General features: G+C 42.1%; 2 protein-coding genes and 1 long non-coding RNA gene across 5 annotated transcripts; 1 reads left to right on the forward strand and 2 right to left on the reverse strand.

Annotated features, from left to right (window-relative positions):
* Positions 1 to 22,067: 22,067 nt before the first annotated feature.
* Positions 22,068 to 39,968, reverse strand: LOC125315095. The gene is made up of 3 exons (XR_007198457.1): positions 39,958 to 39,968; positions 34,283 to 34,284; positions 22,068 to 22,340 (listed from the first exon to the last, which is right to left on the reverse strand). It is a non-coding gene; the product is annotated as an uncharacterized LOC125315095 (long non-coding RNA).
* On the reverse strand, positions 35,667 to 37,796 carry LOC115737223 (putative pentatricopeptide repeat-containing protein At5g40405). The gene has a single exon (XM_030669252.2). It carries the CDS (start codon positions 37,679 to 37,681, stop codon positions 35,840 to 35,842), a length of 1,842 nt encoding a protein of 613 aa, XP_030525112.1. The 5' UTR covers positions 37,682 to 37,796; the 3' UTR covers positions 35,667 to 35,839.
* Positions 39,823 to 44,146, forward strand: LOC115737224 (50S ribosomal protein L4). Of its 3 annotated transcripts, none has more exons than XM_030669253.2 (9): positions 39,823 to 39,952; positions 40,188 to 40,330; positions 40,433 to 40,494; positions 40,843 to 40,966; positions 41,340 to 41,488; positions 41,769 to 41,876; positions 41,961 to 42,080; positions 42,743 to 42,916; positions 43,829 to 44,146. In XM_030669253.2, exons 2-9 carry the CDS (start codon positions 40,222 to 40,224, stop codon positions 43,928 to 43,930), a joined length of 948 nt encoding a protein of 315 aa, XP_030525113.1. In that variant the 5' UTR covers positions 39,823 to 39,952; positions 40,188 to 40,221; the 3' UTR covers positions 43,931 to 44,146. The 3 variants fall into 3 exon arrangements, with proteins under 3 accessions (XP_030525113.1, XP_048135070.1, XP_048135071.1); XM_048279113.1 differs by having other exon boundaries at positions 39,924 to 40,037; XM_048279114.1 differs by having other exon boundaries at positions 39,924 to 40,037; positions 40,433 to 40,488.
* Positions 44,147 to 72,089: the final 27,943 nt, after the last annotated feature.

The raw sequence follows: 72,089 nt of genomic DNA on the forward strand, positions 1-72,089 counted from the left end.
GTTTCGGGTTGTGTGTTTATTTATGCACATATTAAAGCGGTGTTTTGAATATAAACTACTGTGCATGTTTTGCATATTTTGAGGATCACGACACTGCACACACAAGCGCCTAAACCCGAGCCGCGAATCACCCTTATAGGTCGCTATAGATAGGGATCGGTATGTGAAGCTCCTGTGTTTGATTGCACTTGGGTTGACCATATTTGATCCCCCTCGCTATGCGAGATGGATGATCCTACCCACTTGTTGTTTGATTGCGCTTGTGGGCGGCTCATCGATTCATATAGCGGGAGCCTTTTAGGTCCATACCCGAGCCTTTTTGATTTCTTTAGAGTTGAACCTCACTTGTCTCATGCGCATGTGAAATGGACGGTTGGTATACCTAAAACCAAAAACCCAAAAAAAGAGTAACATCGGTTGGTAAGGCTTTTTACCCTCTTTATTTTGAACTTGTAAATTTAAATTCCGCATATCATGCATTTTCACGACATGTCATCACAATTTGTAAGATCGTTTAAGTGATCGGGGTTGAAAGTCAATTTTCCTTTTTTAGGATAGATGGAGTCCCAAAGTCATATTGATGTCCCCGATGTATTTACATGGGAGTGGAGGACCATTCGACGCAAAGACCGAGTGCCCGCTACTTTTCGGGTCTTTGGATTTGTCCATGGACGGGAGCTTAACGGACGGAACCGCACTCATGGTGAGAGGTGCGATTATACTCGTTGTCGACGCCATTTGGAACTCAAGCGCGAAAAAGAGAGAATTTGGGAGTTGTACATGAAATTGGCGAAGAAGCCTCATGCAACCAAGACGTCCCCAAAGCACGCCCCGATTAAGAAGAAGGAAGTCATCACTATATCCTCCGATGATGAAGAAGATGTCAAGCTTCCCGAGATAGTGGAGATCTCATCGGATGAGGACACCATTTCGATTGTTTAGTTTAGTGCGACTTTGGGGCATTTCTAGGACTTATTACATTTTGAGTCGACTATGTACTTTCATTTACATCTATTGTCCGAACATCTTTAGATGCTTTCATGTTCTATCTCTTTCGACCTTATTGTACTAAACTTGTAAGTTTCATGGGTTGTCAAATTTTGAGTTGTAAAAATGACTCTTTACCCCGATTACACTTAAACGAACCTAATCAATTACATGCCATCTTTGGGTGAGATTAGGTCTATAACTACCATGTTTGGCTTATTTGGGTCAAATGGGAGTAGTTGACCCTCATGTTACCAAAAGATGACATGGAATTTGGTTAGTACATTTGCATCACATTTCATGCATATTCATATTAAATCCGTGGTAATTGACTTTAGGATCATCATTTTGCATTTTTAGATCATGGGGAATGGATACATCAAAGTCATCCCGGTACCGCGCAAGGAGCTTTCTATATGGTGGGATCGCCTTGACATCATCAACAAAGCATACGTCGAAGGGCGTTTGGGACGATTAGTGGACCCGATCAAAGTGAAATATCAATCGGCCCTCATTCAAGCGCTAGCCAAGGCATGGGACACGCGCACGATGACATTTAACTTTCGAGGTTTAGAATTGACCCCTACGCTCGAGGAATATACCGCTATCATTGGGGCTAAGTTTGACGACCATATAGCTCAACCCCCTCTGGACATGGATTCCACTCGTTCTCTATCGAGCTTTCTTCGTCTCAAAACTTCTGAGATAGAAAAAGTCTATAAGTCCAATTCTGGCAAGTTCACATTCTCATTCCTTTTTGACAATTATTCCTATTTACCCACCGAAACCGGTCATAAATCGGGAAATGTGTTCATTTTGGCCTTTTTTGCATTCGTCCTATTCCCAACCTCTAGGACCACTTTTGACCCTTCCATAGTCCATATAGCCGGACAAGCATGTTGTCATTGGAATTATTCATACATGATTCTAGCTGAGACTTTTCTCTCCCTAAACCGTTCCAAAACTTCCAAAAAGGCCGTTTTCCAAGCATCCAACGAATTACTCCATATGTGGTTCACTTCTCATATAAAGACCTTCCAACTCCGAGTGGGGTGTTATGAGATCAACGAGCACGTTCACCCTCTTAGATGCTTCCTCAAGTGTCAATTCCTTGTACCCAAATACTCGTTTAAGAAGTGGGTTGAGCTATTGGACAATTTGAAGCCCGAGCACATCAGATGGCGTTTGACTTGGCCTAAGATCGTGGAGGCTCGCATCATTAGTGTTGAAGATAGCCCTATTCCCTTATTGGGATGCACCGGCGCCGTGACATATTATCCTATTCGTGTGGTGAGGCAATTTGGAGCTTTGCAAGAAATACCATCGGATGTTTGTCCCGGGATCTTCTCGTTTGACATGACACGAGGAAAACTCACCAAGGAAGCAAAGAAGTTGTATCGGGCCCGAATCACACTTATACTTCACGCTTTGAAGAACTCCCTGTTACAACAAGTTGAATGGCCGGATTATTTGGACGACGAGATGAACATTCATAGAGCCTCCAAGGAGTATATTCAGAAGTTTAAGGAGCATCGCCAATCATTAGTTGAGCCATATGTATCCGAATGTGTATCTCCTCGGATTGAAGAGGTAGAATCCTACGAGCCAGAGTACATAGTACCGTACGTACCGGGAGTAGAGCCGTACATTCCCGAAGATCCGGAGCGGTGGATGTCGGAAGAAGGAGAAGACTCATACCTGTGGGATTCGGATGGATCGGAAGAGCAAGAAGAGTAGAAGCGTCCTTGACTTGGATAGATCTGTTCCCCATTTAGATTTTACATATTTGTTATCCTTTAGACACTTTTGAACAATTTGGTTTGTAATAAATGCATATTATTCCTTTTTATGAGTATTTCATGCATACATATAGGAAGTTCAATTACCATGGATCAACGTCTCCGAATCCTTTAATATTCTCGATATTGATTTTATACTACGAAAAACAGGTGAGTGATAAACACGAGGACTCGTAGCAAGACGCGTAAATTAAGAATGGAACAGGAAGAACTCGCACCTCGTGTGGGCAATCCGGAGAACCAAATGAATGTGATAGCCACAATGGTGGCAGAGATGAAGGCAATGATGATTGCGAGTCACGGGAAATATCCTGTTGACCCTAATTCTCAAGCCCATTCGGACTTGTCTGATGGAACTAACGCTAATCCGGCACCTGCCGCTAATCCCACTCTGAATCCCGAACGACCGCCTAAGGATCCTCCCATTGTGATTGATCTGGAAAAGAAGGAGAAACAAGTCCTCAAAATGGAAGAGGAGATTAAAAGGCTTGCTAAGATCGAAGAATGCCTGGCGAGTCAAGGTTATGAACTCTCGAGATTTGACAAGGTTGCGCTATTTGAAAAGATTGAGGTTCCTGCTGATTACAAGGAACCGAATTTTGTGATGAAATATAATGGGACCGGGTGTCCCAAGGCGCACCTGAAGTATTATTTGCGCCGAATGTCACAATTCTCCGATAACATCCCACTACTGGTCAACACCTTCCGGGAAAGTCTATGCGGGGCAGCCCTGGCGTGGTTTATTGAATTGGAGCCGGAGAGGCTCGCCGATTGGGACAAACCGGCAGATGAGTTCTTTCGGCAATACAAGTTTAACACCCCGATTGCCCTTACTAGAGAGGACCTTCTGAGGACCGCGAAAAGAAAAAACGAGGCCGTTCACGCCTACGCTCGAAGATGGAGAGCATTAGGCGTGCGGGTAAAATCGCCCGTCCTTGAAGAGGAACTAATAGACCTTTTCCTCAAGGCACTTCCCTTTGAATATTTCGACAATCTAAACACCTGCGGGTGTCGGATGTTTGCACACCCGATCAAGGTGGCGTAACGCCACGAATGGGCACTAAGGGAGAAGAAAATACCCGAAGCACCTTTCGGACGCCAATACCCTTTGAGAAGGGACAATAGGGAGCAAGCTGGGGAAGTGACCTTTGTCCCAAACCCGCCTAAACCCAGAAATTTCTCACCTTCCACCCTTACCCAAGGAACGTCCTCCTGGACCGCTTCCAAACCACGGGAACCTAGAAGAAGGAACCAACCTGTTTTCACCCCATTACCCCGACCCTTATCCAAATTACTACCCATGCTGCTGGAGAACCGCCTAGTTGCAAAGGAGCCACCTAGAACTCATCCTCCAAGATTTCCCGGGTTTGATGAGACCCAGGCGTGCATATACCATATGGGAGAAATGGGGCACAATGTGGATAACTGTCTCGCTCTCAAGTTTAAGGTGCAAGCATTGATCAATGGAAAAGTCCTAGAGTTTGATAAGGCTGAACCAAATGTGCAACAGAACCCGTTACTCGAGCATCGCGAGGTGAACGCGATTTTTGGAGGTGAAGAGGAAGAGGTTCTGGAATTTATAGTGGATATGAGTAAAATGCGGGATGTTTTGACATTGGCCTCACAATACCCGGATGGATAAAGTATTTCCCGGGAACAAAAGGAGGCGTGCTTGGAGAAGTTAATCAATCTGGGCGTCATGGGAAAAATGGAAGATATCGCTTTTAAAGGAACCTATGTGGCTGTGGACATGCTGTCCGAGGAATTCGCAATGAAAGCTACGAGGGAGGGTGCCTGGAAAATACCCTCGGGATATTTGATGATCATCAAAGATGGCCAGGAAATTGAAGAAATAGACGAGTATGAATTGCACCTTGACAAGGCCCGCCGAGGCGATAGAAGATTTTTACAAAAAGCCATAGAGAGAGGCGAAATAGTGGATAACCTCGGAGAAGATAGTGGCGGTTACAATTTCAAAGTTTTGTATTCGGCGCCGCCAAGTTTCTTCGTTGACTCTGGAGATATAGTTCCCGAAGGGTGGGGTGGTATGGATGACCCCGAAAGTGAAGAATTTGTGAGAACGGTTGATGAAGCTAAGAATCAAGAGGCTCCTCGGAATGAACAGGAAAATCGGGAGGTCGATATGCGGGTTTCTAATTTGGAGACGCATATACGTCATTTGACGACCATGGTGGCAGAATTATCTCGGTTGGTGGCTAAGAATAATGCCACGATGATAGAAGAGAACATGCAGATTCTAGAGATACGGCGGGCTATGGAGACGCAAAATCGCGACATCGCTCTCTTGCAAGAGCAAGGAGATGTTGTGTCAAGGAAGATGGATGAATTGAAAGAGCTGATTACGCCACTCACTCAAGTTAGAAATGTTACGCCCCAAGGCGTGAACCCGAGGGTGATCTTCCGCACGAAGTATAATAGTGCTGGATGTCCTCTGGCGCATATTTCATATTATCTCCGTCAAATGGTTGGCCATCATGAAGATGATGAAACACTAATCCGGAGTTTCGGACATAGTTTGACGGGCCTTGCACCGGTGTGGTTCCAATCAATCGATCCGGAGTGGGTCCCAAATTGGGAGAATTTATCGGAATACTTTATACGGCACTTTGAAGCTGGGATCAGAGGGTACTTTACCAAGGCCAATTTGTCAAACATTAGAAAAAGTGAAGACGAGAGCTTTGAGCTCTTCGCTAGGAGATGGAAGAAACATGCGACAATGGTACAACCGTCATTGTCAGAAAGGGAAATGCTGGAGTTTGTGCTTAAGTCACTTCCGGCGGAATATTTTGATCGTATGTATGCATACATGTATTCTTCATTCCAACATCTGGTGGAGATTGGCATGACGATTGAGGGAATTATCCCGAGAATTAAAAGGGAAAGGCAAAGGAATCTGGATGAAGAAAATGCCCATTTGGTAAGACCAGGTACGTAACATAACCCCGATGATGTCCATGAAGATAAGATGATCGGAATGGTAGATACTCCGATTCGCTTTGTCATTGATCCGAATAAGGTGGATAATTGGGAAACATCCGCCTCGGAAAAATCGTCAACCTCTGAATCACCTCGGGAAGAGATCATACCGGTGAAGATTAAATTGCTGCCTGTGGAAGAGTATAACTCAAGGGTAATTCACTGGGATTATGGAACGGGCGAGATTGATGCCATAATAAGATCGGGAAGATGCTATCCACCAAGAGAGGCGGATTCTGAAAAGAAAGTCCCGACTCCGGAAGAAGTTGAGAAGTTGCAATCGGTCGTGAGGACCGGTGAATATGAGGTCGTCGACCAATTGCGGAAAAAATCGGCGCAGATCTCCTTGCTAGATCTCTTTAAGAATTCTGAAAAGCACAAGAATGCCCTCCTAAAGGTATTGGATGAGGTCCATGTCCCGGAGACAATTAACGAAGTTCAGCTCGGAGACTTCGTGGGAACTATCTTCTTGAAAAACCAGATATCCTTCTCGGATGAACATTTCCCAAGGGAAGGACGTGTGCATAATAGAGCCCTTTATATCGCTGTGAAGTGCTATGGAAAGGAGGTTCCTCATGTCCTAATTGATAATGGTTTAGCCTTTAATCTATGTCTCCCGAGTACTTTAAGAAGCTTGGGGATAAATGAAGATTTTGTGAAAACATCCAAGGCCACTATTCGGTCATTTGACGGAGTCTCCAAGAACGTAGTGGGAGAAATTGAACTAGACATCTCCATCGGATCGGTAACCTTCTCTATACCGTTTCAAGTGCTGGATATCCCTAGCGCCTTCACTTTGCTTCTAGGAAGACCGTGGATTCATGTGTGCGGGGCAGTACCTTCCTCCTTGCATCAAAAAGTGAAATTTGTGGTCAGAGGTCAGGTGATCACCGTCCATGGCGAAACGGGGCATCGGACTTCTTTAAAAGGGATAGTCCCGTACATCGAACCCTCAAAAGAGGAAGAGCTGAGTTATCATACTTTCGACATCGTATCTGTCATGCATGTATCGCCGGATACAAAGATAGCTACACCGGAGCTTTCGAAGCCTTCGACCATGGCGGGAAGAGTGCTACTCTCTAACGATTTTATTCTGGGTGCCGGATTAGGGAAATACGATCGGGGAATCCTTAACCCTTTGAATTTGAGCTCTAATGACCATAAGGTAGGTCCGGGCTATAAAGAGACAAAAAAACGCAACACAGGCCGAGGCCAAGGTCGAAATAATCGTTATAGAGACCAAGGAGGCCGTGGACACCAAGGTGGCCGTTTTGTAGGCACCGTCGCATGGAAAGCAAGAGGAAAGATGTTTCAAAACCCCATATCTGAGGTGTTTTCTAAATGGAGCAAATGGTTGGAAGATGAAGACATTTACGAAGATGCAGAGCCGGACTTATTCAACCCGTTCCTGGATAATTGGGTGCACGTGATCATTGAGTGGCCGGAGGATGATTTCCCCACCCCCGAGTAAAAGGCTCTTTCTGAACTTTATCTTTTAATGTATTTTGATTACTGCATTTATTTTCAAAGCTTTTCGCTATTTTAGCACCCTCCGGGTCACATGCTGTGATCCGAGAAGTGCGATCTTGTATTACCTTCAGTTGCATCTATTAATGAAAACCATCTCAAGTTTTATTACGGACATGTGGAACAACGGATTGGTCCGATGATGACAATTGCTTATACGGTGAAACTTGAGGCCCGATCCGCCATATGATCTGGAATTTTAAAATAGCTTTTGAGAACAAGGATGTCCGAAAAGTTATGGACTAGTTCTCTTTCCTTTTTCTTCAAAAACTGAGTTCAAAAATGTTTTCATGATAGATAAGATCATGCATTCTTTAAGTTTGTCATATTTGATACTAACCTTTCATGATGCATTTCGGGCATGTCATCCCACCCATGCATAACAGGTTAATATGTGACTCAGATCAGCTCGACGATTATGCATATGAAATTGATATAGAAGAGGCCGATGTAAGCGATATTAAGAGGGAATGGGATTGTTTCGAAGAGTCCAAGCCTCCTATCTCTGAAAAACCCATCACTATTAATCTGGGAGACTCTACTTGCGTTAAAGAGGTGAAAGTGGGAGGACACCTATCTGCAGCAGATGTTTTAAGAATGACGACATTGCTCAAAGAGTATCAAGATATTTTCGCCTGGTCATACGCCGACATGCCAGGTTTAGATCGTGAAATAGTGGAGCATGCTCTGCCTACGGATCCAGCTTGCACACCGGTTAATCAACCATCTAGAAGGATGAACCATGAATTAGCAGATAAGATTAAGGAGGAGGTGATGAAGCTCCTCAAAGTTGGATTTATTGAGGCTATCCCATATGCTGATTGGGTCGCCAACATCGTACCGGTTAAGAAGAAGAACGGAAGAATTAGAATATGCGTGGATTATCGGGACTTGAACAAAGCCGATCCGAAAGATGATTTTCCTCTACCGCACATTGATGTGCTCGTCGATAGCACTGCGGGTTTTGAATTATTCTCCTTCATGGATGGATTCTTAGGGTACAACCAGATTATGTTAAAAGAAGAAGATAAGATCAAGACCCCATTCACTACACAATGGGGGATCTTCCGTTATAAAGTCATGCCTTTCGGATTGAAAAACGCAGGGGCAACATATCGGAGGGCTATGGTAACCCTTTTTCATGACATGATACACAAGGAGATGGAGGTTTATGTGGATGATATGATCGCCAAATCCAGACCTGGAGAAGATCATGTTCAGGTGCTGAAGAAATTATTTGATCGATTGAGAAAGTACAAGCTCAAGCCGAATCCTGCGAAATGCGTATTTGGCGCAAGATCCGGAAAACTGCTTGGATTTGTCGTAAGCGATCGTGGAATCGAAATCGACCCCTCAAAGATCAAAGCTATATGGGAAATAGGGACTCCCTCCACTATTAAAGAGGTAAGGGGTCTACTTGGAAGATTGAATTATATATCCAGATTCATATCGCAGTTGTCAGAAACGGCGAAACCCTTTTTCAAGCTTCTGAAGAAAGGCACAAAAGTGAAATGAGATACAGAATGTCAACAAGCGTTTGAGAAGATCAAGGAATATTTAGTACAACCCCAAGTCTTGGTACCTCCTATCCCTAACGTTCCTTTAAATCTATATCGACGAGTTCATGATGAGTCCTTGGGAGCTTTATTAGCTCAAACTAACCCCAAGGATCGAAAGGAATGGGCTATCTATTATCCGAGCAAAAAGTTCACAACATCAGAAGCTAAGTATTCATCGGTGAAAGGACTTGCGGAGCTTTGGTTTGGGTCCTCCACGGATTGAGGCGGTATACTCTGCACTATCATATCCAATTGGTCACCGAGAATGACCCCATCAAATATCTCCTGGAAAAACCAGCGTTGCTGGGAAAGATGGCCAAATGGCAAGTGCTTCTTTCGGAATTCGACATTAAAACCTCTCCCCAAAAATCTGTCAAGGGAAGAGCAATTGCTGATATGCTAGCTGAAAATCCCCCTAAAGACGTTTTAGAGTAAAACAAGGGAGGTCAAATTCGAACATATCTCGAAGACAAATGGACGATGTACTTTGATGGCGCAGTGAATCTCGTTGGATAAGGTACCGGGGCAGTTTTAATATCCCACGAAGATCAACATTACCTAGTCTCGGCCAAGTTGGTATTCCCTTGCACCAACAACATTTCTGAATATGAGGCCCGCATACTAGGATTACAATTGGCTATTTCATTGAAAGTGAAGAGGCTACTGGTATATGGAGATTCCATGTTAATCATTTTACAAACTCAAGGGGAGTGGAAGACAAAAGATCCCAAGTTTATCCATTATCATAAATACCTCGAAGAGCCGATCCAACATTTTGAAGAGATCACTTTCGAGTATCTACCAAGAACTCGGAATCACTTTGCTGATGCTTTGGCCACATTATCAGCAATGTTACAAGTACAAGATGGCCTTGAAATAGAACCCTTAAGGATTGACATCCGGAGCAACCTACATACTGCATGGTCATTGAAGAGGAACCCGATGAAGAACCGTGGTATCATGACATCAAAAATTACTTGCTGAAGGGCGAATTCCCACAAGGCAGTCAACCGGAAGATAGAAAGTATATCAGCAAGATGGCATCTAAATTTTTCATCGGCGGACGGATCCTATACAAGAGGTCCTTTGACTCAGTCCTACCGAGGTGCGTAAACTCCAAAGAAGCAAATCTCATCATGAAAGAAATCCATGAAGGAGAATGCGGGCCGCATATGAATGGTCACCTCCTCGCCAAGAAGATCATGAGACTCGGATATTCTTGGATGACTATCGAGTCGGATTGCAATCAGCATGTGAGATCCTATCATCAATGCCAAGTGTACGGCGATAAGATAAATGCGCCTCCAACTAAGCTACATCAAATGTCAGAACCCCGGCCATTCTCTATGTGGGGAATTGATATGATTGGCCCTATCAACCCGAAGGCCTCCAACGGACATCGTTTTATTCTGGTGGTGATTGATTACTTCACCAAATGGATTGAAGCTAGCTCATATGCCAATGTCACTGCGAACAACGTGGCTAAATTCATCAAGAGGGATATCATCTCAAGATACGGAGTGCCAAGAGCCATCATTACGGACAACGGCTCTAATCTGAACAACAAGGTTGTCGATCACCTATTGGAACAATTTAAGGTACGACACCTTAACTCTTCACCTTACCGCCCACAAATGAATGGAGGCGTGGAAGCGGCAAACAAGAATATCAAGAAGATATTGACCAAAACTGCTGAGAAATAAAGAGAGCGGCATGAGAGTTGCCATATGCTCTCATGGCCTATCGAACTTCGATTCGCACTTCAACCGGGGTAACTCCCTACTCTTTGGTATACGGTATGGAAGCAGTCCTACCGGTAGAGGTGGAAATCCCCTCTTTAAGGATCCTATCTTAGGTAGAACTCACGGAAGATGAGTGGAACCGGCAAATACATGAACAGTTAAATTTGATTGATGAAAAACAATTGAAGGCTATCTGCTATGGTCAAAGCTACCAAAAGAAAGTAGCCAGAGCCTTTAACAAGAAGGTCAAACCTAGAAATTTTGAAATAGGGATGCTGATTGTGAAGAAAATGCTTCCAAATGCTCAACACCCGGGAGGCAAATTTATGCCAAATTATGAAGGCCCCTACGTAATTCGGAAAGTCTTATCCGGGGAAACTCTTATACTTGTAAACATGGATGGAGAAGAATTGGCGAGTCCGGTAAATGCAGACGCCGTGAAGAGATATTGTCATTGAAATAAAATCAAGCTTCAAAGCGATTGATGAGCAGATCTGAGTCACATAAAAACTTTGCATTCGCATGACATTTGCATACATGCATTTGCATATGTTTGTATTTTGCAGGTGGATCGGGAGTCACGAAGAATCGCACAGAGCAATGGATCAAACAAGGAAGTCATTTTGGGATTTAAGGTTTTGAACATCTTTAATTGAGTGATTCCTCTTGTTTATGCAGGAAACAAGAATCAAAATCCGAAGGAGATAAGAAGAAGTCACTTTGGGATTTGAAATTTTGAACATCTTTAATCGATTATTTCCTTTTGTTTATGCGGGAAACAGGAGCCAACATCCGAAGGAGACGGGAAGAAGTCACTTCGGGATTTAAAACTTTGAATATCTTTAACCGATTGTTTCCTTTTGTTTGTGCAGGAAACAAGAATTGACACCCAAAGGAGACGAGAGAAAGTCGCTTCAGGATTTAAAACTTTGAACGTCTTTGAACCGATTGTTTCCTTTTATTTTTACGGGAGAAAGAAGTTAACATTTGAAAAAGACAGGTTTGAGGTTCTCCTCTTTTATGAAGTATTTTCATACACTGTCATGCTTGAAATTAAAAATTTGGATTTGCAAAGCCACAAGGCCCTTTCAAAGAAACATTCCTTTCAAGTTACGGAAACATCTTTTGAATACCTCTTTTGATGAGAACTCTTTGCGAATGATGAATTTTGATGAAAATGTCCCGGGTTCTATAAAAGGGCATGTTTTGAAAGCTTTTCAAGAGAATGATCCTTCAGATGAAAAGAGACAAGCATTGTCCTTAAACACGTCCTTGATATACTTGAGTGATGAGTGAGAGTGATAGAGCGAAAGAGCTTAATCTCGGGACGTAGGGATCATTCGCGGTGATTACATGGATTGAAATAACGAAAGGCATTTCCATTTCAAAATTATCCATACACATTTATATCCTTTGATAACCATTCCGAGTCAAAAGGGAGAATTTTATGAATATAACCCTGTCAAGAACCACCCCACATTGGGGCATATTTGGAGGTTCATTGGATGATTCCTTGGAGAAAAGATCGGGTAAGACTTTATTGTGCTAACCTGCATCAATCTTTTTGTGATAGCTTCGGGTGATTTCTGGCGGAGACTTGGAACACCTCAAAGTGAAGGAAAGCACTTCATTTCTATATCCCCAAACACTTTACCCTTTGATAAGCCAATTTGAGCTTTTGAATATTCATTTCTAAACCCTTGTTGGTGATCACCTCCCCACACTGGAGCAAACAAAGGAATTACCAGCAATGAGTCAAAAAGCATGATCGGAAGAATTTTCGATCCTGGTCTCGAAAGGAGCCGATTAATGCAAAAAAAAAAAAAATGACAAGAAACGAAAGGGCTAGAAAAAGTAAAGTGCATGGTAAAAGCAAGGACAAAGCCCATGGAAAGAGCACCTCGAAAAGGGGCAAATCCTGAAGAAAAATCATCAAGATGAAAAGAGGAAAATCCTCAAAGTTGATTGAAGAAAGAATGATCATGAATTTCTTGCAAAAGCAAATGAATGCTGGGAAAAATGTCAAGGTGATCACCAAAGTTCACCCCTCTTTTGAAAATATGGCCTTTCTTAAAGAGCCCACCTTAAGCCAAGATACAACCTGTCACCAAAATTTTTCTGATCTAAGAGGTGTTTCAGGTTGATGCAAGAAATCATACAGGAAGCTACCGCTTAAAGAGGTAAGTACAATCATGTCTTATCATGTCTTCGGGGTTCTTGACTTGTAGACCCGAAGAAGTTATTTTTGATTAAAATTCATTTCTAAACCTTAAAATGAACATCCTTTGATAAGCATTTGACCTGGCTTGAATTACGGTCCCTTTTAAAATGCCTTCTACGATTAGTCGGATTGTATGCATCTCGAATGATCCCGAAACCTCAATGTTAGGTTTTACGTGAGCAGATTTGAATTTCAAGGAAAGCCTTCCCAAAATGGTGAGAAGCCCTCTTGGATGAAGGAAAACCCTTTTGAAAAACTTTTAAAACAACCTTTTTGTAGAACACTCGGGATGTGTCATTCAAAATCCATCTCCAATGGAGATCCGAACTTGTGATTGGACGCATTTCCTTCACAATTATTCTTTGAAAATTTGTCTGGAATTCTTAAGTTTCTCCCCGGAACTTAGAATTGTCATTCTAATGATGTTTGATTGAACTTTCTGCGGGTTCCCTGGTGACCCTAAATCCTCGGAAAAGTTACATTTTAAAGATTTGACTAACTTTGATTCTCTGCGGGTCTTCCGGCATCCCCGGGTCCTTAGATCCTCAATTTGAAAAAATTTGAAAATAGGATTTGAGCTTCTGTAGGTACACTAGTAAACCTAGGTCCTCGGATGGCACCCTCTCCTTTGAAAATTTGAAAATAGGGTTTGAGCTTACGTAGGTACACTAGTAAACCTAGGTCCTCGGATGGCACCCTCTCCTTTGAAAATTTGAAAATAGGGTTTGAGCTTACGTAGGTACACTAGTAAACCTAGATCCTCGGATGGCACCCTCTCCTTTGAAAATTTGAAAATAGGGTTTGAGCTTCTGTAGGTACACTAGTAAACATAGGTTCTCGGATGGCACCCTCTCCTTTGAAAATTTGAAAATAGGGTTTGAGCTTCTGTAGGTACACTAGTAAACCTAGGTCCTCGGATGGCACCCTCTCCTTTGAAAATTTGAAAATAGGATTTGAGCTTCTGTAGGTACACTAGTTAACCTAGGTCTTCGGATGGCACCCTCCTCTTTTAATAGGTGAAACCCCTTTGTTACAAGGGTGAACCTCTCTTCCAGACAATGAGTACTTTCCTTGAGGAAAACCGATCTGCTTTTTAGATGGTGAGTCCCTTCCTAGAGGATAGCCAATCTCATTTTAAATAGGTGAAACCCCTTTGTTACAAGGGTGAACCTCTCTTTCAGACGGTGAGTACCTTCCTAGAGGAAAACCGATCTGCATTTTAGATGGTGAGTCCCTTCCTAGAGGATAGCCAATCTCATTTTAAATAGGTGAAACCCCTTTGTTACAAGGGTGAACCTCTCTTTCAGACGGTGAGTACCTTCCTAGAGGAAAACCGATTTGCATTTTAGATGGTGAGTCCCTTTCTAGAGGATAGCCAATCTCATTTTAAATAGGTGAAACCTCTTTGTTACAAGGGTGAACCTCTCTTTCGGACGGTGAGTACCTTCCTAGAGGAAAACCGATCTGCATTTTAGATGGTGAGTCCCTTCCTAGAGGATAGCCAATCTCATTTTAAATAGGTGAAACCCCTTTGTTACAAGGGTGAACCTCTCTTCCAGACGGTGAGTACCTTCCTAGAGGAAAGCCGATCCGCTTTTTAAATGGTTAGTCCCTTCCTAGAGGATATCCAATCTCATTTTAAATAGGTGAAACCCCTTTGTTACAAGGGTGAACCTCTCTTCCAGACGGTGAGTACCTTCCTAGAGGAAAACCGATCTGCATTTTAAATGGTGAATCCCCGGAGGATAGCCAATCTCATTTTAAATAGGTGAAACCCCTTTGTTACAAGGGTGAACCTCTTTTCCAGACAGTGAGTACCTTCCTAGAGGAAAACCGATCCGCATTTTAGATGGTGAGTCCCTTCCTAGAGGATAGCCAATCTCATTTTAAATAGGTGAAACCCCTTTGTTACAAGGGTGAACCTCTCTTCTAAACGGTGAGTGCCTTCCTAGAGGAAAGCCGATTTGCTTTTTAAACGGCGAGTCCCTTCCTAGAGGATAGCCAATCTCATTTTAAATAGGTGAAACCCCTTTGTTACAAGGGTGAACCTCTCTTCTAAACGGTGAGTGCCTTCCTAGAGGAAAGCCGATTTGCTTTTTAAACGGCGAGTCCCTTCCTAGAGGATAGCCAATCTCATTTTAAATAGGTGAAACCCCTTTGTTACAAGGGTGAACCTCCCTTCCAAATCTTCAAACCACTGTTCAACACCAAACGGACGCCGATCATCATAAAATCGCGCCAAACATTCAGAGGTAATTCCATGCATTCATTCTCTCCACCTCGGATCAACAAATCTCGGACTACGGACGGGTGAGCTACAGGTAAGTGTCTCTCTCTCCTCATTTCTCTTTCACACAAAATGAGCATGAGCTGGAAATAATTCCCCGCGGAGTCAGAGCTTTAACGGCAAAGGTAAGGCAATCGAATGTCAAGACTTATTTTCTTTAGATTTTTCCCCAGCAGAGTCGATTAAGGATCCGGGTGTCACATTGTCTTTGAAAGCAACCTCTAACCGAGATTACTTTCAAAGAGGGGCAATTGTTGACACCCGATTTTTAATCAATTTTTTCTTTAGTTTTATTTTCCAAAATTCACTAAAAAATCAAAAAATTAAAAAATCAACATTGGAAGCCTTGGCTAAGCCTAAGGAACCAATTTGGAACAAAAAATAATTTTTCATATTTTTCACATTTTTTTAATATTTTCGGAAAATAGGAAAATATTAGAAAATTCATAAAAAAAATGCTTTTCGAGGTCACAAAAATGTCCAATATTTTTCTTTTAATTCCCTTTTCATATTGGCCTCATAAAAAATTGAAAATTGAGTTTAATTTTAGGTGTTTCTTCACAATACCTAGAGTTGAATTTACATAAAAAATACCAATTGAGTTTTTTTATTTGCAATTTTTGCACATTTGTTGTCTAGACATTCAATTGCAGTCCCTTTGAACTTCAATTTGATCAATTGCACCCACAATTGCACGAATTGTACGAATTAGGCCAAATCCCCAAAAATGTTTGCAATTTAGTCCATAGGATTTCAAACTTTTAAAATTACTCGCAACCTAAGGACTATCATGGTAAAATTGGACTGTCCCCCTAGGTTTTCATGCATTCTAAATCGATTGGAATGGGTCTCACGGTCCAATTTGGTCGAATTAGCACCTAATTGAACATTTCCCTAAATCGGCAATTTCGGAAAATTTGGGAGTTTTTGTATAAATTGATGGGAAATTTTGGGCAAAAACACTTTTTTAGATAATATCCAGGGCCCTGAATCCAATTTTGAAGTTTAATTGCAAAAATTCCCAGTCAATTTGGATTAATTTTGAAATTTTGCAAAAATCCACTTTATGAACCGGTTCGGACCGGTCTGATCGCCGGTCGGACCTGTCGAACCGGTCCAAATAGTGTCATCTTCCCCAATTTACCCGCGCCATTTGCAGGTTTGAGTGGCGAACTTCAACGATCAAATTGACGTTCGATTCGACACCAATTAAATCAATTGATGTGGGGTTTTTGTAGTTCGAGTCATGCCCCGTCGATTGCCGCCAACGGCACGGTCAATCGTCGCCGGAGCGCAGAGAAATCACCGGTCAAAGGCGCGGCGGCACAAAAAGTCAACATTTCACAATCCGCGTCAAATTGGTGCTTGTTTTGCGATCAATCGAGGCCTAACGAACGTGAACGGAATCCTAACCGATTCCGTCGTCGTCCGGCACCCTATTTGCACGTGAGAGCACGTAAGGAGGCCTCGGTGAGCTCTCGCCCGTGCGCGCGCTAATTCGAAAATGCAAGTATAAAAGCCAAGGAAGATTCCAGAGCAAGGGGGGCTCATTTGGTTCGCAACATCAACAAATAGAGATAGAGAGAGAGAGAGCTAGAGCGAGAAGCTCTCGGGGACGCCATTGACGAAGCTTCGGATTGAAGCTTCACAACTTCATCCTAGGCGATTCGGACCAAATCGGACCATCAGATCGCCACCGGAAGCTCGCCCGAGCTTGGAGAAGACGATCGCACCAGCTCGTTCTACTTGGGACTTCTTAAAACAGTAAGTTGAACTTCCAAACTCAGCTCGGCACTCACATGGCATCACGTTGATTCGAGCACGATCCTTGAAATTATCGTGTGCGTTTTTGTTCGGGAGCATTGCTGACCATGATTGCACTTAGTTTTTGCATCGATTTTGTCTAAACACTACGAGTCGAACCTACCTCATGTCTCGGTCTGTCCGAACACCGGCCGGACGTATCCAGCCATTGCGAACTCGATCCGAGTTCGAGGTAAGCATTCTAGACCTCCTGTGATGCTATTACGTGAAGGAATTGATCTATTGTGCTCTGTGTTGCCCGATTGAAACATGTGAGATTAGGTCTGTGCAAGTTTGATTCCTAGCGATTTAGTGGATGAAATAGCTTGATTTTTAGATATGTTCATCTGCGAGGAGAGGTGAGTTGATTAGGGTTGGTTTCATGTCATTCCGGCGAGATCTCGCCGTTGGATCTCGCCGGAATGTTCTCGGCTGTCCGTTAGGCATCATCGAGAGGTTAAAGAAGACGATGGCGTGGCTCGGTCGGCGGGTCAAAGTCCGACGTGGCGTCCCGTGGTTGGTCCGGCTCGTCGTTGACTCGGCTCGGCCGTTGGCGCGGACGAGCCGAGTCGGCTTAGATCCGACGGCCACGATAATTAGTCCGATTTAATTTAGGGCCGTCGGATCAGCATTTTATTATTTTCGAATATTAGATATATTAGACAGAAAATAAAAATTAAAACGGTGCCGTTTAGGGTATATGTGATTACGTCGTCGTTTTGCGGTTTAGAGAATGAGCGGTCCAGATTAGATCTTAGGTTAATCGTGACCGTCCATACCTTGAATTCATACGATGCCGTTTAGGTCTTAGGTGAGTGAACGGCTGAGATCGGACTTGAAGTTAATCGTGACCGTCCGAAGTATTAATTGACACGGTGTCGTTTTGTTCGGAGGAGAGTCTACGGCCCGGATCGTGCCTTAGGATTTAATTGTAGCCGTCGGTTTAATAATTAAATGCGGCGTCGTTTTGCAGAGAGTGTCCGACATGGTGTCGTTTTGAATAAGGTGAGTCGACGGTTGAGATTAAATCTGGGATTTATCTCAACCGTCCATTTCATTTTATATATCCGAATATTCGAATATTAGTTTAGAAATTCCAAAAAATTATAAATAAATACCATGTGACGTCGTTTTTGTGTCGCGAGCGGTTTGTGGGCGATCCGACCGGGTTGACCGGTCATCGACCGGTTTGACCCGGTCCCGAAATATTAGTAAAAAATTAATAAAAAATAAATAAAATTTTCCAAAAATCCAAAAAAATTGTAAAAGTACTTAGAAAATTCATAAAAATTCCCGGATTTTTCCAAAAAATTTCTAAAAATTTCTAGATCGATTCGTGACTCATAAAGTCTGGATCAAAAATTTTGAGACTTCGAGGGTCGATGAATGTCGATCCGGAAAATTTCCAACTTTTTTTAGAAAATAAATAAAAAATTCAAAAAATTAGAAAAATTAGAAAAATTCCATAAAATCACAAAAAATGGGAAATGGCCACATTCAACTGGCCCGACCCCGATTTTGTGATTTTCGGGTCCTGAACCCCAAAATGACCATTCTACCCCTCCGGGCCTTCCGCCCCAAATTTTCCCGAACCATCCCCGGAGACCAAACTTGACTTATCTGTGGGCCGATAGAGCCATTTTTAGATATTGAGACTTAATTGATTGATTGAATTGATTGCGATTATTTTGATTGTGCATTAAATTTTCTGATTGTGATTGTTAGAATAGTAAAATTCCCATCTGCATGAATACCTTAGATCGTTAGGGCCTACCTCACCCGAAATTTCATCTGCACGAATTCTTAGGTTAGAAAATCACTCAACATCGGTAACCGAAAGGGCGTCAATGAAAATCTTGACGTAATCAAGTCCCCGGACCCAAAAATCTCTGGTTTTCGCGGAACCGAACGGTTTCTCCCGACCGCTCGATAGGATTTTCCGATCATACCCTCCAATAAATTGATCGGTAGCGACTCCAATTGCATGTACACATTGCACATGCCACCCGACCACACTAAGGTCGATATTTGATAATTTTTCTCTGACATCGCGATTCGAGTAATGGGTCTTGGGAGAGACCCGCGATCCTAAAAATCCCGCCGACAACCGGGGTTATTTACCATATAAAAAAAAGGATCGGCTCGTTAACCGTTAACCTTCGCCGGAAGGGAGGGTCGCGACAATGAGTATTGGGGCTCTAAAGTCCCTTGGCCAAATGCAAATGGTGTTTGGTTCTTTTTTTGGCTCACTTTGGGGATATGCACTTGCATCTCAAATACTCTGCCAAGGGACTTTTGCCCAAAGTAATTCAAGAGCTACTTTGGAAACTTGCATTCTCGAGATGCAAGTTCTCTCATTTAATGAAAATTTCTAAGCTTCCCCTTTTACCCTCATTCAGCAACCATAATTCATGTTTTGCCCATTTACTCTAAGACACGTTCAAACCCTAAAAAAGACACGAACACACATCTCTGGCCCTTTTTCCTCACCCTCTCTCACGACTCTTCCCGTCAACCTCTCTTGCTAAACACTGTTGTCCCTACGCCCTCAAGACGCCGCTTTATCTTCATCACACACGTCGTCATGCTCGCATCTCTTCTCGGGTAAGAATTTTTTATTTCTCTTGTTCATGTTGCCCTCAATTTTTGGCTCGGCCATAAGTTTGTGACGAGATCCCCCTCTCTCTCTGAACTCTGGTATCTAAAGATGGGTGTTTGTCTGTTCGTATGGCTCACGCCGATGATTCTTAGTTTTGTAAGACTTACCCGTGTTGGTCGAGCCCGATTGGCTGTGCCGCTGTGTGATGAATGGTCTCTGCATTTTCTTTTTTAATCAATTAGGATTGACATTTGGTTGAATTTTATCTAAAGTTTGTGGTTTTAGTTTTTGAATCATGTTGTTTGTTTTTGGTGAGTGAAGATCATTACGTGTTGGTGTTAGATGGAGTGGGTAGTCCGCTCCAAACCGACATTCGACTCTTTGTTGTATTTCTTGCGATTTATCGGCCTTCTATTCTTGTTGTCACACATTCTTGCTGAGCACAAACCAGTCAAAGTTTTCACTCCGGATTGTCATCCTTTCCCCAAAGAAAATTTTTCCGGACTCTGTGAAGTCTATTCCCATTGCCCTTTTATGATGTATCTACTGAAGTTGAAAACTAAACAAAATCAAATCAGTAGAGGTATCGCAGATTGATTTATGTAATGCTTGGATTGAGAGTTGATGGTGGCTCTTATGTTTGGACTTGCTTAAGCATCCTCGGATAAATCGATTTGTTTTTAAGTTGGGTGATAGTTCTCTGAAAAAACCTCGAGAACTTCTATTCGTTGTTCCTTATCCTGACGAACTTGGCAGCCACATGTGGCTTGAATACTCTTTTTATGCTTTGAAGGGAGAAGATATTCCTGTTTGCTATTTCTCTTCTTAGCTTGAGAGGCCTAGGTCTATAGAAAATATTGGAATTAGTTGATGAACCGGTTGTATCACAATTGGTGGTCCGTTTTGTTGTTCTATCTTGATTGGCTTGCTGGTTTAATATCTTTTTTTTTTTTGTGCCTCTCAATTGTGTCTATGGCGAGTTCATCAAAGGAAAAGGCAATTTGGATTGCCGAAGATGTGAAAATATTTTGTAAGTTGTGCATTGAGGAAATTGAGAAAGGCAACCGTCCCGCAACCAACAAGAGAGATGGATGAACAGTCATAATTAACAAGTTCGAAGAATTAACGGGTAAAAAGTATGATAAAATTCAAATGAAGAGTAAGTGAGATAATCTCAAGGAAGAATGGAAAAGATGGAGGACAACGATTTTAAGTGAAATAGGTCTCGGATGGGATGATAACAAGAAAACCATTGATGTACTAATAAATGGCGGGATGATAAAATAAAGGTTTGTATCACTTCCTCTTTTATTTTTCTGTTAAATTGAAGGTCATTGATACAACTTATTGAAATACTCTTATCATTATAACAGTCTGATAATAGGTTTAAGCCTTTTAGGAGGAAAGGCATACATCCTAATCTTGATATGTTGTTAGCTAGAATGTTCAGTAGTATAGTTGCTACCGGAGGAATCACATGGAATCTTGGACAAGGTTTATGTATTGAGGAGGATGTTGATGCCACACAACCTAATATTATTGATGTTGATGTATCTGCTGATGATATTTTGGAGTCCGAAGGTGGTGAAAATGTTGTTGAACAAAATGCAACTCAAACCCGTAAAAGAGTGATGCAGACTTCAATGAGGCAAGCTCGAGGAAAGAAAGAAAAGAAAATGACGCCACAACAACAGCTTGGAAACCAAATTGAAAGGATGGCTATTGAAAGTAGGAGCAATGCCATATCTCAAGCGGATTACGTATTTGGTCCTTACAAGGACCTCATGCAACTAGTGGATTCCATACCCGAGATTGTGCAAGATGAAAATTTATACTTTTTCGCAATCAAACATTTTAAGGAAAAGAAAGACAATTGGCAAGTCTTCATGAGCTTGAATAGCGAGGCACTAAGAGTCAAGTATCTCAAGTTTGAGATGGATGAGTTTAGTCATAGCTAGGATGTTGTAGCATCTTATTTGTACTCTTCACTATGCTATTTTATTTTCTTGTGAGATTTTTATTTGGTTTATGCGCAAACCCAATTTCTATTATTTGTTTTTGATGGAAGAACTGTTTCCAATCTATATCACCGCTGCTGGATGATATTAGTGGAGTGATTAATTGGAACAAGGTGAATAGTGGGTTGCTGAAGATGTACAAGGCAAAGGTCTTGGAAAAGGTTCCCATTATGCAGCATTTTCTGTTTGGGTGGCCCATTAAGTGGTACCGATTTTATCCCTGTTCCATTCTATGGTGATATGTGGTTTAATTGTTACATTGTTATTCGTATGACAGGAGAATATTCTTGGTTGAAAGTTATAAATTTTTATTGGATGATGTAATGTTGGTGTTTGGTGAAACTATTGCGCGTCTCATAAAAGTTTGCTTCCCATCTCTATTCAAACATCATTTAATGGGTGGATTTTGAGTTTGACCCCTCTCTCTCTCTCTCTCTCTCTCTCTCTCTCTCTCTCTCTCTCTCTCTCTCTCTCTCTCTCTCTCTCTCTCTCTCTCTCTACTTAGCAGAAAATTAAGCTTGCACGCCACCCACTTGCATTTAAAGCTGTCTTAAATACCAGGTTTAATAGTTCTCAACTCTTGGCCATAATAATAAGACCGTCCATTTTTGTCCTCCTCCTCCGTTTGGGGTTACAACAACATCCTCCCCCACTTTCACTTTTAGAAAAAGTCTCCTTGATGTCTCCTTTGCTTTTCTGTTCTCTCGCTCTCTTGTTTTTACTCTTGTTCTTCCGCTTGTTTGCTAGTGGTGGGAGTGAAAGCTTTTTGATAGGTAGGCAAATATCCCATCCCCTCTCGCTCTACTATTCCTCTGCTGCTATGGCGGATAAACCGGTGGGCTTTTAGTAGAAACCTAGAGAAAAAAAAAAAACTCGGGTAATTGGAAGGGAGATCTCACTCCTTCTTGGGTACATCTTCTCTTGGAGTAGGTTATCATTTCCTACTGCGTTACATACTTTATTGCAATTACCCTTCTTTTCCAATTCTATATTATGAAAACTGCTAATTTTGTCTAATTACTTGTTTCAATTATGCAAAGCTCGATTTTTATTTGGTTTATGTGTGAACCCAATATGTTGTTACGATGTTAAGCAGTTATGGATTCTCCTAAATGGAAAGAACGTAAAGAGGAGGAAGACAATTTCTTAGATCTTCCCGTAGTCACTCAAGCTTCTATTGCTTGTCAAGTGATGTACCTTTGCAAACAACCTTGCATGACTTCATCATATACGGGTTATGGATGGTTAAAAGAGTTGATGGCCGAAGATGCTAATCTAATAAGGTGCTATAATATGTTTCGAATGCATAGGGCGGTATTTAGCAATTTGACGCATGACTTAATAACACGCTGTTAACACCTAAATTTTGACTAACCTTTTTAGTCATTTTTGCATAGAAAATTAGGAACTAATCTTAGTCCCTAACCAAAAATATTTAATCATTTTAACATCCATTGTATTACTTTTGCATTAACATAATTGGACCGGTGGCAAAGAATTGAGCTTAAATTAACAAGCGATGAACCCAAGTCCACGCAAAATTCGGCAATGAGGGATTAAGTGTGCCAAAACTTACATGGCTCTTGGACTTAATTCAGCCCGCTCATGTTCGATTTAAAAAAAAAAAGCTTTCATTCCCAAAAAGTAAATTAAATAATTAAAAGCCTCAATTAAGCCTAAATAGCTCATGAGAGGCTCACAAAATTCGGCTGAGCCCATTGTTATAGCCAAATTTTATATAATGCCAATTAGCAAAAAAAACTCGGAGGATAATTCAGCATTTTATCAAATCTTGAGATTTCTTCAAGAATATCCTTTATCTCAAGATAGGAAATGAAATATTCGTTTGAAGCTCTAAACCTAGCATTATATAAGACTCGTGTTCACGTTGAAACAAGGGAATTCATTTAGAAAAATCAGATTACATGTGAGTTTCTTGAGACCAATATACGTGAGAGGAGATAGAGCAAAAGCTTTGGCCAAAAAGCTTCTTTGAACAACCCATTGGTGTCCAGTAGAAAGAGGCTGAGGTCTTCCTATCTTTAGGAGGTCCACAATCAGCCACGAATTTTTGATGTTTCCCGTGCCATCCACTCCACTGCGTCCGGGATTGAAGAAAAAGTTTTGTCTCTTCTAGCTGCCAAGTACTTTTCTTGTTTGCTAGTTTCGGGTTCTTTTGCGGTGGATTGCCATTATCCTTCTCTTGTTCGGTGGGTGAAAGCGCGAAAGCTTGCTGCTGATCCGAGTCCAAAAGCCGCCATTGCCAAATTATTATCGTTAAACGCCTTTGCTCAGCCGGATTTTGCTTGCCGCATCACGCTACCTTATCCAACCTCGCTGCGTGGAATCCCTTAGACGTTCGGTCCGAAAAATCAGTTTCGGTCCCAAGATCGGCAAATCCAAATTCGGAAAAGACAGCCTTGCGATATTAGGTTAGTTTTTTTTTTTATCTTGAATTTCTTGATATTTATTTGCCTTGTTTGAAAATTCTGAATATCTAGGCATACCACTAAATATTCATGAAATATCTTGCATGAATTGCTGATTGAAATTGTATATTTTGGATATTGCATTGCCTATTTTTGAATTGATGCCCGATCGCGTATATTGGCATATATGAAGATTTGCATTTTCGAAAATTGCACGTTGGAATTTGATCTTGAATATCTTCGAAAATCTCGTAATATATTTCCCGCCTAATTTAAAAAAATTGCAATCTGACCGAATGTTCTTTTGAAATCTTGGATTGAATTACTTGTCAAATTTGGATAAAATCGGAAGATGTCGAAAATCTTTTGAATATATCCAAGATACTCAAGATATAAAAAATCCTTCAAAATGTGATTGATTAGGAAAATATCCTAATCCGCAACCGCATACATGGAAATAAGTCTATCTATCGGGCTTTAGATGAAATTATTTTCCTAGCGGGTATTTTGAATTTTAGGATCGATCTATCGGGCTTTAGACCCATGCCCGACTAGTTTCAACATTTGAAGTCAATTGCGAACTCTCCCACTACAATCAATTGCTCTTTCTCCGAGACGGACTTAAAAGATTCAAGCCCCTAAGGGGATCCCCATCTCAGTATGATCCCTTTGTCGTACCATAGTCACCAAATGCCCTAGTATTCCTTTGGTGATTTTAGCTACTCATTTAAGAAGAATGATTTCTTCAAAAATCTAATGCCTCCTCTGCATCCGATACTCATCATGCTTTGCTTGGCCATACCGCTAAAACAATTCCCCCTTTTGAGTGTCCTCGAGTGAATGTAATTCTAGGGGCCCGAATATGGTCAATGATATGGGAGATGGCTCTCTGGTAATCAATTGGGTTTGCAATCCTCCTATGATCGGTTGAGTTCACGGTTATCATTGGCCCCTATGTTGATCGCTCCACCGCCTCATTTGGCCGGCCCCGTGATGGTTCGAAACCCTATGTTCCTCCATACACCTAGAGAGGCATTCTTGAATTTAGGCCTTATTTTATTTATCAAATATGTAACGGAATTGATAACTCTATTTTATATAGAGTTCATTTATTATTTTAGACTTAATATTTGCTTACTTTTAATTGAATTTTTTTTTTTTGGTAAGTAGTTTTAATTGAATTTTTTTTTTTTTTGGTAAGGTAAGTATGTATTGATCTTCCAAAAAGCTAGGTACAAGGAAACCAGACACAAAAACCATGAACTCAATATGGCACATTAAGTGACATAGGGAGTTCAACGGTGAACCGGCCGCAAGATACAACCGAAAAATGGCGAGCAAGGGACCTAGAGACAAGAACACAAATAGCAAAGCTAAATGGAAACAAAGAAGAAAGGCGTCCAGCCTCAAACAACACTAAACAAAAGCTGAATAACGGAGGGGGCATCAAAGCCCAAGCATAGGGTAGCGTCAACAAGTCACCAACAGCAAAAGAGGTCCACAAAGTAACTCCGGAAGGGAGAGCCAGCAGCAGATTGTTGTAGGAGCGCGAGAAGGGTGAGTGCAACACGCGACTAGACGGGAGGAGAACCATAGCTGCGTCAAAGTTGATAAGGCAAAGAGAGAGGAGGAAGGTTGGTGAAGTAGCAGCCGTTGCAGAGACAAGACCCGAAGTGTTGCACTAGCAAGAAGAACCGAGAGCAGCACCAGGGGAGGTCAGCGGGCACGGAGCGGCGGCGCCTCAAAACAGCAAACCGTAACAAAGCACAACCGGTGCAAGAACGGGAGAAAGGGAGGGGGGAAGAGGAAAACACGAAAAAAAGGCCAAACGGGCGGCCGGAGAAAAGGAGAAGACGAATAGGACCAACGGGGAGGAGGTAAAACAGAAGCATCCATCTGCGTAGGACCCTGGTGTGTTACGAACAGCAGCAAATCAATGGTGGTGCGACTTGTGCAGCAAGAACATTGCTAAGAAGGTTCATCAAAAATAGTGGCCGAGAGACCCCAGTTATTTTGGATGCGTTTGTTACGGGAATGATCTCGAATATGCCCCAAAGATGCAACTTTATCCTTGACGAGTTTAGTAAGGTGGAAGAGCATTGCACGGGGGAATAGTTGCTTGTTGCGAAAGAGGATGTCATTCCTAGTGGTCCAAATAATGTGACAGAGGGCACCTAGGGCGAATCTCGCAATCCTATGGGAGAAGGAGGTGCCACCCAAGTGTGTCTTTGCCCATTTGATGAAGTCACCCCAAGGTCGGTTCCGCCAATGTAATAGGCAGTTGGAGGCCCAAGTTGCGGCTAATTGACTAGTAATAGGACATCCAAAGAAGAGATGACTTACCGAGTCCGGTGTGTTGTGACAAAAAGCACATGAACCATCCTCTATTCTGCGATATTGAAAGAGTAGAGTTTGGGTTGGGAGACGACCATGCGAAGCTAACCACATAATAAAGGAATCCCGAGGGGCAAAAGCCTTATCCCATACAAATGAATGCCGGTGAACAATTAGGCCTCTCGGCCTCATGAGATCCCAGGCTGAAGAGACCGAGAAGTGTCCCGAAGGGTGTCTACTCCAATTGAATCTGTCTTCCCTATTCTCTATAAATGAGGGCACCGGAACCAACCAAGCCTGCATTGTCGAGAGTGTAGTGGAAGGTGGGAAAGCAGATGAAAAAAAGGCCCGAACGGTGATCGTGCGAGGAATCCTAGCCCTATAAATGTCCCCCGCTGTGAAGAACCTATGAAGAGGCCTTTTGTCATGCCGGTGATCAAACCAGAAGGAAATTGAACGTCCATTTCCCACCTTCCACTTAAAGTGCATGGAGAATTCTTGGCGGAGGTCTAGAAGTTTCTTCCAAGACCAGGAGCAAATAGTAGGACGAGTGGCGATCCAGAAATTGGCCTTCCGTAGAAAATTTGAGTGGATCCATTTACACCAAAGAGATTCTTTGTCGGTGAAGAGAGACCAAATGTGTTTTAGCATCAAAGCTTTATTACGGTCTACAAGCCTACGAATCCCCAAACCACCTTCCCTTTTAGGACAACATATGCTCGCCCAGGAGACCTTTGCCCCTCCAACTCCAAGATCGGGCCCTTTCCACAAAAATTGACGTAGAATGGTCTCTATTCTATTCAAGACAGCTTTGGGGAGGGGGAAGACACTAGCCCAATATACCCGGATGGAGTGTAACACCGATTTCAAGAGCTGCAAACGGCCGGCATAAGATAGGTATCGTTGAGCCCAAGAACGCGTTCTAGCCGTAATAGCATTCACTAGGACATTGCAGTCCGTCTTGCGAATTCTAGAGGAGATAACAGGAACTCCCAAATAGCGAAAAGGTAGCTGCCATTGCTGAAAATTCAGCATGTGCTGAATTTGTGTAGGTAAGGTCGGAGGCCCACCGGAAACATAGAATTCACTCTTTGTGGGGTTTGGGTTGAGGCCCGACCAAGACGAGAACAAGCGCAATCCATTTTCCAATAGCTCAATAGAGGGTAGGTGGCCTTCGGAAAATAGTAATACATCATCGGCAAAGAAGAGGTGTGAGAGCTTTAGGTGTTTGCATCTCCAATATGGTTTAAATCCGGGAGTAGAGGATTTGTCGTGTAGAATCCCGGATAACACTTCCATGATTAAGGTGAAAAGATAGGGGGAAAGGGGGTCGCCTGTCTCGATACCTCTTTGGCCGGAGAAGAACCCGTGGAGCTCCCCATTAATAGCCACCGAAAATTTGGGCGTAGTGACACATTCCATAATCAGGCCAACGAGGAAGTCCGGGAAACCGAAGGCTTGAAGAACTAACCCGGGAACTCCCGAGTTGATCGTGTCATATGCCTTAGAGAAGTCTACCTTGATAGCACATCCGGAACTATATTGGGGATGATGGAAGTCCGCAAATAGTTCTTGGGCAATCAAGATGTTGTCACTGATTCTTCTTCCTTTGACGAAAGCCGTCCGAGAGGAGGCAATAAGTGACGGCAGGAGAGAAGCGACTCTATTTGCCAGCACTTTGGTGATACACTTATACAAAGTATTACAACAGGCAATGGGCTGGAAGTCGTTCATCGCCAAGGCATTGGGGGATTTCGGAACAAGTGAGAGGATGGTTGCATTTAGTTCTTTGAGTAGCCGTCCATTCCTAAAGAAGTCCATGATCGCGGAGATGATGGAAGGGCCAATGACATCCCAAGCCGAGATAAAGAATTCCACGTTAAAGCCATCGGGTCCCGGTGCCTTTCCTTTGGCTAGAGAGAAGAACGTGGTTCGGATTTCCTCCTCTGTGACGGCCGTAGACAAAAACTCCACTTGGTCAACGGAAAGGGTGCGGGAAAGAAAGGCCCGTATCTCCGCAACCTCTGGCCGAATAGTCGTCGCATTTGTATTCAAGAGCGTCTCATAATGGTGGACTATATGAGCCTTTACCTGATTTGGGTCCATGAGAGTTGCACCTTCAGATCTGACAACCGAAAGGATGCGGTTATGTAGCCTCCTTTTATTAACGAAGTGATGGAAGTATCTAGTGTTCAAGTCTCCCTCCTTGAGCCATTTAATTCTTGATTTTTGTTTGAAGAAAGATTCTTCATGTAATCTAAGAGTTGCAAAGGCCTGGATCTGTTCTTGTTCACGGTCCACCAACACCTGGTTCATAGGATTGCGTTCTAGGGCTTCTTGAATCGGTGACAAATCATTCCTGGCTTGCTCGGTGCGTTCCGAGATTTCTGAAAAAGAGCTCCTGTTTAGTTGTTTTAGCTGGTATTTGAGTAGTTTCAACTTGGCACATACCACAAACATCGGAGTACCGAGGAGAGGAGTGGCCCAAACCTGCGAGACTATCTCCTTGAAAGAAGGGTGAGTAGTCCAAAAGTTAAAAAATTTGAAGGGCTTCTTGGAATTAGGATGGGGCAGAATTTTTACAACCATAGGCGTGTGATCGGAGATCCCGGGAGCCAAGAAAGTAGCCTCGAGAAAAGAGAAGGCCCGGGTCCATTGTTCATTGACTAGGACACGGTCAATCTTCCGTTGTTTTCGTAATGGGCCGGAGGATGTAGTCCACGTGAATCTGTGTCCAATATATCCGAGATCATCCAAACCCGCCCGGCAAAGGCATTCTCCAAACTCGTCAAAGGCAGGGATCCAATTGTTTGACCCTCCCATTCTGTCTGTGTGGTCCCGAATGGCATTAAAATCACCAGCAACTATCCACGGAACATTACATTCGCTGAGTCGAAGTATCTCAGTCCAAAGAGAGCGACGGGAGATAAACGTGTGCCCTCCATAAGCAACCGAGAGAAGGCAAGTAGCATTGAGGGCGATGAGTGATAGACGTACATGAATTAGTTGTTCTGAAGTCGAGAGAACCGTCGGATCAACCACATGGGGGTCCCAACCGACCCAAATTCTGCCAAGGGGGGAGTGATCATAATTGGCCATCCAATTCCAACCCGGAAGTAAGCCACTCGATAAGGCAGCAAAAGAAGAGGTTTTGACCTTTGTCTCAAGTAAACCAATACAAGCAAGACAGTGATTCCGAACCAAGGATCGGACTTCAGCTTGTCGAAGGGGGTGTACAAGGCCCCGAATATTCCAAACGCCAAAAAACATATTTACGGAGGGGTAGGGGAGGGGTTACCATTTTTTCTTGTTGGGTCTCCTCCTAGGCTTCCGGGAGCTAGCCTTTGAGGAAGTGGGTATATTATCACCATCTTGGATAGTGTCATCTTCTTTTGGAAATTGCTGCAGGGTCACATCCAAATCTTCAGCCATTGGAAGAATTTCGTGTGTTTTGGGGAGGGCAGACACCATTGCTCGAGATCTAGTATGTGGTGGGGATAAGAGAGGGAAGTCCTCTTCGACGTCACTTGCGACCTTGTTATCCGACACCTCTTCTTTGTCTGAAGTAGAGTAGACTGAGGAGGTTCGAGAGGACGAGGTAGAGATGCTCCTGCTCTGATTAGTAGCGGCACAGGGCATGGTGGACTGTGGCTGTGCAGAAGGCAGCACCTGAGAAGACTCCAAGCCACACTTGGATTGGGTCGTTGCATTCCCAGGATGTGCAGAAGCGTCCATAGCAGCTTGGAGGAATTGAGCAGTAGCCGGGTGGTCCACTTGAGAGAGCAAAGTCAATGCAGCAGCCATAGAGGAGGGCTGTGCAACAGACCCATCAACAACGACAAGAGGCGGTGGCAATTTTCCTTCAGATGAGATGAGTGAGGAGGGTCTGGTGTCACCCTGTTTGGAGTTCCCAGGGGGGAGGTTTGAGAGCAATGTAGAAGGCAAAGTGGTTCCCTGATCCAGCGGCTGTGGAGTTATTCTGGCCTGGATAAGTGGGTGTTCTGCAGCCACATCCATAAGGGGGTCCTCTGTAGCATGACTAATCATCTGTTGTGGCTGAGCAGGCTCCTGGGATTCAACGACATCAGTATCATTTTGCAAAGACAGCAGGTGTTTTGCAGGTGCTGCAGCATCAGTAGCTCTCGGCAAGATGGGGGTTATTTCTTATGTTCGAATCACACTTTGTGCAGGGGTAGGATCAGCAAGCTGTTCTGATCCTGCAACTGAGCGCCGTCTACCCCGACCTCTGACTTGTTTCCAGACACCATCAGGTTGGCTGGTGTTCACAGGCTTAGGGGGGAGAGTTGGGGGAATTGGGGGAGCACAGGGGTATTCAACTGAGCCCTCTTTATGCCCAAAAACTGCACAAGTGGGGCAGGATAATGGCTTCCATTCGTATTCCACCCCAATTTTAAGCAGCTCGCCTTTCCAGCGCACCTTGACCTCATCGGGAAGAGGATGCGTTGCTTTAATCTCAACGCACACTCGGGCATATGAGATTCTTCTCATGGAGTCTGTTTGTTCGTCAACATAGAGTGCCTTACCAATAGCACTTGCAATGTAGCCTAGTCCCGAGGGGGACCATAGGGAGAATGGCACGCATCGTAACTTTATCCATATAGGAAAAGTTTGTTGTAGCCCCTTAATGAGCTTCAAATCGGAGTGCCATTGCTGCAGCACCATTGTGCTATTGAAGATGGATATTGGGCCCTTTTCCAACACCTTCCTCCTAAACGATTCATCCGGAATGTTAAAAAAGTAAAAGCCATCCTCATGGAGACGAACATCGATGAGAAATTCACCCCAAGCCTTTCTAACCGCCTCTTCAGTCGCTTTAAAGTGAATATTTCTACCAATATAATGTCCAACAATGCAGTTCTTCCACATTGGATGCTGCTCCGCCTCGATCTCCTGAGGGATTTCGACAATGAGGTCTCCATCAACCAAGGTTTGCGGTACATGTTTAAGATTATAGCCTGTGGTTACTACTTTAGCAACATTCGCCCAGGTTCTTGGCTTCTGTTGTGTGGAAGGGATATTCTTAGGGTGACTGGTGCTTCTGTCTGCAAAAGCCCGAGAGGTAGAGGGTCCTCTATCTTCTGAAGGACGAGAGAGACCAGCATTGGGGTTAGTCTTCTGCAGAGGGGGTCTAGAGAGGCTGGATCCTGGCCTTCTATTACGAAGTCTACCTCTGCTGCGACTTCTTCTGGATTCATGGAAGGCAACACCTCCCCGATCAGATGGGTTGTCAACAACATCAGAAACTGTAGCTACAGATTTGCCCTTATCAACAACATTAGCAGTAAGGGCTTCCACTGGCTGTACAAGGGAGGATAGCGGCTGTGGTTCAGCAAGAGAGGAATGGATTGGATCTTCCATGGAACCAGCAATGCTCCACTGAATAATAGTGGACAGCACAGCAAGACAATACTCCAGTATAGTGATCATCCACAGACTAAGCTCAACGGCACCAGCAGTGTTTCACTGAATGCAATAATCAACAGCACAGCAAGAATAAAGGAGGACTTACCAGCGCGCAAAAGGGAAGCCCAAGTAGACTGTAGCACGGGTTTAAGAGTGCCAAATTCTCTGCGTCCACCAGTAGAATTGCTGGTCGGGGAAAACAGGGGCACGGCGAGACAAACCTCAGTCAGATGGAGGGTGGAGGAAGAGTAGGGGACGTTGGCAAGGTCAGCAGATGAAAGCGTGGCCACAAACGCAGCAACGAAGTCCACAACACTTCGTCTGAAGGAGGGCAAAACCAATCCCGACGAATCTTCCAAGCCAAGATCGGGAAAGCACAGGGCATAATGGAGATCACCGTTCGGAGGGTTGGAAGAGGTAGGGGGGGCGAGTAGAACCCCCCAAAAAATCCCAGCACCCGCCGCCAGGATTGGCCGGATTCGGACAAAACCAATCGAGTGAACAGTACACAGACGAACAGCTCGCCAAATCTTTGCAACCCGAGTCAGGGCAGCAGAGAGCACGATTGGGGGTGCCGTTCAGAGGATTCGAAGCAAATGGAGAGCCGATCAGAACCCCTTTAATTGAATTTGATGTCTACTTTATTTATTTTTAATTGATTTTGTAGGTAATCTTATCTTCAGCCATGCAAATTTGAAATCAAGGAGAATCAAGTTTATCTTGGGGAGAAATTCAAAATCCAAGCTAAATTAGGAGTTTTATTATTGAGAGAAGTCTATCTTTGGGAAGAATCTTTGACTGCAATCCTATTATGGTGTGATTAAGATTTCTTTTTTTGAAAACAAGAAGATGTCCATATGAAGAAAAAAAAGAAAGGAATGTGATTTTGAAGAGGAGAGGTAGAGGAGACGTTTTTTATCATACGACGCTTAGGGTTTTGCTTCTATTCTTCCTTTCAATGCCGGATGCCAAGTGAAGAAGAAGAAGGCGAATTCAAAGTCAATCCTTAATTATTCTTGGTGAACTTGTTCTACTTTTTCATCATGTTTAGTTTATTCATCGTTTTTAATTTAAGTTTCATTAAGTTCTAGACTACTTCTTGTTAGAGCTACGATGTAGCTTAACTATGATTGATTGAGACTCGTTTATGCAATTTTAGAATTCATATGTGGGGGTTATATATAATGTTCTTAATGCTTTTAAGTGTTTGATCACCACTTGAATGATTTTTGTTGCATGTTTGAGACTGAAAGGAGAGTCCATGCGAGTGCTTTATGATATATAGCCATGAATTCATTATAGATAGAGATATCTTAAGTTTTTTGTGTGGTTTCGGTAGTAGGTAAATCGAGGGTGGTTTATTGAATCCGGGAACATTCATAGATTTTAATGCGTTTGGATTTACTTAAATTCACATGGAACAAGTGTGGGTTGCTAAATCCAAGTAGGGTTGTTATCTTGGACCAATGATAGTGATTTAAATTAAGAAGTTCTACCATCACACTATGAATTCAATTTGATTGCATGACAAGATTGGTTGATTAATCTTGATTGGTTAAGTGAAATTGGATGCTCTAACTTTTTTTTTTTCATCCTTAATAGAAAAACGTTGTTCTTTGCTTCTTTATTTTCGAAATTTCTAGGTTTAGTTTGCGCATTATATTTTTTATTTTCGTTTGCCGCCTTGGTTAATTTATTTTTCTTTAGAATTTTGATTCCTTCGTTGAATTTTTAATTGGTTAGATGAATTTGAGAATTGTTCACCTTTAGTAAGTAATTTGATTGATTTGTCTACAATCTCTATGGGAACGATACTTTTATTCATCACTTTATTACTTGTTCGATACGTGCACTTGTGTTGTTAATCAAGAGAACAAGAACCAAGCACACCACGCTATAATGTCAATTACTGGGATCATGTCGACGTCATGTGAAAACCTATTGTAAAACTTCCCTTGTTACACTGATAAACAGATAGACCTTTCCAGCTTTGATGAACAATTGGAAGTGTAAAGTAGGATGGGAAGTTCACAAGATTCAAAGTTAAGTAATAAGCCGTTGTTTTCGTTGCTCTTATGTCTAGTTCCATTACATTAATCAAACAAGTCCCGATGATACAAAACTAAACGGTTATATAGAAATCGCCAGGTTCTTGCCTACAGTATGAGAAATATGTGCTTTGGAAGTCCTAAAACTCATCACGAAAGGATAATTGAGTCTTAAAACTTTTAAAAAGTGCAATGAAGTCATAAAAATTATCAGAAAGTGCAATTGAGTCCTAGAACTTTCAAAAAGGATAATCAAGTCCTAAAACTCGTCAAATTTGTGAAATTAGTCCTTCCATTGATTGCACTTTTTGGAAGTTTTAAGATTCGAATGTACTTTTGTGACAAATTTTAGGACTTGATTGCTATTTTTGAAAATTTCAGAACTTAGTTGCACTTTATGACAAGTTTTAGTACTTCCAGTGCACTTATCCCCAAAGTTAAAATTTCTAGCAACCACAAGTTATTTTTTGTGGAGTTGTGCGTAGAGCTCATTATGTTCATGAGAAACGTCTGTTCCGAGTCTAACAAAAGTTGAAAGCTACATAAACCAAATGAAAGACCAGATTGCAGAAACTCACCAAAACGAAATCTTCCATAAGAAGAAAACTTATCCTGCAAATAGTCCTCATTCAGAGTATTCCTCAGGAAAACTACTTGGTAAATCCAGACATCTAAAGCCCGAAGCATATAGAGTAAGACAAATTCAGCACTACTGACGAGAAGTAACGAAGGGAGAAACTGCGGATTCTGAATTATTCTTGATCAATGTTTGGCACTGTTGTGAGTAATGACAGCTTTGCCAGAGCCAGCGATTGGCCGTGGCCAAATATCAAAATTGGTTGCAGATGCCAGATATGCACAAACGGAAGAAATTAATCAATTTGCTCCAGCATTAGAAAGTTTGACTTGGAGGAATCCTGGTAACAAATGATCAATCTTAATATTTGGTTCCTATTTATGACTGCAGATTAGAATAGTGCTGCAAGATCAATCTATGAGGAACCTACGAGGTCCATATTGGATGCCTCAGCTAGAAATATAACCCTGCCGCATCTCAGTCAAAACAGATGCAAAAATAGGACAACCAGAGTCCAGAGATGCCTGCAACTCCTGCAAGCATGCAGAAACCCCTTTGGCTTTGGAAGCAGCACATTTTAAAAAGTAGGCCATTTTCAGCAGCATATCTTTGTCTTCGAACACACTTTCGCTCACTGCAGTGAACATTTTAAGCTCAATCCACTAGGCATATAGAAATACAGAAAAAAACAGAATACAGTTCATCTATCTGTAGGCAGAATATGCAGATCCATTATCCAGATGCTCAACAAGACATCTTGTCAATATTGTTGTAAGATACTTACGCTGCACAGACGATCCTAATGAGCAAAATATCATTTTAAGCAGTGCCTTATAACAAGTAAGTAGGACTGAATTTGGAACAGGATTATTGGGATTGAGAATGTAACCTCACTTTTAATCTTTTCAGAAACGAGATCTTTATCACTGGCCAGAAAAAAGGGGAACTGAATCCTTTAATTATCTCATCAAGTTCAATCAAAAGAATTCTTGAATACATTGTCTATATTGTTTACATGACTCAACTAATACGTTTGATTGTTGAGGGTAAATTGATCATCTCTCTTAGCAGGCTCGGTGGAATGATGCAGAGGGTCGGTAACAGCAGATTGGCCGCAGAGGAACTTATGGACCAATCTGACGGTCAAACTAATCATCTCATAGCCTACCAAGTTGTTTTGAGCACAATGAATCTGGGTACAAAGTACAAACATACAAAACCAGAAGAGTTGTCACTCCTTCATACATAGAACAGAATTCAGAAAACATCTCGAAATTTTATAGAAACAGCACTCCTCTTTTGATAGATAAAAAGAATAGTCTCTTGTTTGCAAATTAATGTGGTAGGATGTATGAGAATAGAAAAGACTGATTTGGGTTCATGATTTGTCAGTAAAAAGCTCTCAACAATTGGCTCTGGATTAATGGACAAACAATGCATGTGAAGATACGCTGCCAAAAATAATTTGCACAACTGAACTGTTAATTTTCACCAATAATCCCTGCAAGAGCACCCACCACCTTTGAAATGGTGAAACCTATTATTGTCCCTCACAATGATTTCCCTATCAAAAGTTCGAGAAACTATTCTCATAAAATCATGACAATCCCAACAGATCCTAAGGTTCTTAACAATTCTTATAGGAATGCCTTTCTTCAATCTGATCAAACCAAATGCAGTGGCAATCTTCTCACTGTGTAGAGCCAGAGCATTCTCTTTCTCTTCTTCTTCTATATCGAACAAAACGGGGTTCGTGTTGGCCATGTACCCTGATAATCTCAGCCTCCTGAAGATCTCGCCCAGCATCACTTTAACTTCGTTATACATTTGGTGGGAGTCATCTCCAACAAAGAACTCATGAACTTCACCATCAACTTCTACAACACTGCAGCCCGGAAGCTTCTTCACGCCTCTGGACTTCATTACCTGCCGCACATGGCTTACACCTTCCCAGCTTTTGTTATCAGCGTAGATATTGGACAAAAGCACGTAAGCACCATGACTCTTTGCTTCAAGCTCCAGCATCTTTCTTGAGGCAAGCTCGCCTATTTCCATATTCTTGTGAATTTTACATGCATTGAGTAAAGCTCCCCAAGCGCCGGCATGAGGTTCCACCGGCATGTCATTGATGAAATTTAAGGCTTCATTTAAACGTCCAGCTCGGCCATACAAATCAACCATGCAGCCATAATGCTCCAGTTCAGGCTGGATTCCATACAACTCCATCATTGAGGCAAAATGCTTACAGCCTTCCTTGACTAGTCCAACTACACTGCAGCCTCTCAGTACCGACACAAATGTCACTTCATTCGGGAGAACCCCGTCTTTCTTCATGAGTGAGAAAAGCTCGAGACATTCCCTGCCAGCTCCATTCATGGCTAGTCCATTCATCGCACTACTCCATGTGTAAACATTCCTTTCTTTCATCCCCCAGAAGACCTCCATGGCCTTATCCATGTCACCGCATTTGGCATACATATCAATCAATGCAGTTCCTAGCATCAATGTCGTCCGAAGCCTGCTCTTTTCAATATATGCATGGGCCCACCTCCCTTGATCCAGTGCACCTAATTGAGTGCATGCAGACAGAACCGGAGCCATCGAAGGCTCATTGACCTTCACACCTTCCAGTTGCATCTCATGGAACAAATTCAAGGCCTGCCTCGATTCCCCACACTGGGCATACCCTGCAATCATCGCATTCCATGCAACAGTATCTCTCTCGGGCATTTCGTCAAACAGCTGCTTAGCAAACGCGATATCGCCATACTTGGCAGAAGCGCTCAGCATCGCCGTCTGACACACCACGTCATGATCAAGAATCCCTCTGAACACCCTATGACACGATTCTAAGCTACCCATCTCCGCATACATATTAATCAACCCACTCTGAACATGCGGGTCACCCTCAAACCCATGTCTCATGAGCGCACCGTGAACAGATTCCCCCACGCCACGTGCCAGAAGCTGCACGCACGCGCGAACCAAGAAATTGAAAGTGTAGTTGTCCGGCGACAAGCCGCAGCGCCGAATCCTGTTGTAAAAGTGGAAGCTTTTCTGCGGGGTGGGGCTCTTGGAGTGGACCCTGATCATGGAATTCAAGCTAAACAGAGTCGGGTTCTCGCACCGGTCGAGGACCCGGTTGGAGTAGTCGAGGTTGTTGAGGTTTCTCAGGGCGATGGCGGCGACGAATTGGCCCAAGACCTGAGGCTCGTTGAGGAGGCCGTTGAGGAGGAGGTGAGCGTGGATTTGCAGGAGCTCTCTCAGGGTGGTCGAGGAATCGATCAGGCAGATGCTTGGGTGCTTCGGAATGCTTCTCAGCGAACTCATGGCCTGTGAGCTTGGAGTGCTTCTTGAGTCATGTCCGAATCTCCCAACGCTTTGCTGCGTTCGGGTTGAGATTTTCGAGTATCCGAGGAAATCGGCTTTGGTGTGTCCAGGGGCGTTCCCGCGTTTTAAACGGTCGGTCGGTAAATAGAAAAAGGAAAAATGTTTTGGAAATACGTAATATTCATGTTAGGATTGATTCTCTAAGAATCCTTTTGTGGCAAATTCATTACTTGTTAAATCTTTCTTTCTTTTTTTAAAGTTTTCTGGCAAATTAATTAGTCCCAATGTCTAGTTTCAAAAGAGCGAAACAATTGTCTCTTATACAGATCTTCTCTGGAAAAATAATTAGAATCTGATTTTAGAAAACAAACATATCTACCTCCTATGGTGGTGTTCTCTAAACTTTCCATGATATATCACCCAAGATTCATTTTCAAGAACTGAAAAGCACTATAAAATGCTCACTTATCCTTATCTTTACTAACGAGCAAATATAACAGGAGGTGTAAATTAATAACATATAATATCTAAGAAATAATTAAATCGCAACATGCTTGTCCAAGATCTAATGGAAAAAAAATATCACTTCCAATAGCTATACTCCACTCTTGACCTCCAATGAACAATTTGAGGTCCAAGGCCACTTTCCAAGTGCATCTATATAACCCAAATTAGGGAATGTTGATATAGGACCAAGCTTCTTCACCACAAAAATAATAATGTAAAATAAAATGAAATTAGCAACTTGCTCACATAAAATGATGGCAAATCAACAATTACTTCAATAGCTATATGGCGAAAACTTAGGTTCTTGCGACCCCAGCGGCGGTCGGCTAGATTTCGTGACCTCGGGCGGCCCTCGCACGGGGTCTTGCGACCCTCTTGACCCTCATTGGGCGTCGCTCGACCTTGGGTGACCTTAGGCGGCCCTCCCCTAGGTTGTGCAAGCCTCGTGGGGGGTTGCTCGAGATCGCGTTAATTAATACAATGGTTGCCAATGCTAGATCTAGCGCAGCGTCGGCTTGAAAGGGTTTAAGAGTTTTTAATTGCAAATTATACAAACATGCAACTAAAGCCTTTTGCAAAAAGAAATTTACCAAACACTATTTTAACCGAAAGTTGTTTTACAAATGATTCTTTACTAAACCCAATTCGCATTTCCCCAAAATCTATTTCCAAGTCGAACCAAATGTAGCCGAAGTCCTTTGAGCCCAAATTGCCCGATTAATAAGTTAACTCAAATTAAAGAGGGTCCAGATTAATCTTTTAACTAGTTGAGCCTAAACAAGAAAATATTTTTGCACAAATCACACTATTGGAATTCCAGAAAAGGAAAAGATAATGATAAACTTTTCGTTACGAGAGAAATGCCAAGGCATTTACATATCTTGCTAAAACATTCTTAAAATTCTAATTACTCGGTAATTTGTCGTTTCCCTCCGGGAAAACCTATGATACTCGTAGTTCCAACCGGCATTCACAAAGTTTTGATCAAATTAGGGGTGGGAAACGATTGAGCGGTATTCATGTCCCATGCCCATGATGTAATCTCGAATCATTCATGAATTATTTTATGAGTTTATGATAAAAAGTAATGCACAACGTATTTCAGAGCAAAGACAATATTAACGTAGTACTGAATGATGATAATTACGGAATAAATTTACTAATTTGGGAACAGCTTGAACAAATAAATAAGATAACACGATATTATCATCGATGTTTCTTAACTTTATAGATATCCGTAAAGTAAAGTAAAATAAGTTTTCAAATGAAGGAGTTATAAATAAAGTCGAGAAACAATGAACAGGGAGAGGAGGGATGGAGATGAGAAACAAATATAATTTTTGACGTCATAAATAAGTAATGTTGAACAATTGATATCCCAACTCTTTTGATGATTAAATTTGTTTTTTTTTTTGCTTCTTGTTAGTTTTGTCTCCACTCTTTGCTCTTGATGATTGTATTCGGTCCGGGCCAGATCCATGGGCCAGAGTTTTCCTGAGCCCGAAAAGCCGGTCTGGGCCACAATGTGAAAGAGCCCTCCGGCCCGGACCATAATCCTTTCGTTCATGGGCTTTTCCAGGTGAGTAGTCCATCTAAGAAGATCCGCTCTTTAGGGGTTTTGGAAACTGGCTCGGGTTTTTCTCCTCCTCCCTGCTACGGTCGCTCACTCGCTCTCTGGCTCGCTCGCTCGCTCGCTCTCGGACTCACCTGCCGCTTCCCAATATCTCTCCGCAGTCACCGCCGTCCTCCGGTCGCGGGACTCTGGTAACCCCTCTCTCTAGCGTGAACCTCGATTTCTGTGGCGTATGGCTGAATCAATCGGCCTGTTTCCTCGTCCCCCAAGCTCAATGCGAGTCTCGGTTTTGGATCGCATGCTATGAAGAAGCCGCGCTCCCGTGAATCCATCCGGTTGTGTTCGCCGATTTGAGTGTGTGATGCTAGAAATGATAGTAGGACAGACGATGGGTTTCATGTCTGTGGCTTGTTCTGTTGATGGCAGATGAGGAGGTGACGTTCTCTGCAGAGTTAGGGACATGGCATTGTCGATTTCTAGGAGGCTGATACGTTCGTTCGGGCCGTCGGGCCAATGGAGGCATTTGGGTTCGGCTTTGGTCTCGAATGGTCCTCTTCACTGTCCTCATGGTGAGGGAATGTGCTACTTTCTTTTTAATCTGTTTGACTACATAGATTCTTGCTTTTGAGTTCATTGAGATGGTTTATTACTTTTGTATTTCTTGTTGATAGAATTGCTTGGCCTCGTTTCACAAGAGAGCTTTTCCACTGCGGACTTTTCTCGATCAGTAAGGGTATGTTCATGCTCCACTTCTATGTGATAATTACATGAGGTGAATGTAAAAGAAAGGCAAATTTTTGTACCCTGAGGGTGCTCTGCAGATTTTACGCGATTAAATGCTTATGATTGTATTCTACTGATTCAAATCATAAATTTGGATGTTGTGAACTCTTTATTATTTGCTTTGGTATGTGCTCTTGCCTTTGCTCTATAAACTAGTGGTCTCTTTGAATTGAGGAAGCAGACTCGGATTGTGATAGTTTCTAATGTCTAGAGTCCATAGCAGTTGATTGATGAACATGAGATAAACTCATCCTTTGCTTAACTTTTGACGTCGGGGTGTGCTTTATGTACCATGTAGGACGGTGCTTTTTTCTTTGGTTGTCGAAGGCTATCAACTTCAATACTGACTCCTAATGGTGAAGCTGACTTCCCTTCTGACTTATTGTCCCAGAAGAAAGTAATTGTGCCGGATCGCGAGATAGGTATGAACGGAATGTGCTTTACATTGTCTCTTTGTAAAAGATACCGACGATTATAGTGACCATCTTTTACATGTGTCTGTAGCCCCTTGGAAATGTAACTTGAATATGTAGAAAAAGAAGCCATGAATTGCTTAGGAAACAAGGGAACGCATTATTGATTCAGAAGTTTGAAATGTCTTCCAGAACTCATAATGTTATTGGAGGACTCAAGAAGATTTCCCCCCGATTATTTCACGTATTAAAATGGTTTTCAGGATTATTAAGAGTGCAAAGTATTCTTTAGTGGATTATCCATTGTATTTGCTTTTCAATGGGGAGATATCAGCGTTTTGTTTATCCATTGTAGTATTTTACTCATAAGATGTTCTTACAGGACTTTACCAGGATCTTGTAATTCCAGTGACGAACTTTCTTGGTGAAGATAAGGGCTTGATGGTCTTAGCCGGAGATGTTTTTGATGTACCTATTAGAAAAGATATTGTTCATCGAGTTGTGAGATGGCAGCTGGCAAAACGACAACAGGTTTTGTATGACAAACTCACGCACTCTAAAATCTGGTGTTTGTGTTTGCTGTAAATTTTTTTGTGGCATAGCTTGATCTACTGAATAACACTTTGAATTTTATTTACTGCTCTGAGAAGCATCTAAAATATTGTAGAAGAATGAGAAACCATCGATATACTATTGTCTTCCCACTGAATGGGTTATTTTATTTTCCCATGGTTTTAGAATGCTGAATGAGTTTACTGTGCTGAGAAGCTTATGTGGAGATTTTTTATTATGTTGATGGGTTGATCTACAGGGTACGCATTCAACTAAAACAATTAGTGAGGTCAGTGGAACAGGCAGAAAACCATGGCGACAGAAAGGCACTGGTCGAGCAAGGCACGGTTCTATGCGTGGGCCCCAGGTTTGGTTATTTGCCTAATTGTTATAGAGGTCTGTGTTACTGAGATGGTGTGTGTAAAATCTGAAGCAAGTTTTTGGATGACAGTTTAGAGGTGGTGCTACAATGCATGGCCCAAAGCCACGAAGCCATGCTTTTAGGCTGAATAAAAAGGTTAGGCGCCTGGGGCTGAAGATAGCTCTCTCTGCACGTGCGGGGGAAGGAAAGGTGAATCTGTTTCACTGCTCTTGAATGTTCAACATGTTGATTTTTCAATATCGTAAGCCCGTGGGTTTCGATTTAAGGCATTGAAGCAATGATGATAATTCTGTCCTCAAGTTTGTCTTGGAATGTAATGTCCTAGAGTCTGTTCCTTGCCTACTTAATTATCCTTGTGCTTATGACCTCCTTTGTTTGAGGAGCAGTATCTTGATATTTAGGGTCAGTTTTTATTGGATATGAATCTTTTGCTTTCCCTCCAAAATATTGGAAACCCAATTTTTTTTTTAGATATATTTTTTTAAATATTTGCAAAGTAGGAAAAAATTCTAAATGGCGTACATATCAATATCCGTGTCTTTTTTTAAAAGGTTTCGGCCTTTCAGTTATTCAACATTAAGTAAAATTAAAATTTGTACACTAAAGAAAAAGAAAATGTAAAAACATTCTAGATAGACCCAGTCATTCGATTATTTTTGTTACCATCTTGCTAGTCAGCCTTTTGCTTTGGTACTTGTTTGTTGAATACTTTACTGCTCTTCACTATGAGTGTACCTCAAAATGATCCCATTCTATATTAAAGTCTTCCTTTTTTTTTTTTTTTTTTTCCTATCTATGCTATTTATTTGATCTAGTATTTCCTGGCTATTAAAAATTGCAAAATTATTCAGCTTCTGGTATTTGATGATATGGAGATCCCGACGCACAAGACAAAGAACATTGTAAACTATGTCGAGCAAATGGAGAACACTAAGAAAGTTCTGCTTGTGGATGGTGGTCCCATCAATGAGAAGCTGAAATTGGCTACGCAAAATCTACACTATGCCAACGTGTTACCCTCTATAGTAAGTGTACCTTCTGGTTTCAGATTTTGCATTGTTGAAATTGATCTAGGTGGGCTCGATATTGCATACTAGAATGTTCTCTTACTCTGTGTTTGGGTCTGAGAATGCATGAAATTAATGAGGATGGAGTTGGAGGAATGAATATGAGGGACTATAAATTGTGTTCTCCCCTATTGTTGAGAGTGATGGAAATTGAAGGGAGTGAAAATGGAGGACTTTTCCATTGGAAGGAGATGAAAGGCAAGTTGTGGCGCTGCTATTCTGTGGGCATAGCTCACTCCATTTCTGGAGGGATCAGGTTCCCATTCAGATCAGCTCCCATTTTCTGTCCAACTCATTTTTTCTTTGGGATGCCCATTGGTTAAAGAACATTTTCATTCAGGTTGTCTTGCCAGAAATTTAAGTATATGTGTCTGTTGGTATTTTAGGCATGTCCTCTTTCTACTTTATTGATGTAGAGTGATAAAATCTTGTTTCTGAAGGACATGCTCCAAGCTTTTGTCTGGTGATCACAAGTTCATATCATATCATAGCAGGATGTGGATTAGTGCAAGATCAATTGTTGGTACCTTTGATAGTAAGAGATATGGAAATAGTGAAAATATTACAGGAAGGAGTGTATATTTTCTTTTTTGATAAATTCTAGTGATGACTAGGAAAACCATCAGGTTGTATTTGGAACAAATAATCTCACTTGCATGTCTGGACCGCCTGGTTCACCATTCCACAGCTCTAGACATGTAAAGTAGTTTCCTGCTTCGGAACTTGCGTGTTCACTTATGGCCTGAAAATCTTGCAATATCACTTTATTTCATGATATCGGTTATAACACTTGGTAGTAACGCTTTGTTGGGCACATTATTACTTAGTCTAAAGAGGGAATAACTGTAACATGATGATATGTTTTTGCAGGGCCTTAATGTATACAGCATCCTGCTCCACGACACATTGGTGATGTCCCGTGATGCGGTAAATAGGATTGTTGATCGGATGCATACTCCAATTAACCGTTGATGCTGCTGTAATGTGTTTTTTTTTTTTGGTAACAAAAATTTCCTTTGGAGGGCCAAATTTGATGTTTCGTGTTGGTATCTGTGCCAATGTAGGTGTTTTTCCTTCTATCTTTTTGAGTTCCTGTAATAATTATGTAACTTAGAGCTAGCAATTTTGTGCTTGGCCCTGTTTTTTCCCTTGTGTTTGAGTATAATGAGCTGGATGTGCTCTCGCAAATCATATTTCGCATGCAATCAGTTGATAAATTGGTAGGGGAACTCGCGGATCTTAGCGCGTGTCAAAACAAATTTTCCTTTTTCACCGTATGGATGGGTGTAGCATCAATGACATGTATGATTTTGTTGTGATTTTGTTCATACGAAAGGCAACGCTACCTTGGCATTCCAGGAATCATGTACACTGGATTGACTTTGAATCGTGAGATGGGGGGACCAATAATCCCCTATCAAGATTGAGACGTAGCTAGTCTCCATCACGGTATTGCTTTTTTTCTTTTTTTGGGATGGGGGGAAGGAATAATTCCATTGCAATGTTTTTTTTTTTTTTTTTCCATAAAGCTTGAGCTTATAGGTGGAGATGTCGCTCTTCATGCTGGGTTCCGTCCTTAAAGGTGAAATAGAGTTCTTGCCATCGTTGTTCTTTAAGCTTAAAGTCTTCTTCTGTGTTTGTTGTCTTGAGTGTCTAAATGGGGCTTAGCAGATGATTTGAAAAATGGATTTATTTCACCTGGAGGGATAGAACCCAGCATAAAGAGTGCAACTCAGCTTGTCCCCGTTCATCAACACTGCCGCACAACCAAGCCCTTCCAGATGCTTCAAAATCGCAAGGTTATCATTGGAGATCATGGCATGCCCGATGACGGCGCCCTCCAAACCCTCCAACGCGGCCCTCCAAGCCTCCACATTCCGCGTTATCCGGTGCTTGCTGTAGAAGTAGAAGGGCATCCCCTTGACACGGTCCAGGATGTCCTGGACCTTCACATCCTCGCAGCAGAGCAAGAAGCCATCTTGGGACATGGAGAGAAGCAGTGGTCGAACGCTGTGGGTTGGGGGTCCTGAGAGGCGGCTTTTCTCTAGATACAGGGGCTTGGAGAGCTTGGGATTGTGGGAGTGGGGAGACCGACGGCTTTGTTATGGTTTTGGAGGGGTTCGAGAGGGGGTTGAAGACGCCTGCCATTATAGGAGAGGGAAGGTGCTTTGCTTTGCCAGGGAACGGCTTGCACAGTTCTGCATGTTCCATATGGTTTTGATTGGTCGGTTACATCATATACTATTATAGCACGGTAATAATTACCGGTTAAATGGCGACTAATTCCCAGCCGTCCAATCTACAAACTAAAATCAACGGCCGAGATCGAACGGGGACACTAGCTTTTAGCCGTTTGATTTAATTGCTAGATCCTATGGCCACAAACAGAAGACCCGGCTAATCTTTGACCGTCCGATCAACCTTTGACCGTCTCGATCAACCTTTTTTCAAAAATTATTTTATAAAATCGAAAAATGATTTTTTATTTTTGAAAATCCCATATCGTGTCACGTGGTCAACTCATGGCCATCCTATCATGCCCCAATCCTCGGGTATGCAATATCCCTACCAATACGCCTCGAGTCATTAAGAACGACGTTTCGGGCGTGTCATCTTCCCATATATTTTAATTACGCATGTGGAAACGATAAACTCCTAGACAACAACCAATAAGCGGGGATAGGAAAGTAGGGTACACAACCAACAACTCAGCAGTAGAAAACATTCACTTCATTAGCAAATACTCATTAACCCTACTGAGCTACTACACTATACAACCCCATACTTTGTGGCGGTTCCCTATGACCAACAAAAAGATAGGTAGGTCGGGTCGGGGTTAAAGTCATATCTACTATAAAAGAGGGGCTACGACACCCTCGTCCTTCACACGTCTCCCCAAAAAGGTCTCCATCACAGCAGCCCATAAAAAAAATACTTGGGCGAAGGCTCGTAATTGGGATCATTGTAGTCCGACTTGGGTTCGGGGTCCTCAACTTCCCTGTCGGGCATATTGATATCCATCACGTCCCAGGTTTGGAATATAGTGGCCGTGATAGGCGGCCCCTCGAATCTCGAGATTGGCCCATAGAGAATGTCACCATCACGCATGTGCCGGGCAGCGAACCGGTGGGGCACTGGATACCCCAACCCCTCCTCTACCTACGGTGTCGTCACAAACTCGGTTCGGACTCGGAATGGGAAGGTACTCAATGCCGAATGATCGGTCGATGAGGACTCCGAATTGAACGTGACGGTCCTCCATTACCTTGGTCCTAAAAAAGAGTCAACGATAATGGGATGAGAAATAAATCTCGGTTAGTCAATGCCTAAACTCGGTTAGGGCGTTGATTCACTCAAGCGACCCTAAACATGCATCAACAATCGATAATAGAACAATAGCGGGCGTTAACGCCACGCTCTAGCTATCATAGGAATAAGCACAACCTAACAATATAACACAATCACATGTAAGCTTATCACGCTTTGGATCACACGTAATGCAATACTCGACTTGACTTAATAGTCACATCAACCAAGGCAAACAACTAGAACACCCAAACAGCTTGCATGCATAGAAAACCACATGTGTTCCGGTTCTTAAAGGCCATTCAATCCGATACACTAGGCGGTTGGTGCTTTTACGGCGAGATCAGACGCCGTTCCATTCCTTCAACAACGACAACTACTAGGTCGTGTGATTTTGATCGGCACGGCACGGTATAGCATGGCATAACGCACATTCCCGTAAGGAGCGTTAGTTTTCTTACAAGCCGCAACCGACATCCGACCAACTCGGTATTACGGATTGACGTGCATCCGACAAGTCGTGTGATTTCAATAGGCACGGTACGAACTTGTTAGGAAACTATCATATGACTCCATGAGCACACCGGATAACTAGTCAATTCTTATCTTTTGCATTCAGTTAAATGCTCACACGGTTGTCTTGAAAGACTTGGCATAAGGCCATTTTCGTGCTCAAATATGCAATTTGATTCCACACGTGGTCGCATGAATGCACAATTTATCACTAGACTTTGTACTCGATACATGGTGATTAATTCTTATATATATATAAACACACAGACATATATAGGCACCCATAACATTCGACAGTCAAACAATAACACCCACTATCCACTCGGTAGTAATAATTAATTAATTAATAATTAACTGTTCCGTTTGCAATTATTAGTCCGATTACTCATAGTCGAGCCTGTATTACCCAATCGATCCGATAATCTATCATCCGGTTGGCTCTAGCCAATCACTCGTTCGCGATCGAACAATTACAATCAATCACCAAATCCAATCTAACCATCAATTAGCCACGACCACCTAGCCGACCGGACTAACCTATTTAATTGTGGTAATTTAACCTAATCCGTGTCACTAACTAAAATCGCAATTTACACTAACTAAACTATCCCTAAACGTAATTAGCGATTTAATCAAGGATTAGGGGCTAACTCACAACTAGCGATTCGACGATGACTACGGTGGCGGTGGTGACTCTTAGCGGGATCGGCGGCGGTGATAACAACGGCCTACGGCGGCACTAGGGTAGGGCCGAGGTGGCGTCGGGTCATGGGGCTCACGGGATGGCGGCGGTGGAGGCTCGAGGGCGAGGGGGAGGTATCGCGGTTCGGGGCGAGGCAGAGGTCGTTGGTTTCACGGGTTTGGGAGGAATAAGGAGATGGGCCGGCGGTGGGGTTGGCAAGGGCATGGCGGTGCGACAGTGGACCGATGGATAGCGGCCGGGAACGACGATGGGAGGCGGAAGGACGGCGTGAGGCGGAAGGGTTCGGGCTTAGAGGAAGGAGGAGGATGGAGGTTGATGGCTCTCATGGCTCCACGAGATAACAGCAAGCGGCGGGACGAGCGGTGAGGAAGCGGCGGGAGGTCGGCGGTTTGGGGCCGCCGGCCCTTGTTCGGCGATAGCGGTGTAGCAGCGGAGGTGGTGGCAAGCCGATGCAAACAACAAGGGGGGAAGGGGGTGGTCGAGCGTGAGAGAGGAAAGGGAGAGAGAGAGAGAGAAGAGAGGACTTGAATTGACTTGGGTGGTTGAGAAAAGACAAGTGGTTGGGGACAAGACTAGTAAGGTCCACTAGGATCTCATCACATTTGAAAATCTTATCCTCTAGTGCATAAAGGCAAGGGCATTTTGGACAATTGATATTTTAGGATTGGTTGGTCATTTGGTAAAAACGATTGGGGATATTTTGGTACTTTCACAGCTGGGGTTATGTTAGGGCTAGGCTCGGGGCGAAAGGTCTCAAAACTACTACGTGACGACCGAACTACCGAAACCTAATCTATTTTGACCGACGTCTCAAGAATATCCAATTATCATCTCTTAATTCCTCAAAATTCAATATCTATATACCAGGCTGGAATCCAAGATTAAAACTTTCATTGAATGCGGTTATCTCACATACGTCAAAATTTCGGGACGTCACACGTCCAATTTGGTTTTATTTTTTTTGTTTTTGAAAATTATTCATATATTACGCTTGGGCGACGTGGCTGCCACTTGTCACCACGTCGGCGCCAGGTCGGCTATTGACCGAATCAACTTTGGTTGGCTAGTTATCGTCTTCTTCGCGGAGACGACAAACAAACGACCGAGAGATTTCTTGCGCCGATTGATGGCCAAACCTGGACCAAATCGGATGAAATTGGTCCCGATCCACTCGTCTCACTCTCCAGAATAACATATCCAAAATCTAGCCAAAGTTATCAACTATAATACAAGCAATCAAGCTTGTACAAAGCACAACAATGGCGGATCAAGCAAACAAACTAGAGCATAACTATGCAATTCCATCATAGAATAGCACCACAATAAGTTCGGGAGATTTACTTGAAGCTCCGATCAAGGTCTAAGTTGCCGGATTTCGTTGGCCAAGTCACGATAGATCTAGCTATGGCAGAGGTATCGACTTGGGGTTTTCACACAATATCAATGCAAAAGCGAGATGCGATCGTGCTTAGATGAGCTTAAGGAGTAAAACGCCTCAACTAATTTAAAAAATCATGGTCGGAGGGAACTCCGTCATGGATGCCTAATGAGAAGCTTGAGAGTGCGACTCACCGTTTTAGGAGATGCCGAGCTGCTGGAGTAGGTCCGATCACTTTCTTAGAGCTTCGTGAGGCTTCTTGAAGTGGTGATATAGCTCGATTTGCTCTCTGGAGGTCGAGACGAACTTGAGAAGCTTCGGTTCGAACACTCAACAATGGCAGATTCAGAGCTCTCTCTCTCTCTCTCTCTCTAGTCTGTTGCATCTATGGAATAGAATGAATCACCCCACTTTTCAAAAATGCGTCAATTCCATACTTACCCAATTTGAATAGATTTGGCATGCATGAAGGGGCCGACGTTCGACTAGCTCGCATGTGCATTTGGATCCAAACGGTGCCAAGAACGGAGAGGATTTTGTCCAACTCTATTAAGGTCTCTATCGCACGCGAATTGGCTTGGATTGGACTCTGTTTACACTCGTATTGACCCTAGGTACCATCACGGCATTGATTGAGTTCGCTAGACCAGCTCCGGCGACCCCAGGCAGTGAGAGTGGTGGCGATGGGTTCGGGCCGTTGAGGACTTCAATGCCTACCCCATGGCGTTGTTGATTGTGGCCGGGAAGGCCTCCAATTTTGGCGCCAAAGTTCAGCTCTTCCTCGGGCATTTGAACCTATGCGCGAAAGGGTATTTAGGGAAGAAGATGGTCGCCCGGGTCGCTGGGTCGGATCCGGTTTGACTCGGTCGACCTAAAAATGCTAAATTGACTCCCAAAACTTCACAATTAGTTAAATTAAATTGCGTAATTCGATTCGGGAGCATGAATTCTATTAGAAAATGTGATTTTTGTCAAAAATATGCATGGAATTATACAAAAGTCCCAAATTCTTGTTTTGACCCGAGAGAGAAAATTAATTAATTCAAACCCTAAACGGTTGAATCGAGCCAAACTAACCCCTCCATTGGATTCAAAATAATGAAACTAGAGGGTATCGGCCTTAGTTTTGCGAGTCCACCCCTAGAATTTGATTAATTGCATTTAAAGTGAAACCCAATGACTAAACTAAAAATAATTGTTCATTTAGGTCCTTTTAGTCCAAATTGTGCAATTATTCTAATTTCTGGGTCAAAATGAAATGTGAGGAACTAAAGTCAAATGTCATGAACTAGAAAATGTAAAATCTGAAAATAAAATGACTCAAAATGTAATTTTTGAGCCAATTCAAAATTATGCTTAATGAAGAAGCTTAAAGTCCCGATTGAATTTTTCAAATTTTAAGTGGTAAAAATGAAAAGGGAATTAAAATAAAAATATTAACTAATTTTTTGGCCACAAATGCTATTTTTCTTGATTTTCTAAATATTTTCCTATTTTTTGAAATATTAAAAAATGCGAGAGACATGAAAAATTATTTTTGGTTGAAAAATGGTTCTTTGGGCTTGGCCAAGGCTCACAAAGTTGATTTTTCAAAATTTTTTTTTGACTTTTTACGAATTTTCTATGAATTTTTTTAAAAAAAAAAAATGATTAAAAATCGGATGTCAACACAAATCGTAACATTGGTTTATTGTTCCAATGATTAAAGATTTGGAGTCTCCACTAATTATTTTTGATAAGTTGATTAGGAACCTAAATAAAGTATTGAGATAAATACTTTATTTCTACGAACTAGAGATTATGAGTCGGAGACGTGGTTACATCAATATGAATGCCCTTTTGATAACTTAAATTTCATGAAAAATCCTAAGTTTGGCAACTCAATTTGAATTGATTTCACTTCATGTTCAAAAATTATTTTTTCGATTTTTCGCTTGTTTAAATGGATGCAATGAGTGAGATGAATGCAAATGACATAAAAACTATACTAAATGGCGTGATGACATGCAATGCAAAAACATGCAAAATTATGTCATGTTATCCCATATGCAAAATTTAACTAACCAATTGAAGCATGCATGATGTCATGACATTAATACAAAACACGATGCAAAACACAAGACAATTTACTCTAACGGTATGTGAAAATCATGCACACAATTGACTATCATAAGATGAAATGAACCTAAACATGATTTCTACATGACGTAGCATAACAGGACAAGGGATAACAACAAGAGGATATGACATGGCAAGTAATGATATGCAATATGTGACCGTGTGACATGGCAAAACAGGAGATATGCAAAATATGGGATGGCAATTTATGCAATGATATTATGACGTACAAATACGCAATATGTCAAAAAAAAAAAAAAATGACGACATGCAAACATGATAAAATGAAATGGGATATGCAAAAGAAGACATACAATTTATGCAAAATGTGAAAAAATAATGACGTGCAAGTATGTGATATTTGAAAAATATGGTAGGCAAGATATGGTGATACTCGAAAACATGGAATGCAAACGTGATATGTGAAGTAACCTGAGATAATGCAAAACAACATGAGATATGCATGAGATAATACAAAATATATATTCTAATCTACATGAGATAATAATTTTTATTATTTTTTTACATGAATTTTTGGCAACTCGATATGTCCATGATTGACTCAATTTTCTTGATTTTGTTCCGAACAAACCCAATGAGATAAAGCTTCTAAGAAACTTTATCTTTCTAAAATTTTAATTTGATAAGATTTTTATGAAATTATAATATCTTACTAAATTTTTTAGGAGTTTTAGATTATGAGGAAATCAATTAAAAAAAGATATCCATGAAAGATTAAATATTCCAAATAAATCAATAAAAGCAATCAACAAGATCAAACCATGGATATTCACTTGATTCTCAAAAAAATTTACATTCCTAATCCAAAATTGGTTTGTTCAAATTAGCGGATCGGATCGAAGTAATCATAGATTTGATTGACTAATTTTCCATTTTTTGCTACAAAGGATCGTATCCAAATAATCACAAATAGAATTTGGAAACACGTTGCTCTTTAGGCAAAAATCTTTCCTAAATTGGGTTTAGGATTTTTGAATGTTCGAAAATATGCATGAAAGATGAGAAATAATTTAAATTGGAGAACATTATTAATAAATCAAATCAAGGCAAGATAACTTACACAAGTTGAAATATTTGAGAATATCTCAGGATACTGCGTTTCCCGTTTTGAAAACGATGGATTGGGATTGGCCTACGATGGTGGTCGACGATGGACTCGGCTTCTCGATGGGACTGTGGTGTGCTTCTTGCGGTGATGGCTACTCGGTGCCTTCGTCAGTGTTGGGGTCAGCGGATGAAATTTGGAAAATCCAATATTGGCTTGAACATGCATGGAATCGATGAGACGATATTGGAGTTCACACATGAAGTTGATGCCTTCACCCCATAACCTGCAAAAAGGAATTAAAAGTGCACCGGCTTTGACGAAGAATTTACTGGACCACCACTGATGCGCTGCTCGTTCATTTGACCGGAAAACAAAGACTCGCCCAAAAGCTGCTGGAAGTTGATCAAGAAGTCGTTTGATGAAGCCTCAAAGACCCACGTAATAACTGTGCTGATTTGGGAATCGTCTGGGAAAATCGTGAACAATGTATTTGATTTGGCTCCTGGAGATTCTTTGTCGGCGTCATGATGTAAAGCGATGGATCGAGGCGACTCGTCTACGAAGCGCCATCAGTCATCGATGGTTGGGCTTGGAACGGCTTAGACGAGACAGTACAGTAGCTGACTCATCCGGACAGGCACGACGGGAGTACTCGGCTTGATCTGGTCCGTCGGTGACCCAGTGAAGAAGACGACGGCAGGAACCTCTCTTCTTCTCTCTGCGAACCTCTCTTCTTCTCTCGCCCACCCTCTCTCTCTCCTTCTTTTTGTTATCTTCTTTATCACTTTGTCTCTTCTCAGGACATGCCGTTCTTCCTTCTCTTAGGTGTTGTCCACCAAGAACAGAGAGAGATCTCCCTGTCAAAAGAATATTAACGAGGCTCGTCAAGAGAGAGAAGAAAAAGAAAACCTTTCTCTCCAGATCGTGAACTCTCTCTCGGGAATTGTGGTCGTGTATTCAACGAGTGGCCCCCTTTTGCCTTGCTCTCAATTTTCTGAATAAGAATGACCGTCCTCTAAACCTAGGCTTAACTTTGTATTTATAGATAAAAGGTTTCATTAATCCTAGTCAGAGTAAGTTTCCTAGTGATCGTAGAATTAAAAATTCTGATCTTCAAGAGTCCCAATCACTTAAAAGTCCTCAAATTTTCGGCCACAAGTAGAGATAGAGTTGGCCAAATTCTTCATGCTCTTGCGGGCTATAACGCACATTTTCGAGCTCAAATTGGGCTTTAATTAATTAAATAAATAATTAATTAAAAGCCTATAATATTTAAATGAGCAAAAAGGGGTTGAATTAAATTTGAAAATAGGTCCAAAACCCTTTAAATAAATTCGGCACCCCCCACCATGCTTTAGCCGAATATTTTCATGTAGGCTCGGGTCCACCACTTGTCAATTTGGTTTCAATTTCTTTCCGTTGGTGCAAATGAATGCTAATGCAAATGCATGAGTGCTTTAAATAAAAATAAATTAATTATTTTTGGCAAGAACAAAAATTAGTTTTAATTTTTATACAACATGATCAAGGTTAATCAAAATTTAAGTGTCAATACTCGTCACCACCTTGCCATCGCCATTGATCTTCGTCTAAGCCGAGTGACCTCCGGCACTTGTTCTCTCCACATCCCAGCTAGTTATAACAATTTCCACGTGATTCTTGTATCTCTTTTATTTTTTATTTGCGTGGGATATTTCCATCCTCATTTTGGATGCCACCACACTTTTTTTTTATATATATTTAAATTATACTATTCAAATAACAAGTGAATTTTCCTTTTCTACTATTTCCTCGAGTTGTGTGGGCAGCACGTGCGGCTGGTCGCCCGGCTCGGACGAAGAGCCGTGACAATGAAGGGGTGGTGATGGCAGCAGATGACGGGCCGAGCTGGGTTGCACATTTGGAGTTGAAGACCGGAACAAAAAGGAAAAGGGCAAAAAAAGAGGAAAAACAAACTTGGCCGCCCATAATTTTGGGAATTGTCGCTGACTGAATTTGAAGTTTACTTCGTCATTTCTTTCAACCTATTTAACCAGGAAAGTCTCATTTATTCCAACAATTTGTGTACTCTTTATTCATTCCAACAAAACTAGAGAAGGAATCTTTGTATAGACATATTCCCTACCATAAAAGATAAATTCCGTGCGAAATATGGCAGATTCTATCGTAAATGGAAGGAAATTTTTTTTGGGCATGGGGTCCAAAAGTGCGGATTAATTAGTTTTTTGGAAGGACCATGAAGATGAATAGCTTGGTAGAGTCGAAATTTCCAATATGCTTGGAAGGATCGGAAGAAAGATCGGGTACACCGGATTATTATCTGAGCATTAGATCTTTGGCAAAGAAGAGTTACCTATATAGATTAGGTAGAAGATCGGGTGAATAGTATCAACGGACCAGTAAAGATCTGGACGTCCCGATTATGGTAGGGATCGTACGGATATTTGGTTCTAGAAGGTGTTAGTGACTTGATCAACCGACTAGATCTTTGGTTCTCAAGAAAATATAGCCGATGCAAAGACTATGGCGATATCAATGACCCGAGTTCAGCAAAAACTAGGTACAAGTATGAAGATCTTGACGAGGAGGAGAACAAGTCAAAGGTGACGAGGTGTTCATTATAACTTGGAGGTACCATAGTCGATCTTTCATCAAGGTGACGTCTTTGGAAGCAGAGATACTCAAGAGGATCATTGGATAATTAATCACAAGTTATCCGGTCGATTTTTCTATAAACATGACTAACGGACCAAAAGATCGGGTGTGACAATATTTATGTCGACATTGGGTTTGGTGCCGTCTGATCAACGAACAAGTGTGGATATTTCGTTGGAAAGAATATAACCATTGGCGGACGAAAGATCCATAGAGAAATATCGGGAAGTCTATCGAGTAGAATATAGCCGTTGCAATCTGTCGGCTTTTTCAAAGCAGTGTCAGATCGCAGATGTTTTGTAACAGTGTCAAAGACAGCAGCTACGGCAGTTCCAACGGATCTCTAACGGATAGTTGGACTCCGCAAGCCCTTCCAACGGGAAGAATGAAGTTGTCTAGATGTTAGAGAGAGTGAGCATAATGTAAAATGCACACTTGCTGTGAGTGAGGTTTCTCTCGATGTATCTTCTCTCTCTTGAAAGATTTTCTCTAATAATCTTTTTGTACTGTAATCTTGTGAGAGATCAAGTATATAATAGTGAGAGCAATACATGAGTCTTGATAGTGTGATCTATTGGAAAGGTAGTACTTGTTGTTTGTAACTTGTCTTGAAGATTACTAATGAATTCCAACCCGAGTTGTAGTTGTTAGTCTTGAGAGTGGATGTAGGCTTGGGGATAAAGCCGAACCACTATATATTTGTTTACGGATCTTCTATCTCCTCTTTCTCAGCACTACACATTTGTAAACATCACCATCTATCAAACATCGGCACGAGCTAATTTATATAATATGTCTTCGTCGATGTTTAACTAGATGTTTGTTATGTGCTTTGGTTTCTCATAATCTTTATACACTTATGCACACAATCAGCTCACATTATTTCAAATATCTATTGACCTGATGTTTACGATGTATCTGCAGATGTGTGCTTGCACTTTACTTGATCTTTTACTCGGTCTTACATACGTTCGTATACTGTTTTGTAAAACCTTTGCTCACCACATCTTTTTATATCACCTACTATTTTGTGTGCTCTTATTCCTCGTGATTTTCATACACTTTAGCACACATTCTTCTCATGGTACTTCAAACATCTACCGATCTGATCTTTACAATATCTCTGCAGATGTTTGACCCGGTGTTTGAAATTGAACTTGTTTTATTCTCGAGATATTTTTCAAAATTCTCAAACAATCTATTCACCCCCTAGGTTGTATTGTTACCCAACTAGACATGGCCGGTTCAGAACCGCCGGTTCCCGAGCCCAACGGCTCTTTCCCCGGTGCCTCCCTTTTAAAAAAAAAAAAACCGGTTGGAATCGGCCCGGAATCGGTGGTTTCGGGCGGGTTCCGGTTCCGGTTTTGGGTTGGAACTGTGGGCCCGGTTAACGGGCTGGTTCGGGGCCGTCGGGCCCATTTGGCCATGTCTAGCCCCAACAATGAGATCCTCGAAGATTCGATATCCATAGTCGAATTCTAATCTATGATCAAAATCGATTGACTGCGACTATAGTACATCTTGAGCTAATGGGCGGCTTCTAGGAGTTATGTGTATTTGACCAATGGTTGATTCAACATCAATCCACGTTCAAGCTTTCTCAAGCCATGGATGACCTCGGTTGTCATGTAATTACGAGGGGTCAATTACCTAAGTAGCACCGACAACGACACGCGACACGACACGACACGATACGTTGATACGTCATTTCTCAAAAATAGAGATTTCCGACACATTGGGGACACATTATATATTAAATATATTTTATATATGTATGATATGTTATTATTTCTATAATTTTTTTTTATAAAATAGAGAATTTGCAAAAAGAGTTCTTATAATAAAAAGAAAGCTCATACCAAAGATACTTCCATAATTTGATCCAATCAGCCTATAAAAATAAATAAATAATGAATTAAAAAGAAAAAAATTTCTTAATTTGCGTCTGCATGCTTCTCCTCCTCTCTCCGTCTCCTCCCCTTTTCTCTTTACTTTTTTTTGAAAAAATGTCCGACACATGCCTCAACCCCCTCTATCTCCTCTCTCTTTGCCTTTTGAAAAAATCACCAAAAGAACATCTCACATGTTTTAGCTCTCTCTTCTCTCTATTCCCCCCATCCTCCTTTCTACTTCTTGAAAAAATCTCACACCCCTCTCTCACTCCTCTCTGTCTCGCGAAGCCAACCCCGACGTCGACCACCATGGTTTTTACTGCTAATCTCTCCTCCGACACTATCTCACTTTGTCCTCCTACTCATTTTCTTTACGCTCCGTCACACATGAAATTTGTTCTCTGCTCGATCGCTCACCACTCGTCGCCGGCTCCCTCCCTCATCTCTCTCATGGCCCGAGACACTTTTTCCCCCCTCCCCCACCGATCTACGCCCTTCGGATATGCCTTTCCCGCCCTCCTTCTTCACGACTCTCATGTCCCCAAAGTGTCGCCAGTGTTGACTACATATCGGACCTTCGACACGCGTTGACCGCGTGTCGAACGCTTGTCGGAACGTGTTGGACGCTTGTCCTTGTCCGATACGTGTCCGACACCGACACACCGAGGGGTTTAGCGTATCGGTGCTTCATACTCAATCACTAGTTCTAATATACACGATCATTAAAATTGGTTTAGGATCGTTTGCAATCCATACGGTGGTAAAGTGGAATCACCCGCGATCCGATTGTATACTATCGTCGAAATGTTCTATAGATGTTCTTTGACCGGTTTTTAATGGCTCAAAATTGTCTCTCGTCAATTCTTATGGTTGAATTATCAATCCATGATTGAGTTCTCGAGTCAAGCATACTTAAATCCTTAATAGCCTTTCCCTTTTGGTTAGCCTCTCGTGAGCGATCAATTCGGAACGAGAATTACTAATAGTGCATCAATTGAAAACGTCATTTCATTACATTCTAAATAGGGTCGAATTTGAGAATGTCATAAATTTTCCGCCTTAAAGAAAATTCGTCCTCGAAATTTACAATAATCATACTACTAAAAAAGATGGGGATGCCATCGGCTCATTATTTCCTCACTTTCCCAAGTAGCTCCCTCCGTTCCATGATGTTGCTAGATCACCTTGACCAAAGGGATCGTCTTGTTCCACAACACTTAATCTTTTCTGTCTTCAATTCGCACTAGTCTTTCAACGTAGGACACCCTTTCATCCATGTCTATTTCTTCATAATTCAGTACATGGGTTGGATCAAGCTCATATTTTCTAAGCATGGATACGTGGAAAACATTGTGTACTTGTGCCGGTTTCGGCGGTAAAGCTAAACGATATGCCAAAGTTCCAATTCTTTCTAAAATTTCGAACGGTCTGACATATCTCGGGCTTAACTTCCCTTTCTTGCCAAATCGCGACATTCCTCGCATAGGTGACACTTTGAGGAAGATATGATCACCCACTTTAAATTCCAAAGGCTTACGTTGCCTATCTGCATAGCTTTTCTTACGGCTCTAGGTCGTCATAAACCTTTATGTGATAACTTTAATCGCCTCAATTGATTGTTGCACCAACTTCGGACCAGTAACCCTTCTTTCTCCTACCTCGTCCCAACATATTGGAGTTCTGCAGGCTCTACCATACAAAGCTTCAAATGGTGCTATTCCAATGTTACGTTGATAACTATTATTATAAGCGAACTCAATAAGATGTAGTTGTTCCTCCCAACTTCCTTTGAAATCCAAAACGCAAGCTCACAGCATACCCTTGAGAGTTTGAATCGTTCTCTCGGATTTTCCTTCCTTCTACGGATGATAAGTTGTGCTATATTGTAGTTTCATTCCCATGGTACTTTGAAGACTTTTCCAAAATTTAGCGGTGAACTTGGGATCTCAATCCGAAGTAATCATTGTCGGTACTCCATGAAGGCGAACTATCCGTCGCATGTACAACTCAACATATCTATCCATGGCAAAATCCTTTCGTACGACAATGAAATGTGCAGACTTGGTTAGTCTATCAACTACTACCCAGATAGAGTCATGACCTCTCCAATCGCTTGGTAGACCCATCACAAAATCCATTGTGATATGTTCCCATATCCATTCTAGGATCTTGAGTGGTTGTAGCAGCCCACTTGGCTTGTAATGCTCTGCTTTCACTTGTTGACACGTTAAGCATTTGGCTATGTACTTGGCTACGTCAACTTTCATTCCACTCTACCAGTAATATCAATGTAAATTATGATACATCTTTGTATTACCGGGGTGGATGCTATAATTGCTATGATGTGTTTTTGATAGAATTTCGTCTTTAAGTTCAATATTGTCAGGTACGCACAATCGTCCATGAAACCTCAAAGTTCCATCTTCAGCTACTTGAAAGTCCGGCTTTCTTTTATCTGTATCTCCTTGTAGGATCTTTTCAATTGTAGGATCCATTGTTTGTAACGTCTTAATCTTAGTCTACACTTCCAACTCAATCCTTAGTGTGGCTAGAAGACTCGAGAGGTGACTTGTGACATTCCGAATTCCGACCCAATTCGAGACTTATAAATGAATGAATGAATGTCCGATAATGTATTTTAGGTATATCTCGCCCTGAATTGATCACTCACGGGTTAACCGACCAAAGGGGAAATGCTAACATGGAAATTGATACGTGGACCTAAGGACTCGAATAAGAAATGGAACTTCGACCATAAGGATTATCGAGGGATTATCTTAAGCCATTAAAGGCCGATCTAAGAACGAATGTGGAATTCCTTGCTAACATTATACAATTGGATCATGGGTGATACCGCCTAACTAATGTGTAATTTGCGAGACTTTCCTAAATCGAATTCTGATGATCGCGACCGTCGGAACTAGTGATAAGCCCTCACGGTTACATGACAATCAAAGCCGCCACGACTTGAGAATCCAAAATATGGTAAGAACCACGAGGTCGATACGCGTAATGCCTAATGAGCCGCCAGTTAGTTTGAGATAAACGGGAATCGAGATCGACGGAATTCGGACGTGAGTTGAAATTTGAAATTGGGAATTGGAGTAAGAGAATTCCAACAATCAAGGTTTGGACGTCGCCTCATCGAGGTCAATTAAATTATAGGATTATTCCTAATAAAGTCAGAAATTGGAAATCAGTAAATAAAAGTTGGAAATTACCTTTCTCCCCAAAGGAATGTTCATTCCTTTAGTTAATAGAGAGGGTACTTTGGTCTTGTATAATTTCCTTCGTGACCAAAAGTTTGAAGGTTAGAATGGTCTTTAGTGCTCTTGCATTATTGGAGACAAGGATCGACTAGTGAGTTGACTAGTATGACATGTAAGAGAACCCCATCAACAACTCTACTATTCATGTCTTTTCACTCTTACATCTTGTCATTTCCATGAAAACCCCATCACCAACTCCTCCACTCACCTTTTTGAACCTTTGAAGCCTTGATGTAAACCTTGTAAAACTTCATTTCCTTCTTCTTCTTCTTTGGACCGAAGCCAACTCTCTCTCTTTACTCTCCCTCTCGGTTTCCTCTCTCTCTCGCCGGTTGCTCTCTCGCCCCAACGCCGTCCTTTCGCCACCACCGTGAGCCGCTTCAACCACCATCATGCCACCACCAAACCACCACGAACCACCGCCCCTTCGGCCGCTTAAACCGCCGCGAACCACTGCCGGGAACCGTTGCCCCCCGTCACCGATTTTTTGGGCTAGTCACCGGTTTTGTGGGCTGTTCATAGCTCATCTTTGAGGTAGGATACCTTCTAAGCTTAGTCTAAGTTTTGTGGAACCTTGGTTTGATGGTTAAAGCTTGGTTTAAGTTGGATTAATTGCTGAATGGTTGGTTTTGTTGGAAAAATCGAAACAGCCTCCAATCTTGCAATCTGGTTGCCGGTTTTTGTTGTTGTACCAAGGGCTTGAAGAGCTTGTTTTAAGTGGTGAGTTGGTCCTAAACTCATATTAGGTCTTGGGGTTACTAATAGACCAAGTGTGGTTGTGATTTTGCATGTTTTATGGGTTGTTTTAGTGGTTTTTGTCTAAAAATCGGGATTTAGTTTAATAGCTATCTTGTGCTTAGTGGATTGAGAATTGCTAGAGTTGAAACCAACATTGGCATGGAACATATATGTTGGTTTAGGTAGGGATAATGAAAGTACCATAGACGATTTTGTGTGAATCGACGAGTTGATGAGGTCTTGGAGTCGGATTTAAGTTGTAGCTCAATGGGGTTATATTTGTTTGAAAACCGACCTATTGATGAGCATGCATAGTCTTGGTACTTGGTATGAAATGAAATTCAGATGCATGCACATCGGACCCTTTTGATGAACATTTGGTCTTGTGAGGAAATTGTGAGCCAAGTCCTCGAATCGCAAGATAAGTTTGCGGGTTGCGGTCATTAGTGACCATGCTTGATGAATCTTGGCTAGCTTGAGGTGTCCATTTATTGTTTAGCCGAGAATGAGAAATTGAGGGCTAAGTGCTGAGTTGGTGCATTTGAGATCGATTTATGCCCGTTGATGTTGCTATGTGCTTGATTGACCATTTGGTTGAATATTGATAATGTGCATGTGAATACCCCGAGGCGTGTTGACGCGGGGTCTATAGTCAACTAAATTGTACGATATGAGTATATATGCACATTATACCTTGATACGATAATTGCGGGGTTATGAAATCCTGATGCGTACTAACGCGGGATTTGACCCGAGGTGTACTAACGCGGGTTTGGTCGGTTATGTTAGCCCGATGCGTGATACGCGGGCCCCGGCATCAAGAATTACGACCTGGAAGCCGTTATTGCGGGAGGTCTAGGCATATGGAATCATTCGACCCGGGAGCCGTTATTATGGGGGGTCCCGCCTATTATAATGTAATAGCCTGATGCGTTATTACGCGGGCGTGGATATTGAGAAATGCGCTATATGATGGGAGATACCCTATGTAAGCTTGTGATTGATAAATTGCCTGGAGTACGAAGTTTAGTCTAATTTGACTGAAGTGTTTGCCCCTTGACTTGTGTTTTCGATCGTGATTTATAAAGTGCCCGTATGTTATGTTTATTATGATCCATCGTTTGTCATGTGATACTGTTGAGTCGAACTACATGTGATAAGTGTCTAGAGGTACTCTTGATCTAAGATAGGTTTAGGGTTCGTTCATTGAGATTTATTATCACCCCGTTGTGGGACACCCTTTTTCGGACCCTAAGCCCTAGCCATGCCGCCAAAACGTTTTGGTGTACCGATGGACATAGATACATCCATTACTGAGTACTCGATGAGCGAGGGTAAGGCCTACGTTAGGAAGGAAATGAAGTCGTGGAACCTTCTGATGTCGATACCGAGGCTGAACTTGGAGAACCTTCCGAGGCGGAACCCGAAGTGGAAGATGAGTAGGATACTCGGTCAACGCCGAATCCGACACCGAGGAGGAGGAGGAACCAGAAGACCCCATGGAGATTCAAATCAGACGTTACTATAGTGGATCGCCTCTCGAGGACGAAGAATCATCCGAGGATAGTGAGCCCGACCTCTAGGTGTAGTTATATCACCTAGCTTTTAATGTTCTTTTGGGTTTAGGCATTAGAACCTTTTTGGCTTGTACCGCCTTCGTCGAACCCTTAGTCTTTGGCTTTATCCCTCGTGTTGTAAAACTACTATGTGTTATGTGATGTTGCATTCCTTAAGTCATCTTGTTTTAATTTGTTCGGGTTTTTGGTTTTATGCTTCCGCTTGTGCATATCATATCACGTTAAGTTACACGTCATTGGATCCTGGGATTAATCTACGTGAGTGATCGTGGTTGGATGTTATCGAACCCGAAGGACTCGGGGCGTGACATGACTTATCTCAAACTTGAACTCTGAGTCTCGTACTCCTTCGAGTAGAGTCTATTGCTTAATCATCAGGGGTGCGATGGCGGACTTTCAATTGAGTGTATCTACTACCTTATTAGCCTTTCTAGGGTGATATAGGATGTCGCAGTCGTAGTCCTTGAGAAGTTCCATCCATCGACGATGTCTCGTGTTCAATTCTTTTTGAGAGAATAAATATTTCAGACTTTGGTGATCCGTAAAATTTTGAAATTTTTCCCCATACAAGTAGTGCCTCCAAATCTTCAAGGCAAAAATAATCGCCACTAATTCTAAGTCACGAGTCGGGTAGTTTAACTTATGAAGCCTTAACTTTCGGGACGCGTAAGCAACCACTCTTCCATGTTGTATGAGAACATATCATAATCCTTTAATTGACGCATCATTATATATCTCATACCCTCCATGACCGGATGGTATCGTTAATACTGGAGCTACGGTTAGCTTGTGCGTGAGTTCTTAAAAACTTCTCTCGCACTTATCTCTCCATTCAAACTTTACTTCTCTCTTTAGTAGTCTAGTCAAAGGAATAACGATCGCAGCGAACCTTTCCATGAATTGCCCGTAGTAACCTGCTAAACCTAGAAACCTCCGAACATCAATCATTGTTGTCGGTCTTGTTCAATTCATGACCGCCTCAATCTTGGTTGGATCCACTAATATTCCGCCTTGAGAGATCACATAACCAAGGAAAGCTACTCGATTGAGCTAGAACTCGTACTTACTAAACTTGGTATAAAGTGCATGTTCTCTTAAGGTCCGTAAAACCATTCTCAAATGTTGCTCATGCTCCTTAGGGCTTTTCGAGTACACTAGCATGCCTTGAACACCCGATTCATTAAATGCATGAAAGCAAATGAGACATTGGTCAAACCAAACAGCATCACTATAAACTTATAGTGACCGTAACGTGAATGGAATGCTGTCCTCGGTATATCCCGCTTCCTAATTCTCAACCGATGATAGCCCATCCTCAAGTTTATCTTAGAAAATACCGAAGCCCCTTGCAATTGATCGAATAAGTCATTTATCCTTGGTAACGGATACTTATTCTTGATGGTCGCTTGATTCAACCGCCGATAGTCAATACACAAACACAACGAACCATCCTTCTTCCTCACGAATAACATAAGCACTCCCATGGCAGCACACTAGGATGAATAAATCATTTATCTAACAATTCTTGCATCCGCACTTTTAATTTCTTCAATTCTAACAACGCCATTCTATAAGGCGCTCTAGAGATTAGCTCCACCTCGGGGGCCAACTCAATCACATACTCAATTTCTCTTTCAAGTGACAATCCCAACAATTCCTTTGGAAAGACATTGGGAAAATCACGTACCACAGCTATGCCTTCCAGCTTTGGTTCCTTAGCCAACGAATTAGCCACAACCGCTAGATAACCTCGGCATCCTTCATCCAATAGCCTAGTTGCCTCAAGCAATGAAATCAAAGGAATCGAGATTCCTCCTTTGCTTCTCACAAACTCGTAACTAGTACGATTCAATGGATTCAACTAGATCACCTTACGGTAACAATCCATTATAGCTCATTGCTTGGTGAGCCAATCCATCCCAATGATAACGTCAAAGGCATACATTTCTAACACTGCTAAGTCTATTACTTCCTCTCTATCACCAATAATTACTTTACTGACTGAACACCCTATCGTAACTTGCACTTCATCCTTTAGTGGGGTAGTAACGCATAGTATCACTTCTAAAGGTTTTGGTATAAGCCCCACCAACTTAACAAACTGTTTCGACACAAATGAATGCGAAGTCGCCAAAATCAAATAATCCATAAGCAGCATGATCACATAAAGAGATCGTACCTATGACCACACTCGGCGTATGCTCCGCTTCATTCCTTACCACAACATACACCCTCTCTTGCACTTGCTTGCTGTTCGGATTGTTCCGTGGAGCATTCCCAGCTTGTTGTCCCACTTGGGGTTGTCAAGGTGGCATCTCACGATGGGGATAATTCCTCGAAAGATGACCTTGTTAGCTGTAATTAAAGCATGCTCCAATCCCGATCGGGCAAGGGCCATTCACATGCCTTCTTCTACAGAATTGGCACGCATTACTAACGATGTATGTCGATTTCCCAATGCCATTCTTCTTGTTTGGAGGGACAGGGTACCTTCCTCCAGTCATTAGTCTTTTCCCAAACCGATGATTATCCCAATTAAGCGCAAACAGCGATCCGGACACGGCTACAAGCTCGGTCATATTCCTCTCAATCAGGTGAGCCCTCTCATATAGCTCATCAAAATCCTTCAGATTCAAAGGCACTAGCTGGTTCTTGATTTTCGGTTTCGGTCCATCTCGGAATCTCCTTACTTTTTCAATTGGATCCTCAACCTATCTTGGTGCATACTTTGACAGTTCAACAAACTTGGTCTCATACTGATCAACCAATAGATGGCTTTGATGAAGCCTTTGAAACTCAGCCATTTCTGCTCCTTTGCGCTGTCCGAGAAGTATTTCCCGTTGAAGGCTTCCTTATGAAGGCATTCCACATCGGAACCGTACTCTCGAGAAAGATTCTTCACCGAGTGGCTTCCCACCAGGTGCTAGCGTTACCCTACAGCTGGTACGTCGCCAACGTTACCTTTTCCTCCTCAAAGCACCCCAACAATGCAAAACCTTTCTCCAGTTCTCTAACCCAAAGGGTTGCTGCCTCTGGATCGCCTATGGCGATGAACTTTGGCAGATTCAATTTTAGAAACTATCGACTAGCTTGTGCATTGGTTCATCTCCATTCCCATTTCCAGCCAACGGGACTTCAGCGGGTGTGGCGGCGGCGGCGGAAGTAGCATTAACGGCAACAACGGTTGCTTGATTCTAGGCCTATTACCCAATCAGATTCCCAATATTCTCTAGAGCTTGCAAGATTTCCTCCATATCGGGGTTTCTTACCGCACTTGCTTGTGCATTAGGCCAACCTCGAGTTCCTCTTCCATGGTGATTCATCTCACAGGATTTTAACGAAACCTGTTACATAATTCCCTCAAGGAATTAGAGACCTACATTGCCAACTCAAGCTAAAAAATCTTAAACGGCGATTAACAAACGAACACCTTATATAAAATAAGATGTAATTCAACCACAAGCACGATTTATTTTCCCCAACAAGCTACTCCAAGACTCATCGTTCCTTATCACTCCAGGTCTCAACTAAACCGGGATTGAGCCGACCTTGCTCTGATACCACTTAAACGAGGATGTCACACCCCGTACCCATCGGCATGCCAACATCCCTTCTCGGTCGTTAAGTTGTGACATCCCAAAACACGTCACCGATCCATTTATTATTTATATCTTTCAATCAAATACATGCGAAAACGATTCACTTCCACAGATAAACATACAGTAGGGATAGTTAGAAGGAAATAGCAAACAACGGATAGCAAAAGCTCTTTTTATTTTATTACTGTTAACCATGGGAGGACTACAATATGTACAGGCCTACCACTAGGCCGCTCCATACTAAACCACATACTCAAAAAGGGGTGGAGTTGTTAGGTTAACCTATCGGCACTAAACAAAAGAACCACCCAAAAATATAAGCCTTTAGAGCTCATCATCACATCTCACCATATCTCGGGGAGGCTCCGGGTCGAGACTCATCCTCCTTCTCATCCGGACTAGTATCCGAATCGATAACAGCTCCATTCGAAGGGTCAAGGCCCAAAGGATTCAAAACCTCCTCTCCCGGCGCCACTGCGGGGGGTGGGAGTCTATTAAAGCCTCTTATGGAACCGTACAAGTCATTTCCATCCTTAAGAAATCACGCCAGGAACTCATGCGTCCGCCATATCTCGAACCCCTCATTGACCAAGATGGTCATCATGTGCTTTTTATACCACCTTTTCGGTTCTACTAGATAATCTATTACTATGGTACCCATATCCATGGGCACCCCAAAACGCATAAGTAAAGGTGGATGATTCATGCTCGGGGGTCCGAAAATATTGGAACAACAATAATGAGAATAAATCTCTATAAGTTATGACCTAAGCCTCAATTAACAGGTCAACTCGGCTTAGACGTAATAAAACCCGCAATGCAATACAGTATACACAAGTACGCTATCAAACAATCATAGGCAACTTTACTTTTCCTTGGCACACGCTTTGCACGTTTCAACCAACTGTACGAAATACAATCCAATTAAATAAATAACGTAATTAGAACACATGCTAATTTTCTCCCGCACAATACGTTTAAGCATACTATCGTTATTACGATCACTCATGGCATACCCATCCTTTCACGGGAGTCTTTCGGCTCTACCGGGCATTAATTCATTCGATCAATTACGATCAATTGAGGGTGCGTCCATCTCCATATGGGGGTCTTCCGACTGTATCGGGTATTTATCCATTCGATCAATTACGGCCGATCGAGGGCACGCCGTCTTCATACGGGGGTCTTCCAACTCATTTGGGTATTTATCCTTTTGATCAATTACAACCGATCGAGGGCATGCTTGTCTTTATACGGGGGTCTTCCGACTCATTCGGGTATTTATCCTTTCGATCAATTACGGCCGATCAAGGGCACGTCCATCTTCCTACGGGGGTCTTCTCGTGTATCCGGGTATTTCTCGAATTATCGCAACTCTCATGCCATACATGCAGTAAATAAATTGCACGTGATTACATACACACAATTTCACTACCGACTCGGCATACTTCTTTATCCAACTATCCATAAGGATTGCCGATCAATATAATTAATTATATAAGCCAATTTATATGGCTATTCCCACTATCGACATCACAATTTAATATTAAATATTACACAAGAATATATTTTACGAAGATAATACTTAATTGTCAAAAATTAATTTAATTAATTAGAGAATATTAATTATCAAAATAATTCAATAGCTTATCATAAAAATATTGATAGCTTATCACATAAATATCGATAGCTTATCATGAAAATATTGATAGCTTATCATAAAATATCGATGGCTTATCATAAAATAGTGATAACTTATCATATCCACTTATCACTTATCATAATAGCCTATCAACTAATCACTAATTAATTAGTGCTAAACACATTTAGACTAATCTAAGCTCATCTTAATCATGTTTAACATACTAATCAAGGGATTAGGGCGAAAAGTCACCCGGTAATGATTCTAAAGACACCGGCACGTCGGTAGCGGCGACGGTACGTGTGGCTCAGTTTGAAATCAACACGGAATCACTAGGGATGGCTGAACAAGCAGCAACTCGAACTGGTTGGGTTGTTTTCGCTTGACGAGGCTCGAAACGGTGGCAAAAACGGATCCAACGGAGAGCGCAAAGCAACAAGAGGTCACGGAGGGGCTTGAGGGTGTACTTGGCCAGCCAAACAATAGCCAAAGGGACCGAGATGTGTCGGTTTAATAGCTGGCCAAAAGTTTAAGGGACGAGAGGGAAGGTTCGGCCAAATGAGGGGAGAGAGTGAAAGAGAGATAATATCCTAAAAGGCTTCTTGAACAAGCTTGGGTTCAAGATAATAATCCCTCATAAATGCCATGCCTCTAAAGTATTCATCTATGATGCTTTCTTGTCTTTTCTTCATAAAGTAAGAAGGGCATTTTGGTCATTTCATAGGTAAAGGTATTTTGATAAATTCATATAGTATAGTATGAATTACTATACATGTATATGAGCTAGTATTTTGTACAGATTCGTATTAAAATTGCGCTCAAAAGATAAGGTTTGGGCTTTAGAAATGTTTATTGGGCTTAAAGGGTTGAGTGGGCTTAACTAGGCCCACTTGGGCTTGTCTTGGGCCCAAATGGTCGAACCACACTTGGCCTTGAGGCCCAATGTGCCTTCATCCGGCCCGCTTCCTCGTGGGCTCTAAATCTCAGCTCGTTCCACCTTTTTATAAGAGTCTCATATAAACCAATAAATACATAGCTCAATGAGGCGACATACAATAGTTTAGTCATAAGATCCTCGAAGATTCGATATTCACAATCGAATTCTAATCCATGGTCAAAATCGATCAATTATGACTATAGTACATCTCGAGTTAACGGATGGCTTCTAGGAGCTACACGTATTTGATCTATGATTGATTTGACATCAATCCACAATCAAGGTTTCTCAAGCCATTGATGACCTCGGTTGTTATGTAATTGCGAAGGGTCAATCACTAGTTCCAATGTACGCAATTATTAGGAATTGGTTTAGAGTCGTTCGCAATCTATACAATAGTCAAGCAAAATCACCCGCGATCCAATTGTATGCTATCGTCGAAATGTTCTATAGCCATTCCTTAGCCGATCTTTAATTGCTCAAAATTGTCCCTCGTCAATCCTTATAGTCGAATTATCAATCCATGGTTGAGTTCTCAAGTCAAGCGTACTTAAATCCTTAATAGCCTTTCCCTTTTGGTTAGCCTCTCATGAGTGATCAATTTAGAGCGAGAATTACTAACAGTGCATTGATTGAAAATGTCATTTCATTTCATCCTGAATAGGGTTGAATTTAAGGATGTCATACTTCATCTTCGAGGTAGGTGGATGGTCCGATGTCTTCAAGCAAATACGGCTCTATACTGGGTATGTATGGGACGATGTACTCCGGGACGTACGAATCGACTAAAGCATAACGGATCCTCCCGAATGACTGGATATACTCCCGAGAAGCGCGGTGGATGTTCATCTCTTCATCTAAGTTATTTGGCCATTCCACCTCTTGAAGATGGGAACTCTTCGGTGTATGCTCTATAGTGTCGATCTTGGTCTAGAAATGGACCTTGCTCTCTTCTATAAGCGCTTTATGGGGAAGATCAAAGAAATACTCGACATGAAGATTGGGGGTGGGATCTCTTGTAGAATGCCAAACTGTCTGACCACCCGAATCGGATAGTACACTATTCCCCCAGTGAAACACAAGAGTGGGATCGGTCCTCCATTGTTACTAGTAATTTGGGCTTCATACATCATGGGCCATGTCAACTACCATCGGAGTTGTTTTGGCTCTAGGTCCTTAAGGAAATCGTACCAATCATTAAAAGAACGAATAGTAACGAGTGGCCGACACTTAAGGAAGGATTTGATGGGGTGGACATGTTGGCTAATTTCATAGCAGCCAACACGGAGTTTGAAGTCTTTGATATGGGAGGTGAACCACATGTGAAGAAGACCATTGGAAGCTTGGAAGATGATTTTTCGGACGGGTTTGGAACAGTTCGAAGCGGACTTGAAATGGTTCAAGGAGATGAATGTCTCAACAAGGATCATGTGGGAGTAGTTCCATTGATAACATGCTTGCTAAGCTATGTGGATGATGAAAGGGTTGAAAGTGGTTTTGGAAGTAGGGAACAAGACGAACCTGAAGAAAGCTAGGATAAAAACCCTACCAGCTCTATGTTCGGTGTCAATAGGAAGGATTAAGCAATTGTCGAACAAGAATGAGAATGGGAACCTACCAAAATTGGCTTTGAAAATTTCTTCGATCTTGGAAATCTTGAGGCGCAGGAATTTGGAGAGTAATTGTGAGGGATCCAATCCTAAGGGAGGATGAACTAATTGGTCTTTGAATTCAACTTCGATGACGGTGGTATACTCCTCCAATGTGGGTGTAATCTCAAGACCTTCAAAGTTAAAGGTCATCGTGGTCGCATCCCAGAAACATGCTAAAGCTTGAATGAGTGCAGGTTGATACTCCACCCCGATGAGATCTATGAGGTGCCCGGACCGCTCCTTGACATAAGTCTGGTTGGTCTAGTTGAGGGGGTCCTACCATATCAGCAACTCTCTACGTGGAATAGGAATGACTTGGATATCGTCTCTCCCCATCGAGTATAGAATATAGAAATGACATTCAAAATTAATTACCATGGATTACTACATGATGCAAGTGTTATGAAATATGCGGGGAACCCATTCAACTTGTTATTTCTTTTTGGTGTAGTAAGGGTTAGGTTCCCTCATTTAATTCGAGAAGAACATCGAATGAGGGTTCCAACCCAAATTTCACCAAGAGGATACAAAAAGTGGATTGGGAGCCAAAAACGATGATGCAAATGGTATGTTCATGCATGTCGTGAGCTAGTTCGGTTTCATGTCTCCTATACCGTGAAATGAAAATTAGATTCTCTTACTTAACTCAAATGCGTTGTGTAAGAGTTCTAATCAAAATTTCATTTGAGGGGAAGCATGCAATTGAACAGGAACGTCCAAATGGATGAGGGAAATTCCATCATCGCGTTCCAATGTTAGGATGTTTACATACAACCCTAGCAAGATCTTGGATACTCAAATTTAAAAAGAAGGGATAGGAGTGGGTTCCACAGGTAGAGACCCCATACGGACTCGATGACTCAAGTAAATGAAGAGCAGACCATTGGGACCGACCCTAGAGAACCTAAGGAGATGCCCCAAGTCAGGTCTTCTAGGAATGTCTTCGGCGTCTTCAGCTCGGCTCCTTCGCGTCATCGTCTTCATCGGACGAAACTTCTATAAAGGTCAAGGAGGGTAGACGACTTCTAAGTATGGACCAATAGGGACGTTCTCTTCGTATGATGATGTCTCGATGACTTCCAATGGACGTCTTGAATTAGTTTTGGCCTTGCAAAGGTGACTCTTCAATTTTACGAGCAGCTCGAGTAGCTTTTCTTTTTCATGCTTAAGTTCTAATTCTTGGGCGGATTTGGTGTAGTAACACTCCGTGCTTCAGATGACATTTCATCCGATAAGCTCCCTTCCACGCACGAAATGGAATGACTGGAATCCTTTAAACTTCTTGGTGACTCGGTGTTGAACGGCGCGTCGCTCATATGAAAGCATCTCGGGAATCTTGGACTAACTCGGGGAAACCATCCATAATCTAGCCACAATCTAAAAAATGGAATTGGACTTAACCATCGAACTCGTGTATGAATGATGTTTGGTATGCTCAAGAATGCATGTCATGAGTAAATTGAAAAATTACAAATGAAACAAACTTGGAGATGAAAAAGATCTTACCAAATGCACTTTTTATGGTTTTCGATTTTAGGTATACCAACCATCCACGAACATGTGCATGAGACAAGTGAAGCGTGACTATAAAAATAAAAAAGGATAGATGTGGAACCTAAGGCAAAGGGCTCCTACAATTCGGATAGATAAATCCGTCCACAAGCGCAATCAACAACAAGTGGACATAATTATCGGTTCGGATAGTAAGCGTGATTGGATATGATCAACCCCAACGCAAGCCAACGCTAGAACCTTGCATATCTATTCCCTATCTATGGCTACGTAAAAAGGTGGTCCGTGGCCTGGGTTTAGGCGCTTTGTGCAAAGTGTCGTGATCCTCAAATATGCAAATGAACATGTACAATAGTTTATATACAAATGAGCCTTCAAATTCATTCACATAACATACATTTCTGCACCCAACTTGCATAAGACAATGTTAAGTACGGACTACACCCCTTATCACTCCAACTTGCAAGAACCATTTAACACCTATCATGAGTGGACTTACGTCACCTTCAAGAGCACATGCAAAAAACATATCGGAAAAATCACTTAGCTTTTTAACTACGGCCTAAGTCCA

Source organism: Rhodamnia argentea, chromosome 5 (genome assembly GCF_020921035.1).
Source record: "Rhodamnia argentea isolate NSW1041297 chromosome 5, ASM2092103v1, whole genome shotgun sequence".
NCBI classification, from domain to species: Eukaryota; Viridiplantae; Streptophyta; class Magnoliopsida; order Myrtales; family Myrtaceae; genus Rhodamnia; species Rhodamnia argentea.

What these genes read in the sequence shown, in the direction of transcription:
- LOC115737223 (XM_030669252.2), bottom strand. Translation starts at nt 37,681, where the DNA reads ATGAGTTCGCTGAGAAGCATTCCGAAGCACCCAAGCATCTGCCTGATC.
- LOC115737224 (XM_030669253.2), top strand. Translation starts at nt 40,222, where the DNA reads ATGGCATTGTCGATTTCTAGGAGGCTGATACGTTCGTTCGGGCCGTCG. An exon ending in TCCTCTTCACTGTCCTCATG is followed by an intron (nt 40,331 to 40,432) that starts GTGAGGGAATGT and finishes TCTTGTTGATAG; the next exon opens with AATTGCTTGGCCTCGTTTCA. An exon ending in ACTTTTCTCGATCAGTAAGG is followed by an intron (nt 40,495 to 40,842) that starts GTATGTTCATGC and finishes TGTACCATGTAG; the next exon opens with GACGGTGCTTTTTTCTTTGG.